The sequence below is a fragment of the Hibiscus syriacus genome, unplaced genomic scaffold, assembly GCF_006381635.1.
Source record: "Hibiscus syriacus cultivar Baekdansim isolate YM2019G1 unplaced genomic scaffold, ASM638163v2 tig00111213_pilon, whole genome shotgun sequence".
In the NCBI taxonomy this organism is placed as follows: Eukaryota; Viridiplantae; Streptophyta; class Magnoliopsida; order Malvales; family Malvaceae; genus Hibiscus; species Hibiscus syriacus.
Window position 1 is genome coordinate 4827265 of NW_024063022.1, and position 72089 is coordinate 4899353.

General features: G+C 35.1%; 1 protein-coding gene and 1 pseudogene across 1 annotated transcript; one reads left to right on the forward strand and one right to left on the reverse strand.

Moving 5' to 3' along the window:
- Positions 1–20973: 20973 nt before the first annotated feature.
- On the reverse strand, positions 20974–53468 carry LOC120156254 (annotated as a pseudogene).
- Positions 53469–53987: 519 nt separating this feature from the next.
- Positions 53988–54764, forward strand: LOC120156235 (ubiquitin-conjugating enzyme E2 E1-like). Its single transcript, XM_039167617.1, has 2 exons — positions 53988–54399; positions 54484–54764. The coding sequence occupies exons 1-2, from the start codon at positions 53988–53990 to the stop codon at positions 54762–54764; spliced, it is 693 nt and encodes a 230-aa protein (XP_039023548.1).
- The last annotated feature ends 17325 nt before the right edge of the window (positions 54765–72089 follow it).

Sequence of the window (72089 nt, forward strand, 5' to 3'; positions counted from 1 at the left end):
TTTACCCATGTTTTTTCATTCTGGTCACTAGGTGTTTTGGGTTTAATTCCATCTATGGTCCCTTTAACTTTCGCGTGTTGTTACATTTTGGTCACTTTTTTTTATCTTTTCATGTAATAGTCCCCATATGTTAAGCTTGTTTTTACATCACAGTCACCATCTTCCTTTTTATCTATTTTAAATTTGAATCATCATTTTGTGTTAATAGCATTCTGGTCATCTGTTGATTGTCTTATTTACTCGCATTTATATTTGATTATAATGTCCACTGGTATTTAATCATGTCTGATTCTATGCGTTGTTTTTTTTAATTTTATGTTTATTTGGTTATGTTTTATTTTATTTTATTTATTAACCATTAACTTTATTTTATCGCTCCTAACCAATGCTTAACCTTGTGGTGACCCGATCCGGGTACGATCCACATTATTATGGTCCAGACTCTATTAACATCTAACCACTAACCGCTAACTTGTTATTTATTTATTTATTATATGTTTGAACTATATTACAACCTTGTGACGACCAGTCTAGGGCACGACTCACATTATTTACGGTCCGGATTAAATATTAAAAATTAACACTAACATTTTTTATTGCTCTTTTATTTTTGTCATTTAATTTTATGCACATTTAAATGTTTACCCTTTACTTTTTTATTTATGTAATTTCAATCTTCTTATTTCATTACTTTAATTTTCTATTTTTATTTCAATCCTTTATTTTTTATAATTTTAATTTCAGTCCTTTGATTATTGCATTTTATTTTCTATTTACATTTTTTAGTCACTGATTAAATTCCGATTTGTCTAGTGTTTTTATTTTATGATATTATGGACCCTCTTGCTAAAATACAGATATTAAACGTTAATCCGACCTCGCGATGACCCGCCCTGGGGTACGATTCGCATTATTCATCTTTCGAGTAACAATAAAAAAATAACTCCCTAATTTTTATTTTTATATTTGATTGCTTAATTACTATTATTTTAATTTTCCCTTTAAAATTATGTTATTTTAATCTTTGCTTAAAATTATTAATTGATTACATTTTAGTCATTTCAATTCTAGCTTTTTATTTTCTGCACTGTCTTAATTTAAGTTTTATATTCTGATTTCTTTCATTTTAATACTTTACTTAATGTTTTAATATCAGCTTTGCATTTTTTTTATTTTAATTTAGTCTTTTTTATTCTTTAATTGCTTTTAATTTTTATCTTTAATTTCAATTTCTTTAATCTAGTCTTAGAATTTTAGGTTTTAATTTAAAACTTTTGATTTAGATTTAGAATATTTTAGTACTAATATAGATTACTTAGATTTTAGGTCTAGTCCTTAAATGTAGACCCCTTTAAATTTAGTCCCTAAATTTTTAATTTAGGAGAATTTTTGATTTAGTCCTCGCTTATACTTGAGATTCCAAATTAATTATTCGATAGTCCATAATTGAATAAAACATATTAGGATTTATATTAGAGCCTCCTATGCCTAATTTCACCTTTAGTCATTAAATTAGGAGAATTCTTAATTTAGTCCTTGCTTTTGCTCGAGGTTCCACTTTAATTATTCGAATTACAATGTTGATAAAAAATTTAATTTAAGTTAATATTAGAACCTCAACTTTAGATTAGATTTCAATTTAGTCTCTTTAATTTATGGAGTAATCTGAGTTGGCCCTCACCTAAATGCTCAAGGGACCATATCGATTATTCGATTCAATAACTGGTTAAAATCAAGTAGGATTAATATTAAAGCCAACATTTTTTAGGTTTATGCCTCTAGGTTCTTTAATTTTCATAATTTGACACTTTAAGATAGAGAAAATCTTAATCTACCTAATTAGGATTCAAAATAAATTGTTTGATTGCATCTTATTTTAAAACCTAAGAAAATGTTCATTTATTAGGGAGTCAATAGTATATCTCTCGCAAGTATGCTCAAGAGGTGACTACTGGTGATTCTCGAAATAGGTCAACATCCTTTTCAAGACCACATCATAATTTCTAAAATATCGAGGAAATGTTCGGTTATTGGACACAATGATTGATATTCCGCATTCATGCTAGGGGCGAATGTTATTGGCTTTAATAAACGAATACCCTTTTCAACTTTGCATCTGTAATGATTTTTAAAATTAGATAAAGTTCAAACTCAAAGTTTTTGATTCTAAATATAGAGTAATCAACTAGGTACCAATTTTTGGGTGTTGTGGGGGTGCTAATCCTTCCCCACGCGTAATTGACTCTCGAACCTATTTTCTGGTTTTCATAGACCATAAACTTTTTATTTTGATAAAAATAAAATGTTTTATTAAAATCACCCAGTTTTTTTGGTGTCCCAATTGCACCTTAAAATGATAGGCGGTGACTCCTCACATTTATAAACATTTTCAAAGAAAATACATAAGTCATACGAACTTTTTCCCCGCCCAGGCAAAAAACGGTGTCAACAGCTTGGTGACTCCGCTGGGGAAATTTTGTTTTTAAAACAACTTGAGAGCCAAGCCACGAGTTGGTTACCCTATATTTAGGATTCTAAAAATTTTGAGTTCGATCTTATTTAATTTACAGTTCATTATTTTATTTCAAAAAAAGATTTTCTCTCTGGTCAATACATACACTTCTGTGAATATTTAGGACTAGGAGAAACGTCACACCTCATGGGGAACATTGGGCTTCCTCGTGTGGGTTTGAAAAATTACCCCTGGAAAGCATCCTAAGTTGTCTGTCCAAATATCAGTTCTGAGGCACGCTTTTAGAGGTGTGATCCTATGAGCCGAATCTGATTCACATGTCTGTAATAGGCCAAAATTAGAGTCAACCTTAGCAAATTGTAAAGATGGCTTGGGAACATTTTGATAGAACCCAACCTCATGTAGAGAATTTAGTAAACCTACCCCGCTAGAGCCATGTGGATAACCTAGGAGAACTGGAAAGCATTCCGTTAGGACTCTTTTTGCCTTTGAATGCTTTATTTTCAGTCTCAGCTTTGAGTCGTATTTAATTATTTTTATAAGTTTACATTTCTTTGAATAATCATTTTAACTGACTTGAATCTTTTTGTCTAATTTCTTCTAACTTGATTTCCTTATGTATTGTTATGTGCTTTGTGGAGTTTTATATTTTTGCATGAGCATGACATATCATCAAAGATATTGATCCTTGAAATAGTTACTGGCATTAGAAAATAAGCAAAACGACAATGTCTTTCCGATGGGTTATATAGAATTTTAGAGATTGATTGGTGGTCAGAATAGAAGCAACTTCAAGCAAGAGACAGTATATATGCTAAAGAAATGGTCCGAACTCAATATGATTCAATGCTGAGAGAGAGAAGAAGCTGAAGACCGCAAGGTTGCTTAATTAATCCTTGATATGGATTTTAATGATGCCAAAGCTAAGGAAAAATGTACATTATCTGACTACTCACAAGAGTTGAAGAGCTAGAAGATAGAGCTAGATTTATTTCCATAAATCTTCGATTTTCGCTTTCCCACTGTATAGAGACATTGTCAGTTCTTTGAGAATTGTTTTATGAACAATTATATTTTGGATCAATGTCTTTTGCATACATTCGTTTTGCACTAATTTTGTATTGCTTAATACATTTCCAAATCATGCATTAAAGCATTCATTCATTAAAATAATAATAATAATAATAATAATAAGATAAGGTTTTTGGTCACAATGATCCTGGTTCTTACTAGTAACAAGAATGCTCAGCATCCACACGACACAAGGAAAATGCCTAAAGAAACAGAGGATATGTTAGCCAAGATTGGGAAAAAACAGAAAATGATGTCAGAAGAAGTGAGAAGCAAGCTATCTAAAATCGAGGATGATATCGCAAACTCTCAGCTCGATCTACTGAACAAGATGGAAGAAATGTTTAGGAGGCATTTGACTGCTGGAAAGAGTCTTGTTGAAGACCCCACACATCCTTCGGGTTTTACAACTGTTTACACTCCTGAGCACACCTCTGCACATCTGGAAATTTGACCACGAGTATGCTTCACTGTTGAGAACCCACAATATCAGGCTGGAGGTCATTCCCCATTGACTATCCTGCTGGTTTTGGGTTGAAGCCAGGTGATTTCTATATTGATAATATGGTCCATGACCAGAATGAATTAACTGAGAAGGAAAAATTTACCCAATGACTTAAAAATATAGAAGAGGTGATAAAATCTAGGGAGATGGTCGAGTCATTCTTTGGGTTTGACACCAAAGAGCTAAGTTTGGTCCCCGACCTGGTTCTCCCACCAAAGTTCAAGGTTCCAGATTTTGAGCAGTATAATTGGACCACATGCCCTTCATCCCATATCACCATGTACTGTCACCAGATGGCTGGCTATATGGAGAATGAGAAGTTGTTGATCCACTTTTTTCAAGACAGTTTATCTAGACCTGCTTCATAATGGTATAACCAACTAAAACGTACTCAAATCCGTTCTTGGAAAGACTTAGCTCAAGCCTTTTTGGGTTAATACAAGCACATGACTGATATGGCCCCTGATCGAACAACATTGCAAAACATGGAGATGAAGTGCAACGAGAGCTTCCGACAATATTCACAATAATACAGGGATGTTGCTTCTCAAGTGCATCCTCTAGTGGCTGAAAGGGAGTTCACTACTTTGTTTATAAATACATTAAAATATCCCTATATTAATCGCACGATAAGGGTTGCCACTAAGAATTTCTCTGACATCGTCATGTGTGGAGAAATGATCAAAACATATATCAAGAATGGCATGGTAAGAGGCTCTGACAATGCTGACATCGAGAAAAGAGCTGAGGTCAATATAGTGAGGTCTTATTCAGCTAATCATGGGACCAAACCTTATAAAGTAACCCGAGAGAAGACCCATATTGGTGAAATTCCAATGACATATGAAGAACTGCTCCCACTACTAGTTGAGAAGAATCTCGTGACTCATGTTCAATTTAAACCAAAAGAACCCCCATTTCCTAAGGGTATTATGTTATTACAGTATGTAGCTACCATAGGGGAAGCTCAAGGCATACTACAGAGAATTATGGGAAATTGAAGTGCAAGGCTCAGAATTTGATTGATTCAGGGGCATGAACCTTCAATGAGTGATGGGGAATTCTAATACGAACCAAGAAGGAATCACTACACCCATTAGGAATTTTTGATGCATTTGCATATTGTCTTGTCTGAATTTGTTTTTCTTTCTGTTTTTTTGTTTAAAGGTTCGTAAGTCAATTGATAATCGAACATATTAAATAAAATGATGCCTTATGTAAGGTTATGAGCAATGAGTAAATTTTAATCTTTAAATTCATTAAGTATCAATTGGATTAAAAGCTCTTTAAAAAAATCTGAGTTATAGATCTTTAACAAAGTGACAAGATTGAAAACTGATAAAACAAGGACCCTTGACCATACCCTAGAAGATACACTCGAAAACCATACCTTCTCTTGCAAAGACCAATATAGCCTTCTCCTCTCATGAGGAAATGATCAAGAGGCTTGGTATTCAGGTATGAATATGAGCAGACAACATAGAGCATCTCTTGTGTATGACATTGTAAAATTGGCTAGACTACAATTCTGTTGAAGACATTCAGTGATGATCCTAATATTCACAAATGGAATGGTGGAGTGGATGAATTTAGTATAGGTTAGTTTGTTTGGGAACTGAACTCAAAATATGGGCTTTTCTAACCATCAAAGACACCTAGACTATAACAGGTTCTTCTTAATGAGCTTAAGAAATTCTAAATTTGAATACTCAAAAGGTTAATAAATTATTATTATTATAGATTATACAATAAAGTTAAACTATTCCACTAAAGCAAATGATTATAGAGGAAACTCAAAAGCCCTGGCTTTATAAATAGATTGCATTCAAACCATGACATTGCTCGTGTACTTGGTAATTTGGTGTTTGCTCCACTGTTATTGTCAAGTCGAAGACTTTGTGACGAGATGAACCCTTCGCTATGCCTGAAAAAGGCAAACTAAATAAATTCCGTTAAATAAAGGCTCTAATACCTATGGTTAGTCTAATAATGAGTTTCAGTAAAATGGACTAAGAGAGTTGAGGAACACCTGTTATAGTTGACCTCACACAAGCACTCAGGAATTTTATATTTAGACTGATGTCTCTAAACTACCTCTGCTAAGGGAGTCTATGAAGCTTGAACAAATGAAAGATTTCAGAGAACCGAAATAGAATTGTTCTAGAAAGTCTAGTAATTGATTATGCTAGTTGCGTCATTTTGTTCACATCTGATTAAAATACCAAGCAAAGAAAAAGGGGCATGTTATAATGTTCACAATGACCGAGAAAGAAATTACATCTTTAATGATTGAAACCTTAGAAAATTTAAGGAGCTAACCTGAAACCAACCCATCAATTTTGACACTTGTCAAAGAGCTATAACTTTGAAAATATTAAAAGAGTTGTTGATTCTTTTGATATTTAGTGAACTCATATTCTGTGATTTGCTTCAATTATGAGACTAAAAGAATGGTATTTTTTCTCTCTCTCCAACAAACTTTCCACATTTTGAAAATAAAAAGAAAGGAAAATATTTTCAAACAGGACAATCTATCTAGAAAGTCTATCTTGTAAATTGACAAAATTGTCTCAGACCTAGAAGCTCAGAATCGGAAACAAGGGCAAAAGATTGGAATGTTAAGAAGTAAGAAGAGCATATTTTCGCAAAGAAATACAATGGTACACTCTGGTGTGGGAAAATAATGAAGATGAATAGATCAAGAAGAGAATCGAGATTGCTTGAGCACCTCTTCACTGTCATTAATCAATAAAACATGCATTCATACATATTACATGAATTTGCATTTTTGCATCATACATTCATCATTTTACAAACATGATAAATTTTGATTTCCCTCTCATAAGGATGCCTGTAAAGTATATTTTGAGAAACTATTTTGTCCTTCTTATTTCATTTTTTAGAAAATTGTTTGAGTCATTCTTAGGACCGTTTTTCTAGGATGTCGCTTGAGTCTTTCTTAAGATTTTTCCCTAAAAGCCTTTTCAATAATGCCTTTCTTCAACTTGAATTTTCCAAATCGCTTCAATGAGAATGAGTAGTGTCGTTTCTCGGATGGACCCAACAAAGACAAAAACACAACAAAGATAAAGGAGTAAAGATTCACTAGATAATAGAGTTTGCAATAATAAAATGACATCATGGATGCATATTTATGCATTTGCAAAATATGAGCATACACATTCATTTTTCATTTAGTTTTGAATATCTGACAGGAATTCAAAAGAATGAAAAAAGATTTCATTTCACGACTTCATAAGGAAGAAGATGACTTCAACAAAGAATCAATCCATATTTTTCACCATTGAAAGAAATGGATCTCAGCAAAATTGAGGACCATCGGGTCATTACCTTCGGGTACTTCAAATAAAAATCACTGACATAAGATAATCTTTTGCATGTTTAAAACACTTCAAAAAGAGGATAAACCAATCAAAATTTCGAGTAGAGAGTTCATAATGTGATGAATTCGTCCGATGAGGGAGAAGAAGTTCATAATGAGAAGAAATTGTTAAACCTTAGCTCGTTTCCATCACATAAGGAGTTGGAACAACACCAATACTTGGCTCAACCATCGCATATGGAGTTGGATCAACATCATCATTTTGTTCGATTCCATCACAAAAAGGGGTGGATAAACATTTTTAGTGGAGAGTTCATAATGAGAATAAATCATCCGATGAGGGAGAAGAAGTTCATAATGAGAAGAACTTGTTCAACCATAGCTTGACTCCATCACATAAGGAGTTGGAATAGCACCGACCTTGGCTCGTCCATCACATAAGGAGTTAGATTAGCATCACCTTAGGTTAACCATCGTAAAAGGGTTGGATCAACGTTTACAAGAAAATAAGTTCATATTGAGAAGAACTTGTTCAATCTGGTCTTACCCATCGCAAAAAGGAAGTGGATTTACATCCCTAGCGAAGAGTTCATAATGAGAAGTCGCCCGATGAGAAACTTGTAGCTCAATAATTTCAAGCAAGGTCGGATAAAAATTGGTGCTTTTTGTCTTTGCTCTATTCTTGTTTCACAGCAATGAGCAAAGAGGGGTAGTTTTCATCACCAATTTTTACCCCAAATATATAAATAATTTAAAATACAAAAAAAGAAAGAAAAAAAGGTGGAAATCCCTTAATATATGGGGCATTGAATGCCCCAGTTGTTGTTGCACCAAATCCCTCTCTGCCACTAACACTTCACGCTCTGCACAGCCTCATCAGTAACAATTATTTTTTGTATTTATTTTATTTTCACAAATGTAAAAGTGTTATTATAAAACTCGAGAGAAATGAATGGGGGTAGCCCCTGGTTTCAGGCTTGGCTCAAGAAAAAGATAGTAACAATCCCTTCCCCTGACTTTTTTGGTCTTTCTCTAGAAATCATAGACCATTTTGTAAAATTTCTTCCCGTTAAAAAACAATAAACAATATGCAGTAATACAAAGGTATTTCTTTCAAGGTTGCTTTCTTTTTCTTTCCTTAACAACCATTTTTTATTCGAACTAAATAAGAGTAAAAAAGAGAGAAATGTAGGCTTACCAGTCGGTTTTTATGTTTATTTGGTTCTATTTTATTTTATTTTATTTATTAACCATTAACTTTATTTTATCGCTCCTGACCAATGCTCGACCTTGTGGTGACCTGATCCGGGGTACAATCCACATTATTAAGGTCTGAACTCTATTAACATCTAACCACTAACCGCTAACTTGTTATTTATTTATTTTATTGTTTGAACTATAGTATGACCTTTTGATGACCCATCTCGGGGTACGACTTGCATTATTTAGGGTTCATATTAAATATTAAAAATTAACACTAACATTTTTATTGCTCTTTTATTTTTTTTCATTTAATTTTATGCACATTCAAATTTTTGCCATTTACTTTTTATTTATTTAATTTCAGTCTTCTAATTTCATTACTTTAATTTTCTGTTTTTATTTCAATCCTTTATTTTTTAGAATTTTAATTTTCATAATTTGATTATTGCACTTTATTTTCTGTTTATTTTATTTTAGTCACTGATTAAATTTTGATTTGGTTACTATTTTTAATTTATTATATTATGGACCCTGTAGCTAAAATACGAATATTAAACGTTAATACGACCTCGGTATTATCCGCCTGGGTATGATTCACAATATTGATGTTCCGGGTAATAATAAAAAGATTAGCACCCTGATTTCAATTTTTATATTCGATTGCTTTATTATAGTTATTTTAATTTTACCCTTTAAAATTCTGTTATTTTAATCTCTGCTTAAAATTATTAATTATTTACATTTTAGTCATTTCAATTATAGCTTTAAATTTTCTGCACTGTCTTAATTTGAGTTTTATATTATGATTTCTTTCATTTTAGTCCTTTACTTAATGTTTTAATATCAGCTTTTCATTTTTTTTAATTTAGTTCTTTTTTGTATTCATTAATTGTTTTTAATTTTTATCTTTAATTTCAATTTCTTTAATCTTGTCATAGAATTTTAGGTTTTAATTTAAACCTTTTGATTTAGATTTAGAATATAATAGTACTAATCTAGATTACTTAGATTTTAAGTCTAGTCATTAAATGTTAACCACTTAAAATTTAGTCCCTAAACTTTTAATTTAAGAGAATTTTTGATTTGGTCCTCGCTTATGCTCAAGGTTTCGAATTAATTATTTGATAGTCCATAATTGAATAAAATTAATTAGGATTAATATTAGAGCCTCCTACGCCTAATTTCAACTTTAGTCCTTAAATTGGGAGAATTCTTAATTTATTCCTCGCTTTTTCTCGAGGTTCCACTTTAATTATTCGAATTGCAATATTGATAAAAATTAATTTAAGTTAATATTAGAACCTCCACTTTAGATTAGATTTCAACTTAGTCTCTTTAATTTAGGGAGTAATCTTAGTTGGTCCTCGCCTAAATGCTCAAAGGACCATATCAATTATTCGATTCAATAACTGGTTAAAATCAAGTATGATTAATATTAGAGCCTACATTTTTTAGGTTTATGCCTCTAGGTTATTTAATTTTCATAATTTAGGTTCCACTTTAATTATTCGAATTGCAATATTGATAAAAATTAATTTAAGTTAATATTAGAACCTCCACTTTAGATTAGATTTCAACTTAGTCTCTTTAATTTAGGGAGTAATCTTAGTTGGTCCTCGCCTAAATGCTCAAAGGACCATATCAATTATTCGATTCAATAACTGGTTAAAATCAAGTATGATTAATATTAGAGCCTACATTTTTTAGGTTTATGCCTCTAGGTTATTTAATTTTCATAATTTGACACTTTAAGATAGACAAAGCCTTAATCTACCTTTAGTTTAATTAGGATTGATAATAAATTGTTTGATTGCATCTTATTTTAAAAACCTAAGGCAATGTTCATTAATTAGGGAGTCAAAAGTATATCTCCCGCAAGTATGCTCAGGGGGTGACTACTGGTGATTCCCAAAATAAGTCGACATCCTTGTCAAAGCTGCATCATAATATCTAAAATATCGAGGCAATGTTCATTTATTGGACACAATGGTTGATCTCCCGCATTCATGCTAGGGGGTGAATGTTATTAGCTTTAATAAACGAATACCCTTTTCAACTTTGCATCTGTAATGATTTTTAAATTAGATAAAGTTTGAACTCAAAATTTCAATTCTAAATATAGGGTAATCAACTAGGTACCAAATTTTGGGTGAAAAGGGGTGCTATTTCTTCCCCACGCGTAACTGACTCTCGAACCTATTTTTTGGTTTTCGTAGACCTAAACTTGGTATTTTGATTAAAAAATGTTTTATTAGAATCACCAGTTTTTAGGTCTGTCGATTGCACCTTAAAATGATTGGTGGCGACTCCTCACATTTCAAAACCTTTTCAAAGAAAAATACCTAAGTCGTACGAGCTTTTTCCCCGCCTAGGCGAAAAACGGTGCCGATACCTTTTTATAGAGTTATCAAAGCCCCAAACTTAAGTTGTTGCTTGTCCTGATGCAATGAATAGCAGTCAGCAAAAAGAAAAATGTTATGGCAAATTTTATATTCAATACAATCATATGAGATAGAATTTTAGCCCTCGTACAAGTTGGCCTCAACATGCTAGACATATTAAGAATTCAAGTATTGTTCCCTAGGGCAAGATCCTTTGCATATGTATGTGTGTGATTGTATCTAACCTATGCTTAACGAAGCTAGGAAGTTTCTATTCAAGCTCTCTTGTTTTTCAATAGCATTTATTCTTCCATTAAGCACAAGATTCACTCCCATTTCTTTAGGGTTTTTTTAAAAATACTATAAGGGGAGTCATCCTATCACACCTACTTTCATAAACTTGAAAATTAAGTGGATCAAACACCCCATTCCCTAGCCTATTGAGCAGAGTCATCCTATGACTACTTTCATTAGCTCGTATGCCCATGGCTACCATTTATTAAAGAGAGTATCCAAGCAATGCCATGGCAAAGAGGAGTGTCCCTCTACAGTTATGTTGAAGAATTTATTTGCAGCTAAATATAACTCAATATATAAGGGAGTTTAATTTAACCTTTAAGCAACCATTTATCATTTAAGTTCATCATCAAAATTTTATGCTACAACATATGCAAAAGTTATTTCATAAAAATTTATAAGTTCCTTAAACATAAAGAACATACAGTCGTGTGTCAAAAGTCACAAAGTATAAAGACCTAGAGTTGGTTATCTCATTCTCAATAGTCATGTACATTCAATTTTAGCCATAAAGAATTCATCATCATCGGGAATCATTAACTTATTCCAAAAATTATCCTAACTCTTAGTGATGCCATGGCCTAATCTACTGACACTATAATGTAGATATCCTACTAAGAACCCTACCTCCCCCAAACTTGAGGGAAGTATTATCCTCAATGCTTCCTGGTGCTTTTTCTTAGGGGGTGGGGCTTTATTCAGTGTCAGAATCCGGTGCAACAGGTGGGGTACTTGGGCCCTTAGTGATCTTCGCGCGTATAGTTGACTTCATTAGGCATCTTCTAGTTCTACGCGGTGAAGATTGTCATAGTATTTCAGTTTTGTTGGGTGGCTGTTCATGCTCAGTTTAGACTTGGGTTGAGGTTCAAGTACTATTTCCTATGCATCATGCATCGTTGTTTGGATCAGTTTTCTGTGGCTCGGGTGAAGTATCTTGTTGGATGGTAGTTTGAATTTCCATGGCATCGTTAGATGTTAGCAAGATTCTGTTTGGGAAGGTTGGAAGGTTATGAGCCAAGTGTAGGAGCATCTCTTTCTAAACAGATGCCACGATTGCATCCCTTAGCTTGGCATAAGTAAAAAATGTCTTGAGGTCGTCAGTCAAGACCTCCAGTTGATCATTTTCCTATATTGTTGATTCATCGAGAGCATTCAATTTTATCGCGACATCTTGGTTTGTACAAGTTTTTGAAACTTCCTCATCCTTGTCCTCGTTGAATCCCAATAGTATAGGGATTCTTACTTTGGTGCTACCTTTCCACCCGAGCAAGATTTCATCAAATTTATCCTCCTAAACCTTTTTCTTGCGGCAAAGTTTCGTGATAAGTTTGGGAAAGACTAAGGCATTAGTCGGTCGTTTCAAGCACGCATGTGCTTGCTCAACTATAATCTTGCCCACGTCTATCGAACGCCCGACCAGTATCGAGTGCAAAATTATCATCCGAGGTAGTGAGATGGTGGTGTTGTGTGCGGTTGGCATTAGTTTGTGCTTAATGAAGTGGTTCCATAGTTTTGCCCTTGGTTGAAGCTTTTCTCAATCCATCAACCACCTACTTGCTTGTTTTCTATTCCACTCTGAATTCGCAAGGCATAAGCCTTCCTTAACACCGTGATAGGTCTCAATATTTGCCTCCTTCTCAAACTCAGCATGATTAATCCTGGAAAGAGTAAAACAAATAAATGTACCTCACAAAAAAATCGAATGTTGGTTTATGTAAAAATTTTAACAATGGAAACATTGACGTTGTTTGGGTTCCTTGCAAACTTCTCTCATTTATACATCTTGACAATGTCCATCACGTCGGATCTAAGATCACCATTGTCATCACCGGTGAAGATAAAGCCTTGTTAAAAGAAAACTCTTTAGTTCTTTATGCTTTGGAACATCTCTTTGGCGGCAGTATCTTAAAATTGTTGGGGGAATTGAGAAGTGGTGTTTGTAGGGCGAGAACACACCATGGCTACTAGAGGAGATGTAGAAGAAAATGGAAAGCTTGGAACTTTAGTGGCTATGGAGTTTCGGATTGAAGGGAAGAGAATAAGATATGAATGGTAAAGACAAAATGAATAGAATGAGAGTAAAAATATAAGAAAAATGGAAATGTTTAATGAGGGAAACATGGGGAAGGGGTTTGGTAAGGATAAAAAGTGAAAGTAATTATGGAGAGGTGAAAAGATGGAAAGAGAAAATAAATAAATATTGGAACAAGTTGAAATTTGAAAAATAAACTTTTGTTTCCCCTTTTTTTTGTCTTTTTCACAAAGTGCCTTCTCAACATAGTTGTCTCCTATAGAACATGGAATAATAAATATGCCTGGATCTTTTTGCTTTGGTGGACACTTGCTCAATACTGAGCAAAATTCTTTTATCGTGGCAATTGTCTCATACTTCTCAACATTTCTCTTCTTGGTGACAATTTCCTTGAGAAATTTGGTATAAGTGGGCATTTGTTCTATGGCTTCAAGGAAAGGGATGTTAAAATGGAGTTGGTCAAGAATGTCAACAAACTTCTTTAATTAGATATAATCATTGTTCTTTTTCAATTGTTGCGAGAAGGGTGGTGGGGGTCTAACTTCTTCTACTGAGGGGTGGAAACTACTTTTGTCGTGGCATTTTTGTTTGATCCCTCAGTAGATGCACTGGATGAACCCTCACTTTTTTCCTTCTCCATAATAGTTTTATCGTGCTGTATCTCGGAGTTAGCTTGCATAGTCGTGGGGGTAAAATCATCTGACTTCTTTTCCTAAACTTATCTTGTAAATTGATTTTTGTGCCACTCCTTAGAGTGAGTGCACTACGTTGCTCCTTGTCATGAGCTTTAGTGACCTCAGTGTCACTAGGAAGCTGTACTGGTTGGCGTTCTTCTAATACTGCAATGATTTGACCAACCTGACCCTCTAAAGCTCTTAGAGACAAATTATGGCTTTGTAGTAAAGCTCCTTGACTTTGAAGTAGAACACCTTGATTTTTAATAGTCATGGCATGGTCTTGGTAGTTGCTATAAAATCTTGCATAGTGGCCTTCAATGAACTTGCATTTGATGAAGACGATACCCCCTGGCTAGAATTATTCCATGGCTTCGTTTGATATGCTAGAGTTCATTGATATTCTGTTGCCGAGCTAAATGACTAGCATTGGGGGCTCATTGATTTCCCCATACTAAATTTAGGTGACGACGCTATCTTAGATTATAAGTGTTAAAATAGGAGTTGTTATTGTTGCCTCGGTTGAAATTTCCCACATAGTTGATGGACTCTTGATTGGTTGGACACTCACTCTCATGATGATTTCCATGGCATAATAAACATGCTAAACTAGTTGCCTTCACTTCTTTCACCTCATTGGAACTTTGCAAGTTCTTCAATATATTTATGATAGCTAAAAGTTAGGCAGACACTAAGTCCTTAGCATCTAACTCATATGTCCCACATGTCTTCCTAACAGTTCCAAGCCTTAAAGAGGGGGATCGGTAATCATTGCTTGTAATCCTATCTAGAATGTCAAAAGCCTCTTTAGGTGATTTAACTAGCAAAGTCCCATTTTTCGAGGCATCTAGTATCATCCTCGTGGGTGCATTGACTCCATTATAAAACATCACCACTTGAGTTCAATCATGGAAACCATGATTTCTACACTTACGAAGCAATCCATTATATCGATCCCAACACTCATACATAGACTCGTCATCGGCTTGACGGAAAGATGCTATGTCATTCCTAAGTTAAGTGTTCATGTTCGACGGATTATACCACAATAAAAAAACTTTTGCATAGATTAGATCAATACTCCATCGAGCCAGATGGAACTCCAATCAACCAAACCCTTGCTCGATCACACAAAGAATATGGAAATAACTTAAGCTTCAACATATCTTCATGCACTCCTTGTTGCTTGAAAGAATCACACACCTCCAAAAAGTTATGAATGTGTTGCATGGCATCTTCATGAGGCATACCCCCAAACTGCCCTATAGAATTCAACATATTAAACATGATTGGTTTGAGCTTGAAGTGAGATGTCTGAATTTGGGTGCCACAATACCAGGATTTAGATCGTCCAAAATAGGATTTAAGTGATCGTGAATAACACGAGGTCTAGTTGCATTCCCAACATTTAGAATTGCCTTTATATTTTGATATGTCTGATCCTCCACTTAGCCAACACCTTGGTTCTACAGTTTATACATATTTCGATGAGAACGTTGAGCATGCCTCTTTTGTCTAAAAATTCATTCAATCTCAGGTTAACTTGGTATTAATGATTCCTCAGGATGTCCTCGAGTCATACGCCAATTAGGCTTGAAAAAAGTAAAGAAAAATAGCAAGTAAACTATAAAAAATAAATAAAGTAAAATAAAAATGATATAAAAAACTATTAAACTTCCAGTTGTTGATCCCCAGCAATTCGCCAAAAACTTGTTCGCGATTTGTGTGTACTATAAATTACACGAAAACCATATATAAGTATACACAATCGAAAAAGTAATACAGTGATGAGAGAGTATCACCTCCACAGGGATTGGAGGAAATTTTGAGTTAAATCAAGCAACAAAACTAATTTATCTAAGTATAGCTAATGGTATGCAAAAATGGTTATACCGAGGCAAAATGAAATGTATGTAGGTGGAGCTGAAATGGTAGTGTGAGTTGGTCGTGCCAAAAGTAGTTGTTTAAAGTGCAATCAATGAAAATGCTATGGCAAAATAGATTGATGACATGGGAATTTAGTAAGATGACTTGATAATCCTCACACAACAAGCTATTGTGGGAATGAATGATGGGGTCACTGAGGAATCTTAAGTAATATCCTTTCAGGTGGTCTAAACTTCTATGTCTTACTTGCTCGATAGAGTTTACTATGAGTGTCCCTACGCTATCTCTAGTTATAGGATCAGACATATAAGAATGCCACGGCAAATCCTCTCGACCTAAGCAACAACATCTAACCTATCGATTCATAACTACTCCTTTTAGTCGTTGAAATCCTAACCTCATCTCTGACAATGGATTAGGCTCTATTTTTTAGCTAAAACCCATTGCTTATGTCGATCTTCCTTTAGTTTATCTCGAACACTAAATATCAATAACTTAGTTTCTCTCAAACACTAAGTAGTATACTTAAGAAAAGGCTACTTTCACAGCTCCTACAATCTTAAGTAATTAAAAACAATAAGCAAAACAAGTAATAAACATTAAAGTATTAACCATCCATTAAAGAAAAACACTTAATCCATCCATGATAAACCCCACCAAATAAAGTTTAGTTCATGGTGGGGTTCGAATAATCCATGAAAATCATTTGTTCCTTACAACCCATAAGATGTGAATAAAAAAACATAAGGGTGGAGAAAATACTCCAAACGCGCACTGTCGAAGCTCTCTTGGTCACCACGAACCACCTTAGCGATGCTAGCTCTTCTCAGACGCCTAGCTCGCCACTCCTTCAAGCTTAAAAATGGAAGAACACCACGAAAGAGATGAGAAAAAGAAAGAAAGTTGAAATCTTGTTGTTGCCTACTTCTCTTGCTCAACACTTTTCTTCCCCAAAAGGATGATAAGATTTTTGTGGTGTCATAATCTATATATACCAAGGGAATATACCTAGGATTTTGTACCAAAATTACAAGGGTACCCTAAGGTACATTCCCCACATGTGAGGGGTAGTACAACATGTAGTGGTGGGTCTCTCCTAGGTGGTTGGCGACAAAGAACACATGATGAATTTACAAATGTCATTGTGTAAAAATATCTTTAATTCCTTTTTCCTTTTCTGCGCCTAGAAATACCACAACATTTTCATTCTACTTCAACATCCCAATTTGGCACAGTAATTCTCCTCGCACACCCTTACTCCTATAACCTATACATCAACATCCAACAAAAAAGTTCCACATAAAATAGCATCATTCACAAAAGAAAATGCCAAGGCAAAATAAATCTACCAAATGCAACTACATGCTCCTAAATGCATGTAAATAAACCTATATGAGCCTTAAAACAATCAACAACTTAAGTAAAAATGCCCAAATATAGTCTTTTTATAGAGTTATCATGTACTGTCCCTAAAGGTTATGGAGCACGATCCAAGCATGTCATTCATTCTTGATACTATTACAATACAGAAATAAATAATATCACTGAAATACTTGTTTAGTTCCTCAAGATTCGTTCAACGATGATTCTGAAGGTGATCAGTTCAACTAATGCAGTCAATATTAATAAGTGAATAATCGTGAACTATCTCATTCCGAATGATTGAAAAGTATCGTAACGTTGGGATCTGTTAGTTCAATTTAACTCGAAATCTTGATAATTCAATAGAAATCCTGAATATTGCAAATTATTTTTTCTCTTATTGGATTAAACTACTAAGAATTCTTTAGGAATTGAAATGTGAAAATGCCCCTGATTACCTAAATAATGAAATCACTTATATTATATATAAATCTTTAGTAATTCTAATATAAAGGTTCATGAATACTTTCCTGATGCGCTTGAATCCTAAATGGTCCCGAAGCATCGATTTCTAACTATTAATTATATCTATTAATGAACGAACCCTTTTAATAGAAACCTCAATTCTAAAATTCGACCAATCTACCAAAGTTCCATGTTTTCCCTTCCTAATAACTACCAAGTACCACTGAAAATGATTGGATCCTCTAGTGTGTTCCTTGTGTTATATAATTGTTTTATCTATACTGAAAATATGATTCGATATCTTATTCAATTTATGAATATTTTATCTGATCAATATTTTGATGTCCTGATCTACCGTTTATGAACTATGTTTGTCTCATACATGCTCTTTGATTATTGTTTTATTGAGAAATATAAATATGTCTGATTTATGAAATCCTGATATTGTTGATTACTATATGAAAATATTTTATTGGGATACTATTTAGATAGGATTCTAGGGTTATGGAGGTTCAGCTCTAATCAAACTGGTAATTCCTTACAGGCCTAATGTGACCCTTGGGTAGGAGGCTCTTAGGCCCCAAGGTACTCCCTTAGGTTGGCTTCTATACTTATTGAGCATAGGTAAGTCTTTATGGATGCAGTTCTAGGAGACTGCATTTTGGTGTATGGGTGGAGGCCAGTTATGTGATTTAAATAAACCTCATTATCAGTTTTACGATATTCTACTGGATCACAATTATGATATTATAGTTTACTGCTCAATCTATTTTTTATTGGGGTACTATTTGGGTAGGATTTTAAAGTTATGGAGGTTCAACTCCGGTTAATTTAGTAATTCTTTATAGACCTGAGGTATCCCCTCAGGTTGTTTCCTACTCCCAATGGGCCTAGGTTAAGTCCTTATGGATTCAGTTATGGGGAAATGCATATCGATGTTTAGGTGGAGGTTATTACTATGATTTTCAAAATATGTTTTACTGAAATGGACTACTACTATTTTTAGACAATTTGTACACTTATTTTTTGGTTTTATTTGGACACACTAGACTCTCCAACTCAATCTCCTGAATTTGTCTATATGAATATTTTCATTGATTTGTAAGCTTTCTGAATGTTACCTAAAGAATCACTTAGTGAAATTTCAACACACCACTATAGCATGTATAAGTATGGATCATCAAGAAAGTTTTGTGCTTACCACATATTTTTTGTACTTTAGCATCCCTCGATAGTTCTGTATTACTAAGCTTTCTCAAAGCTCACTCTGCTACTCACCATTTCAGGTTAAAGGAATTGATCATGAGCAGTATTGACATCAGTAATGGGAGTTCCTTCTGCACTGCTTGCAGAGTACGGTACAGGTGTAATAAGGGGGCATGTAGGTCACATTTGTTTTCATATTGTGTTTGTAACTTGTTTTGATGTATGAAATGATTGAATTTTGTTTAATATATTAATGATTTTTCTGAAATTGTGTTTTTACTTCTAAATTGTTTTACGGTTTGAAATGATTGAACAAAAATTCTAATTTTTCTTGGACTTTGATTGTGAGTCGTTTCGGTGACTCTAATGTAACACCTCGAATCGAATCGGGTCACCTGTATCGGTATGAGGGTGTTACAACATCGATCAACTCGTCTCATTGTCCTCTATCAATTTTTCAATTTAGGTTTCTCAAAACCACTTAAACAGTTACAAAATTAAATTAAAAAAATCTATCAATTTGAGGATTTTCTCAATTTTGAAGGATTTGAGGTATTTGTTCGAAAACTAGAATGGTAAGAAACATTCTTTCAAGAACAAATCTTGAAACTAACATCATCGAACAATCATTATAGGAGATTGAAATATTAGATCATCAAACATTTATACAAATTTTTGTTGATTTTGAGTGAATTTCGTGAAATATAAATCCAATAAGAAGAGAAATAAGTGAAATTCGAATATTTTAGTACTGATATTGCCACGAATAACGACTAATGGTGGATGACAATGATTGATAATGACAATCAAAGTAAATAACGATTATTTATAAGACCAAAACGATACATAAAGTTTAATACCTAAAAAGGAAATATTTTAAAATTTTATGATAAAATTAGTTCACAAATTAAAATTCATAGAGAAAAAATGATCAATTAAACGACTCAATACCTACATTAAAACAAAAACAAAAGTCTAATATTGTTATTGAAATATTTTAAAGTTTGGTTATAAAATCGTTACAAACTCTAAAACTTAAGTTTACCTAATTAATTATATAAAATAGTTACAATAAATAAACTCCATTAAATTATATAATCACACTTTATCAAACTCCTTGACCTTAAATTATTACCCAATCCTGCAATTATTTAATAGATATCTAAACACGCTTAAATATTTTTAAGTTATCGAAATTATTAAATTAGATAATTCTAGTGACTTCTTTTTGGCTATCCAATATATTAAACTCTCCAAGTTATTTTATTCAACTCAACCTAATTTCATTCAACAGTCTTGCATACAAAACATGTAATTCTACAACGTTTGACAAGCCGCGCTGAATACCACTGACAATTAATACTGTTGAGCACCACTACTTTGTTTTATAAAAATTCCAAAATTAGATTGAACATATAATTATAAATTAATTAAAAATCTAAAGGTAAATTATTTAAACTAAAAAATTATCTAAGGATTTTTAGAGGTTGATATTTAATTTAATTATTGTTAAAAAAGATTATAGAAAATAATGTAATTAATATTTTATTTTAACTAATTTATCTTTAAATTTTTAACTAATTTATATTTATATATCGAGTCCTTTAGAATTTTAAATTTTTATAAAATAAATTAATAGTGTCCAACTATGCTCATCATTAGTTGTGCTCAACGAGTGTGCCATTACAATACTCAGAAAACATATCATCATCAACATGAATCTGTATTTAAGTAGGTTGGCATATGCCAACTTGGTACAATGAACATATTCATGTGGTATTGCAATGGAACGCAACAAATGCATGCAATAGGGCGATATGCAAACGTTGAAGGCCGGGCCAAGAATGAGAATAATGTGCACACAAAGGAATCGGAAATAAAATTTCGAATTAAGCTGATAAGAAACTAATGTATGATTCAAAATGGCCTGGGGAGAAAAATAAACCTACCGATCGCGAGGACTTTCCATTTTCTTCTTTATGCTATCAAGTACAAAGAATATGTGGATGTTAATGTACAAAAGCATCAACTTCATAGCTAGAGTTATTTTACTTATCTATTTTTTTGGGGGGGGGTGTCACAAAATCATGAACCATCTCCAAAACATAAAAGCCCCAAAATGATTTTACATTATGTTGCGAAAGAATGATGTGCTAGATGCAAAATCGCCATTGCCCTACCATATCAATGTAGGGTATCCTACATGCGTATGCACTTTGGCAAAACCCTTTGAAACATTCTGTAATGTTTCCGGTATAGCAAACTACACAATACCTCCATAACTGTTTTCAAACTTCCCCCATCAACTTCAGAAAAATGTGTTCTTTTGCCTCAGGCAAGAAAAACCAACACAACGCAGCAAAAAGATGCTTCACTTCCCACATTCACACTATCTGTGTAACATCTTTCGCAGGAAAAAGGGTTACTTAAGAGAAGTTTTATCTATTTGAGACGGAATTCATGCCTGAATACAGTTAGGTTCTGGGTGAATTTGTCTCTGTTCTTTGAATCTAGGCTTCGAGTAACATCTTGCATAAGCTTGTCAAAACAAGCGGAGCGCCTCTGATGTTGATCCATGGGCTGCAAAATGATTAACGTATCACGTGATGGGCACTAAAGGAGACAAAAAAGTAATGGGAAAGATAATGATAGAGCGATACTGAATTTTTTTAGTCCAATATTAATAGCATCATCAGAAAAACTCTAGTTTCTCTCTATTAGTTTCATCGGTTTGTCGAAGTTTTGATATGACCATAATTATTCCTTTCTGCAGTACTACTGATTTTTTTACGGATAAGCCCATGCATATGATTTAGTCTCTAGTCTGATGGTTTGGAGACTACTAGTTTTGATCCTGAATCAGTCCTATTTGAATCACAATGCCAGAGGACTTGGGACACTACCTAACATAAAACCTTTTCATCGTTTTATATGAAGCTTTATGAGAGATGGTCCAAGTATTAATGAAATCATATTTGCTTTAACAATAGTACCGATCTCCATTACAAACAGAAATTTCTTCCAAGTAACTAAACAAATAGGACCGGGAGAAATTTCATTGCCAAGTTGCAAGGAAGTAAAAGCAAATGAACATCAGCCTAGAATGTCTAACATGTTCTTTCAATATAGTGGGTTTAATAAAAGGAGTAGGACCTTGATGGATACCATTTATTGAATCAGTGTTATGAAAATGTTAGGGATCCAATGTCAGCAAATAAACCAAAATTCTGTTCGAATAAACAACTATAGATAACCAAAAGTTATACTGAATCGATAATAAGAACATATATTGCTCATCCAATGCTAAGCACATACATCTATATTGGCAATTCTGATTGCTCAAGTTTTTCATAAGTATAAAGACAACTAAAAAACAATCATATATCAAGAACTTACCTGTGAAGCCAAAATTTGAGCTTTGAGATCAGCAAATATCTGCAGCAGGAATGCAGTTCTGTGAGCTAAATAGCGGAAGGCTTACATGATTTTTAAGATTCTAAAGGTGCAACAAAAAGTGCTCAACAACAAATTCAGTTGAGACATTCATTGGTTTCCTAGTGTCAACAAGCATATAGCAAAAACTTGATATTGGAGTTGCATTAAAAGCTTCAAACACTATTTAACAAGCACAGAAGTGAGGGGGAGGGGAAATAAATCGTAACTCGGTATAAAAAATATTAAAAAGAACTTAGAAAAGAATCATGAACAAAAGACAATGGTAGCGACTGAAGGGGAGGGAATACAGAAGGGATTTCAAATTGTTCTGCTTTTATGTTGGATTTAACATTTCCCCTTCAGTGTGGTAGTCAAATGCGATAGGTGCCATACAAGGACAGGATACAACCTGGTCAAAAGTGCTCCCACTTGAGAGAAGAGATCAACTAAAACTAAGTAAATATTTTAGAAACCAATTTAAAATAAGGATCTAATAATATCGAATATCAATATTTTTAATATTCGTTGTCATCCCCCAATATATGTTATGTTGAACAAGTTTCAGGCAGATATTGATATTCTTTTAAAATGAAGAGTCCAGATGACGAGCTGCACAATAAACCAGTCAAACAGGTTTTTTGTCAGCTAATGAAACACTGTCCATTGCAATTATTTTACCTTTTTATTCACATTGGTAATGCTAAAAGTTTATACAAGATCAAGGATTTATGACGTACGGAATGAGAATGCTAACAAGAATTTTGTTTGAATTTTCATGTTTGGTTACGAATCTCATGGTAAAGTTCAGTGATATTGCTCAAAGTATACCTGTCAGAAAAAATAACTATCCGGTGGACTAAAATTGAAAGTGGATTGCAGAGAAAATTAAGTAAAGAATTTGCAAATTATCACCTGCTCACTGATAAGAATTAAGATCAACATAGGCCTGCTAAGACTCCATTGGTTGCCACAATCCTCAAACAAAACAATCTCGAATAGGGTCTTCAATATCTGTAATAAAGGATCAGACAATAACTGGACTGTCCACGAGGAAACACTTTTTTTAAGTGTCCAAGAGGAAACACTGGAATAGAAATCATCACACTTGGTTCTTAACCTTGAGGTCGTGGGATCGAGTCCCACGGAGGGCATTTCATAATATGGAGGTCTCCCACGGAAGCTACTCTCAACCTGGCGTTGGGGGCAGCCTACTATCTTACCTCCCCTTACCCCATTACATATGGGAATAAGGGTCAGCTAATTTTTTTTAAAAACACTTGGTTCAAGACAACAAGATGTAATGTACAAATGGTACCTTAATTAACATATGAAAAATATTAATTGTTCTAATCATAAAGCAAAATTGAAAACTTATAACATCCAAGGAAGCTAGTCTTTCGAGTTCAACCTTCAAATATTAGTTCAGGATAATATGTGCTATGTCAGAAGAAGTTTAATGCATATGAAATATATTTTGTTCATGGTTTTTGTTTTCTAATCAAAATCTTTATTATTTTTCAGATACAGCAGACCTAGTAATCCAGCAGATAAGTAGACTCATCATATTTAATGTGGAGTGCAGCATTTCTATTTCACTTACTTAATAAATTGATAACGAATAATTTGAATTGAATAAATGCATTATAATTTCAAGAGTTTGTAACATTTTATTTACAAATATAAAGTCTTTTTGATAATAGATGAGTTCTCCACATTATTATAGGACTACATGGCATTTATTATTTTAAGTCAAGTCTAGTTACCTTTTCAATTGCTTTTGGAATTATTAGATTCTTTAATTCATGCCAGTTTACTTTTAACTTAATGAAATGTTGTCTATCGTCTCAACTGAGTTTGTTGATGCTTGTAATACTCTAATTTTGTCCTAAATATAAATAGGGAACAAAACCAGGGACTAAACTTGTAATATTACCATTTGTAATTTGAGGGGCTTTAAAAGCCAATCAAAAGCAGAATGTAATGGGGCCCCCACGTTTTGTAAGCTAAAATTTCATAAAATTGTTTTAAAAGGCATTTTTAAGTATTCGACCTACCTAGCCCAAATGTCGATGGCGACTCCCTTTCAATTTATTTCAGATTAATTCAAAACCTCAAATTTTCTTAATAAAAGTCATAATTATTTTTTTAATAATATTTAATTGGTTTTCAAAAAAAATGGTTACGACAATGCTAATAAGGATATGATTGACTAAATTGGTATTTGGGTGTCGATTGATTCACTAGTGGGTAAGTTTAGAATCGATATATGGTTGTCCTTTGAGATTCAATCCTCGAAATAATTCCTTTCAGATATGTTTCTGTTGTCTTATTAATTGGACAACAAACTCGTACGCATGCAAGTGACAATGGCTATTTTAAGAGCATTTTCTATCAAGATATCTGTTTTGGAATCTAAATCTTCTATGATGTACGTATGTTATGTTAGATGTAAAAATATTTCATGTGATGCAAAGCAATACACCATATTTCATGGCACAGACTTCAGGAACCAAACTTAATATGATACATCAAGCTAATGTAGAGAATATCCAAGGGACATGACTAATCTGTTAAAGATAAAACTAATAAAAAGAATATTACACTAAAGCTGTGTTTTAAAAGGATCGAGGCGCTCCAAGGCGATTAGCTACCCGAGAGCCTCAATTTTTGAGGCGCTTTGAGGCGAGGGATTCACATATGTGAGGCGCTTAATTTTACAAAACATTTGTAAATATTTTATAACCATACCTCAAACACAATTTAACCTTTGAATATGACACGTTGCGAATAGGGAATAATTTAGAAAAAGGTTAAATGAATGAATATGACACGTTGCGAATAGGGAATAATTTAGAAAAAGGTAAGGGAGAGGAGATAATTTATCCACGGTTGAGGTCTTGCCATGTTGGTTTAAACCCAATGTGAATCGTTGGATCTGTCGAGGAATGAAGGGTTCAGATTCAGTCATTATTTGGTAATCAGTGATCGTGGCTGTTCACTAAGGCTTGGAGTGGGGTTCATTGAGGGTGAAATAGCGAAAAGAAGATGACATTTAGAGCACAAAAAGAGGAAAGAGAGAGATAAGGAGAAGAGGGAGAGAAGGGCAGAGAAAGAGAAGAAGAGATCGAGAAAGGGAAGGGGAACGGGATAGAGAGCGAGATATGGAACGGGAAAGAGAAAGAGAGAGAGATCGCTTGAGTAGAGCGAGTAAGAGAAGAAGAGGGGATAGATTGAAAAGTAACAGAGAAGATGGAGCTGATGAAAGTTATGAAGAAAGTGTAAACGATGATGAAGATGATGACGAGTCAGAAGGCGGGGGAACCACCACTGGTGGAGGTTCTGTTCGGATGATTCCGCCAAACAACGTCACTGTCCATTCACCATCAACAGAAACATCAGCAACGGCAGATTTTTTCCGGTACCGGTGAAAGTTATTAGAACGACACCGCCATCAGGCCCTTCTATGACTACCACAACTACCACGTCTACACCAGAAGAGTCTTGCAATCATTGTACGTGAATCGCTAAAAGCATCGCCTCGTCGCCTCTCGCCGCCTCCGACGACTGAATTGCCGCCTCATGTACTCGCCACCGTCTTGGTGGTCGGAGGCTTTCTTCTAAACACCTCGCCTCGCCTAGCGCCTCAGGCACGCTTTTTAAAACACAGCACTAAAGAACCTAGGCAATCACATTTGAGAGACTGTGTAGAAGGTTGTTATGTTTTAAATTTATCTGTTGTTATGCACTTAAGTAATAAGATGTATTAGTGTACGAGGGCATAAAGTGTAGAATTGATGCCTTCTTAACACATGCAAATAAAAGCGGTGGAAGTATAATATGTCAGGAAATCCATTACTCACTTGAGGAAACAAACTAGGACAGTCTGCAATATGCTGGGCAAGTTTAACAGCAGCAGGTGAAGTGGGTACCTCCCCCATAGTGATGTTGTTGAAGTAGAAAGCAGCCAAATTATCAATAGCTGCTGCACACTGAATTGAAATCTTCATCATGTGAGATTAAGTTTTAAAAGAATATAGTATTTTCTGTCTGGGAAAAGGAAGTGGGACGGGATATCAAACGAGAATTTCCAAAGAGAAACTCGCATAGTTTCGACTTATTCGATCATGGAACTGCTTGAAAAATTAAAATAAACAGTTCTCGCAACAAAAGAACAGGTTAAGACCATCATTTTTACAGTACGATACAAACCTGTGATGAGATATTTATATCCAGCCCTTTAAGACCAGATTCAAGGGAACCAACAATATGCATAAAGGTTGCTGCGTCTAAATTCAATATAAAATTGATGTGGCTGTTGAATAGAACCTCTAAGAAAGAGAAATAGGCCCTCGTTAACTGCATTTAGAAAAGGTAAACATGACATTGTTATTCATTCTGGTAATAATACAAGATATTCACATAACATGATAACGAAGGACATTTACGTAACATGATAACGAACGACATTTATGTAACATGATAACAAAGTTGACATCATACTTACATTTTCGCACATTTCCTAGAAGAGTTAATAATGCCTCGGAAATCCTTTTTTTTTTTGGTATGGTAAGGGTAACTGACCTACATTCAGGTATTCAATGTTTCACTTGAGATTCTTATTTTGTGTGATTGTGCTTACAACGGCCACGTTATTTCTTTACATTTTCTCCTTATTATAACTCCTGGTTATCAACGTTTTTTCACATTGTACAATGCTTGTATTATACCTTGAACCAACTACCATTCTTGCAACTTGCAACGAATCAGAGGCTAAAGCTTGCAGTTAAAACAAACAATTCATTTCAATGCTCAAATTAAATTCAATTGGAAATTTAAAATAGAACAAAAGATATTCCACAAATTGAAAGGAATGCAAAAAGAAATAACCAACTTGATCCATCATTTTTCAAGTGAGCAAACAAATGCAAAAACCAACTAAATCTAAGTCTGCCATCAAAATTTAAAACAGAGAGACACTTAGAAGAGAATATGGAATAAAAGGAACAAATAACAATGTTGATACCGATTTGTGGCTTTTAAGAAATTTTATTGAGAATACTATGCCTAATATATCGAGAACATCAGATCTAAATTGTTTTTAAGATGGATAGTAGAGAGGATTCGGATAGACAAAGCAGAAGATATAAAAAATTAAATAAATGTTGCGCAAAATTAGACGGGCTTTGCCTGTGCACAATTTTTATTCATTGAGATCCTTTTTTTTTATAGGAATATTCATTGAGATCCTTAATGAATGTGACTTTTCAAGTAACAAAAATGCAAAACTCAAGTTATTTAGATTAAGGTTTCGCAAATTCGGAACAGATTAGACGGGCACTTCCAACGGTAGATTATCTAAAATATTCAATAAGGTAAAGAATTGCAATCAAAATCATGCATACCTTTCGAAATGCCAGTATATCAGCCAAAGGAATTGACAATATCCTCTTTAGAGAAATGTCAAGAGCATCAGAGAGTGCCCTATCCCCATAGAGTTCAAAAACACCAAAGTTTACATAGTTTCCAGCAAGACCTGTCAATTGTTGGTCAGAAGTTAACTTTTGGTTTCGGGAAATCTTCAATGGAAAACAATATTCAACAAATACAATTTCGATGAAGACTCTGATTCTAATGCCCAACCATGGTGCCAAAATGCTTCAGTCCCTGATTTTCTTACGTGTACCCTGGTGTTCAAACATTGAGCTAGGATACTAGCAATGGTGGGTTGCACGATCGATGGACAGCTGCTTAGGAATATTTGATTACTACGATACTTCCTATAAAGGACATCACAACATGGCTGACACTTAAAAACCTCTAAAAGAGCTTAGCTCATCATAACATTAAATGCATACAGTATGCAATAATGAAGATCTCTATCAAAGAACAAATATCAACCTGATGAAGCATGCGCATAGAAAATATCTACTCCTAACTAAAACAAAAATAACCCATGCTTAAGACTTTATTGATCTTATAGACCTAAGAATTTAGCTTTGTACATGATTTACCACCACTGGTTCAATTTGGTGCTTAACAAACATAAAAATATAAAATTGCAGGCTCACATTCTGACCTCTTGACAGAATAGTTAGTGAAATCCATATTCCCTTGTACTTGAAGGCGTATATATCAGCAGGATTAGGCAGAGATAAAATCCTTGTCCCGTATGCTACAATTAGCTTACTGACTTCTCGGAAAAGAAGAATCCCATTAGGAGAAGATGAGAGTCAAATGTCAAACGTTGTGCTTTGTTCAAGACAAACTCAGCCATGAACTTTAACAAAGGAGTGGTAACCTGCAGTGTTAAATCAAACAATTACGTATCCAGGATTAGAGTTTATTAGCTGAAAATTAATGCAGTAAGTGCACCGCATATAATATCTTAACGGATACAATAAAAATGACTACAAAATACAAGCCAAAGTTACAAGTAGCCTATCAGAAAACCTACCAGTAAACCATAAAGTGAGATAATGGCAGCAATTGTAACAACTAAATTGACAAGAAAGATGCAAAATAAAGATTTCAGAGATTAGTTACTTAAGTTAAGGAGATTGAATTGGATTTGTAAATGTTCTCTTTAGTTAGTATCCCTAAGTCTAAGGGATTGTTTTTATTACTAGAATTAATCTCTTACCTAGTTTAGAAGTTACCTAAGATAAGGCCTAGGCTTGTATAAATAATTGTAAGTTTCCTACACGTTCAATACGAGTGAATTACAGTAAAATTCATGGCTTTTGTCATGGTATCAGAGCTACTCATTTTTTGGTCTTAATCTTCTTGTTGAGCATTTTTTTTTTCTAAGTTCTTATTATTTCTTAAGAGAGTATGACACCTGATCAACAAAATATAGGTTATACGAGTGACTACAGTAGTATAGTCATAGGGATGGCAAACGGGTACAATTTCGTGGATTCCGCAACGTACTAGCTCCAAGGCGGGTGTGGATTTAGAAAGTGGTACTCGTTGCGGGTAGTGGGCGGGTGATGGGTTTGAAACCTTACCTGCCCCGCATCCGCCCGCCCACTAAATACCCATTAAATTTTGGACCATAATGAATTTAGGTATAATTTTAGAGACTAATTTATAAATCTTAATATTGTATAAGATCTAACTTATAATTTAACCAAATATTAGGTATAATTTTAGAGACTAATATTATGCTTCTTAATTGACCTTTTTGTTTTATGTTTGTTGTTTATATATAACTTAAGGTTGTTGTCAAGCAGGTCTAGCCGGGTATGTCTCCAGTTGGGTAGTGGGTGTAGAGATGGATTTGAGTATGTACCCGCGTGGGCGGGTGTGAATTTGAAAAATTTTACCCATCATGGGTGGTGGGCGGGTGGTGGATTTGAAAATATTAAGTGGGTATGGGGATAGGGGAGGGGGTATTTGCACTCAACCCTCCCGTTTGCCATCCCCAAGTACAGAAACTGCTCAAGGAGGCACAATGGGTGAGGGAAGTCATTCTAATTCGATAAGTGACTTACAAAACATACAAATCGCCTATAGATTGAATGGAAAAAACTACCTTAAGTGGTCATAATTGGTTCAGACTTTCCTAAAAGGAAAAGGTAAACTTAGTCATCTCCTCGGAACGGGCCCTAAGGAAGGAGATCCCAGATTTGAGGCTTGGGATAAACAAGACTTATTGGTTATGTCTTGGTTGTGGAATTCAATGGTGCCTGAAAATAGTGACACTTGCATGTTTCTTGGAACAGCCCAGGAGATATGGGAAGTTGTAAAACAAACCTATTCGAAGGTTCGAGATGCTGCCCAGATTTATGAAATCAAGAGCAAGATTTCATCCACTAAACAAGGAAGCAAATTGATTACAGAGTAATCTAATATGCTGGCATAATCTGTGGTAGGAAATGGACCACTTATCAATGCATTCAGATGAAATGCAATGAGGATGCTGCAATTCTAAAGAGGTTTGTAGAAAAAGAAAGGATTTATGATTTTCTTGTTGGACTAAATATAGAATTTAATGCAGTAAGGGTCCAGATTCTATGAGAAGACATGCCCTCACTGAATGAAACTATTGCTATCATTCGTGCAAAAGAAGGAAGAAGAGGAGTGATGGTGGTTGAAAACAATCAAGTAGAAAGTTCAACCTTGGTTACTAGGGTTGTGTTCCTGAGGGACAAAATCGTCTGGAGCATCAGAATATTGAAGGCATATCAGAAGGAACAAGGACGGCTAACAAGGACTCCTTATGTTGTACTTACTGCAAAAAACCTCGCCACACCAAAGTGAAGTGTGGAGATTACATGGAAAGCCTCAGACTGCAAATAAGAACTTCACAGAGAAAGGAGGCTCAGCAAGAGGACAAAGCAGAGCTTATGCAGCTAAACGTGTGGCTAAGGAGTCTGATGAACAAACTGTTGAATTCAACCGGGAAGACATAAAAAAATTGAAGAACCTACTGGAATCCTTAGAAAAACTGTCCTCTACAGGTACATGCAATCTAGTTTTCTCAGGTATATATTCTTCCTCTTCTCAAAATTCTAATGCCTTGGAATCATCCACCCACATACCTACCCAAAACTCCTAGGTTATTGACTCAGGAGCCACTGATCACATGACTAATTCATCACTAAAATTCCTCACCTACATACCCTGCCCTAGCAACAAGAAAATCACAGTTGCAGATGGTACTATGGTAACAGTTGCTGGCCAAGGAGATATTGCCATCATTAAAACCCTATTTCATAAAAATGTCCTACATGTGCCAAAACTATTTACTAGCCATACTTTTGATCTTAAGTAATGCACATAAGGGGCCACAAAATTATTTTTGATGGCCACAGTTTTTCTCTACTTTGGTTGGGGAAATTGGGGCATTAATTTCTACTAGGGATATTATTGTTAGATGGATTCCTAGGAGCTATAATTGGGAGGCAGATGAGTTTGCTAAGGAGGGGATTTGTTGAATGTTTAGAAATTTATTGTAGTTTTGTTCGGTATTTTATTTCGGGATGTTTAGTGTGTTAACTGTAATCTTATGTAATTAAGGTTTATCAATAAGATGAGGTACTCTTTTCCTCCTTCCGCTAGTTGCCTCTTTCACAAGAGCCAACTAAGAGGGAGGTTTTTAATGAGGCCTCCTATTTCTATCAAAAAAAAATTGATGGCCATAGGTAAAATCAGCTTTAATATTTTGCATTCTCTGAGAAAAAGAGAAAAGCAAATAATAGTACTATATAGATGAATAAGATGTAACAACAACAAATAAGAAATCCATGATAGCAGCAACTGAAAAAACTGAGTTACGAATGTACCTCAGGAGAGTCAGTCCAGTGAGTAATTCCTTTCAAGATAAGTGGCATGTGGGCAGGGTACAGCCAATCGAATAAAAGACCATATGTTCTACGACTGAAGGAGTTCAAGAAGTGAAAAATGCATTATTGAGGAATTGTCTACATTTAAAAGAATACAAAAGAATAAACATATGTGAACCTGTTTGTGGCCATTGCAATTCCTCTAAGATCCCTCATTAATCCGATTAAAGCATACTTGACAGCATCAGTGTGAAATACTGCATCGGGTGTTGACTCCAGACTGAGAAAGACCTAAATCACCACAAAACATTAATGAAGTCAAATTGAAATGAAAAATAATGAACTAACAGAAGAATAATGTCGGTGGAAAACCATTGAACATACAATTCATGTACGTATGAAAATGGTTGTGATATCACTTTACATGCATGCATGAGTGAATATGAGTGTGTGTGTGTGTGTGTGTGTGTGTGGTGTGTGTGTGTGTGTGTGTGTGTGTGTGAGAGAGAGAGAGAGAGAGAGAGAGAGAGAGAGAGAGTACTTGCAAAAGTGGCTCCATTGAAGACTTGAATTTGACAGGGCTATCCTCCATAAATATCAACCACCCAATGGTGTAATAGAAAGTTGTCCTGCTTCGAGAGCATCTATATTCTTCTAAGAATGGAAAATGCTCCCTCTGAAATAAAGTTCAAGAAATAGTCATTATCCAGAAGTGCGAATTCAGATAAACAAACGGAAGTTATTAGACAAAAGAAATATGTTGTGAGCGGAATTACAGTATGATTTGCAATTATAAATTTAACAGTGTCCAGCTTCAGAAGCAACTTTCCAGTCATGTATCTGCCGAAATTATACATTGGTCAAACAAACAAATTACTTTATGGTTAGCGTACAACTCTTATCACACAGAAAACAAATAGCTTTAATTCAATTAAACAAAACAACAGAAAAGCTTACCCAGATGCCAATTCCAAGAACAAACTTAGAGTGTGATCAATGACTTCCTCACTCTGAAATAAACACCAATTAAGCAAAACTATATACCAGCAGATTACATAACCAATATAAGTCAGATCGAAACAGTCACCTCTGTGTAGCACTTCAGGTTTGTAGCAATCTTCCCAACAATCACATTTAATAGTAACAGGTGATCATGGAGTCCAAGAAGCTCAGATAAACGGGCATACAACTGCTGTAACAAGGAGGGAAAGGCTTGAATTATATACAGACCATTATATTTTGCAAAGAATATAAAAGAAATTGGTTTTACCTTAGATGAATGCATTGCTTGATCACCAACATAAGACTTGCGAAAATGCTGGAAGAAAGTGAGAATTGCTCGATCAAGTCTTTGTTTACTTACCTCACCATACCTCTGCCAAATGCAAAATTGAAATAATCAATTACAAATAAGTTTGGCAATTTCATGACAAATTGTCTGTATAATAACGAGGATGTTTCGATGCATAAAAGTGAAGGTCAAAACCACTTCAATATGTATCTAGAATCTTGAAGAGCTGGCCAGATGGGTGATGTGAACATGATTAATGAACTATCAAGAGAACAAAAAAAGCATATGTATTATAGTATAGTATGGAAGAAATGAGAGAGCATTTCATGCAAGAAAAAGAGATGATAGATAAAATAAGGCAGGTGGTATCATCCTATCCTTTGTTGGTTTGTGAAATATGTATCTAGAATCTTGAAGAGCTGGCCAGATGGGTGATGTGAACATGATTAATGAACTATCAAGAGAACAAAAAAAGCATATGTATTATAGTATAGTATGGAAGAAATGAGAGAGCATTTCATGCAAGAAAAATAGAGATGATAGATAAAATAAGGCAGGTGGTATCATCCTATCCTTTGTTGGTTTGTGAAAAATCAAGAGTAGGCTATAATTTTTTTTTTATAGGAATAGGAGGTCTCATTAAAAACCTCCCTCTTAGTGGACCTTATCCGTAAGGTAAGGCCCAACTAGCGGAAGGAGGAAAAGAGTACCTCAATTTATTAATGAAAGCCAAGTTACATAAGACTTAAAAACACTTTTACATACAACATAAGACCTCACACACTCCTCTAGCTTCTAGGCTCAGAAACAGATACCAACTGAAACAGACAAAAAAATCACCCAATCCCCTCTTTTGCTAGCTTGTCAGCCTCACAATTACAAGACCTTGGAATCCACCTGACAATAAAATTTCTAAAAGAAACAATAGATACAATTTCCTTAACAAAATTTGAAAGGGAAAGAGGAACCAAAGCTTGATCTTTGATCCAATCCACGACCAGCTTGCAATCACATTTGATAATGAGTCTGCCCTTGAACAACCATTCTGAAGAAACAAAGATATCAATGCCTCTTTTAACAGCTTTCAATTCTGCTAAATAGGGATGAGAAGGACCAACATTTTCTGAAAAAGAGATAAGTATAACCTGATTCCAATCCCTGAGAAGACCCCCTATTCCAGCAACTCTCCCAACTCTACTAAAAGCCCCATCCACAGTCAATTTTAAAAAATCTACTGGAGGAGGAATCCACCAACACCCAGGTCTGAGTAGTTCCTTAGAAGCAGAGATACTATCTGCCAAGGAAGGATCACCAATTAAAGAATCCACCTTAATATAGGAAAGAGGATATTTTGCTAGAAACCATCTTGCTAGCCTTAAGCGAACAGTGAAAAACAGTGAAAACTTGTCTAGTTTACCATTATCAAAGATAATTTCATTTCTGATTCTCCAAATTGACCATAGCACTACACCCGGAATAAACTTCCAAATAACCGAAGAAGGCCTCAAATCAGACCAAGAACTAAGTAAGGAAGGAGGGTCAACTGGAAAAGCTAGACTTATACCCCAATAACAAATTAATTTATTCCACAGCTCCCACGAAACTTGACAGAACAAAAAAAGATGTTGGACTGATTCATCACACAGGTTGCACAAAGGGCAGTTAGTATTCTCCCCAATAGTAACCCCCTTTTCATCAATTCCATCCTAACAGCAACTTTTTGATGAGATAGCTGCCAAAGGAAAGTCTCCACTCTAGGAGGGACTAATCTCAGCCATACACAGTTTCTCCACTGAAATGTATCCTCATACACAGTCTCTAGAGATTTCCTGCACTCTTTGACAGAAAACAGCCCGTCCCCCAAGCCATCCCACAGCAGGTAATCCTCCAAAGATTCAATCAATTTAATGTCTTTAAGGCTGTTCAATAACTCAACCAACTGCAACACTTCCCAATCACATAGATTCCTCCTCGTTTTAATATTCCATTCCCATCCATTCAAGTCAAAACTACCAAAATCAGCCACATTCCCACCTTTGTTAGTAGAAAGTGCAAAAATCCTAGGAAAAAGAATTTTTAATGGACAATCCCCAAGCCAAGTATCCTTCCAAAAAGAGAGAGATTTTCCATTCCCTATTTGTATTTTTGCATGAGATCTAAGGCACCCTCCAATGAAGTCATTCTTTAAGAAGTTATTGACAATTCCCCTCCAAATCCACGAGTCTTTATGAGATAGGGCCTTAGTGATATTCAAGGAATGACAACTCACATTATGTTTACTACAAAAGAATTTCTTCCATATCGAGTCTTTCTCATTTGCAAACTTCCATACCCACTTCCCCAACAACGCTCGATTGGTAAGATTCAAATCAACAACTCCTAAGCCTCCACCATTCAACGGCTTACAAATCTTTTTCCAACTAACCCAATGCATTCTCTTCTTCTCGCCCCCTCCACCCCAAAGAAAATTCGACATCAAAGAATTTAACTGTTGAGAAACAGTAGATGGCATCTTGAAAATAGATAGGTAAAAAATGGGTAAAGATGAAAGTACCGACTTTATAAGCATCAATCTGCCAGCCATGGATAAAGATGAAGCTTTCCACCCCGCCAATTTTCTACTAAAATTCTCTATGACCGGCTCCCACAACTTCTCTGAATTCTTTTTTGCACCCAAAGGGAGGCCTAAATAAACTGACGGGAAAGAGCCAATAGAGCAGCCAATATCCCTCGCCCATTCTTCAAGTAAGTCATTCTCCATATTAATACCATAAAGTTTACTTTTGGCTAAATTGAGATGGAGCCCCGTCATTAGGCTAAAGATCCTCAAAACTCTTTAACATTCTTGATCTGAGTAATAGAGGCTCGACAGAATATAATTAAATCGTCCGCAAACTGTAGATGTGATAAATTAAAGGAATTTTGATCATTGCCGAACGAAAACCCTTGAAACTGACCCAAACCCACTGCTTTTGTAAGCATCTTGTGAAGCAATTCCCCAACAACATTGAACAGAATAGGAGAGAGGCTACATCCTTGCCTTAATCCTTTATCAATAAGAAATTCTTCTGTAGGGGACCCATTGACTAGGACCGATATGGAAGCTGTGGAAATACATTGTGTGATCCAAGAACACCACCTGTCACCAAAACCCATCTCTTTCAATAATCTTATAACAATCTGCCATTCCACTGTGTCATACGCTCTGCTGAAGTCTACTTTAAAGACAACCCCTTTAAGCCCTTGTTTCCTCTAACTGTCAATTCCTTCATTGGCCACACAAGCACATTCCAACAATCGTCTCCCCGGAATAAATGCAAACTGATTAGGACTGATAATATCTTTGACACAAGAAATAAGTCTCTTTGAAAGCACTTTTGATAGAATTTTATATAGGCTACCCACAAGACTAATGGGTCTATAGTCTTCTATACTCTCCGGATTACCTTTCTTTGGGATCAAGGTAATAAAAGCATGGTTAACCCCGTGTACCACTCCTTTCCTTCAAAGAAATCTAAAAAAAAACTCCATAATCTGCTCCTTCAAATGATTCCAGTATTTCTTATAAAAACCCATGGTAAAACCATCCGGACCGGGAGCTTTAGCACTATCTGAAGAAGAAATTGCATTCCACACTTCTTGCTCTGTAAATTCCTCCTTCAGATTAGCCCTTTGAACTACTGAAATTTTCATAAAATCAAAATCTAGACCCTCAACCTCAAAAGCTTCTTTTGTGTTGTATGCAGTCCTGAAAAACTCATAAACACTGTTTTTTATCTTAACTGGATCCGAAATTACCACCCATTCAATTTTCAAAGAATGAATGGTATTGACACTTTTTTTTCATGGCAGTAAGGTGAAAAAACCTCGTATTTTTGTCTCCGTTTTTTATCCATCTATTTCTTGAATTTTGCCACCAAATGCTTTCCTCGATCCTTAACAATCTCCGCAGCTCATTTTTGAATTCAATCAATTGATCCCATTCCCCCTTAGACAACATTCGACCTTATGACTTTAAATCCAATTCGTTTATTTTCACTTCAAGTAGCGAAATAGAGTCTGCCAGCCCTAAATGACTGCTGCCAGGCCAATTTCTGATCTTCTTCTTCGCATTTTGTAACAACCTGAAAATCCCCCTCTATTCCTCTTCTTCTTCTCATCAACCACACAGCCTTCAACCAAATCATCAAACCCTTTCTCCTCTAACAGAAAATTAAAAAGCCTAAAGGGTTTGGGGCCCCAATTGTGACTAACATCCTCCAACAAAACCGGATTATGATCTGAAATTGATTTTGGTAAAAGGCATTGTGAAATCCTAGGAAAGCTGTTAAAAAATCTGCCACAAATTAGAAATCGATCTAGTCTACCCCATGTTGACAACTCTCTGTTACTGCACCAGGTGAAAGTTCCTCCTGACATAGGCAGATCCATAAAGTTAGCTTGTTGTATAAATGATCTAAGAGTTTCAATCGCATGCCAATTTTGTGATCTCCCTTGCTTTTCTTCCGGAACAAGATACACATTGAAATCACCCCCAATACAAACTGGCAAATTCGTCAAATTAACATAACTCAGCAGCTCCCCAAAGAATTCCTCCTTTTCAGCTTCAATAACAGGTCCATAGATATTAATGAAGACAAACTCCTTTTGGCCATTCAAAAAAATTCCCCACTAATGCGATAAACCTACTATGAACATGCTGGTTAGTGACATTGAAAACGTTTTCATTCCACATACTAATCAATCCACCCTTAGACCCCTGTGCAGGAGAAACCACCACTCCCTTCAGCAAATTTCCTCCAATCCTCCTTATGATCGACGCATGACACTGATCAAGTTTAGATTCTTGAATAAAAATCATAATAGGTTTTAACTTCTTAACTTGCCTTGCCACTGCTAAAGATTTTTCCCTCCTCCCTAAACCTCTAATGTTCCAAGTAAGGATACTAAATTTCTGCATATACTGACTTCAAAACCAAACACCAAAAATATTCCCTGCGAACCCACATATCACCCTTCCCTTCCTACCTCCAAACCATTTTCAAGACTCACAACAATTTTATCAATAAAAGCCTTCTTCCCTTCCTTGAAAGAGATACCTAACATCTGACACACTTCCCATGTGGCCATTGCTTCCTCTACCAGCTTCGAAAAATGAGATGAAGCAGTAGAAATATTAACCATTTCCAAAGCTTCACTGATTAGAGCTCTTCTCTTCCTTCTTTTATTAAATCGTGACCCTGAAGCAGTGTAAGAAGCTGCTGCCAGACTCTCTGAACGATTACTGCCAATTAATGGGACGTTCTGTGTCTTCTGAACATCTGTTGAACAATTGATATCCTCTTCCTGTCCATTTCCCCTATATTCTGAAAAACTCTGCTGAAAATATCTGCTTTCAATTGCCTTCTGTCCTTGATTCAGATTAACCTCTGAACAAAATAGAATTATTTTGTTATTTGCATCTAACCAAATTCGTCTATTTCTTGACCTTCTATAGACTCTAGCATATCGACCTCTTTCTCTCCTACCACTGGGTGCACTTCTAATTGACAGGCTAGCATAATTTGAATGTCCCATTCTCCAACTTTTAGAGCCCTTCATAAATCCTACATTATTATCCTCCTGCATGAAACTTCCTTCTGTTATCTTACCACGAGCAGAAATTTCCTCACCCTGGCCTTCCTCATTATCCTCTTCTAGAATATTGCAACTATCATCCTCCATTAATTCATAAAGAGACTGGAACTTGTTATGTTTATCCAGTCCATCCCACTTAATTTTAACAGCAGACCCAGCAAGAATTAATTTAGAGACTGGTGAAGATGATTCCCCATCAGATTGGGCTGGATATAACTGATCCACTTCCTTACGCAGCCCAAGCCCTGCATAATCTCTATAGGACTTAGACTCAAATTCAAATTCAAAATTGTCAGACAGCCCATTAATGATAGGTTTCGTGTGGGACTTATGTTTCAGAGATTGTTCCCCGCCACCTTCTAACCTCCCTCTTTCTTGACCCTGCTGTAACCAAGTGTCCACCTTTGACCCAACTTCCTCTACTGACTTCTCCCACTTGTCTTCTTCCTTCTCTGAGTTAACTCCATCCTCCTTCGAAAAATCATCACTACTCCCATCATCAAAATACTTCTGCAACTCATCTCCGATTCCAGCTTGGAAACTGTTACACTTCAGTCCCGTATTGATTATGACTTTAAAAGATCTTCCATATGACCCTACATAAGTATAATCGGGTATATCAAAAGGACTTGCTACCCTTAACAATAACCTCGCTGATGAAAGATCATCTCTATTCTTTGTCTCCTCCATGATACTCACAAGCTCTCCCCACATTCCTGCAAGTTTCTCGAGAAAAGGTGCAGACCAACTAAGAAATGGTAGCCCCACCAACTCTACCAAACAGTACGCCAATGGAACTCCTTCATTTAACAATGGAGATAACCACTTAAACCAGAGGAACAACTTCTCTCTAATGTTCAACCAAGCCTTTAAGAAATCTTCATTAGAACTGAATATAACGATACAAGCATTCTTAACATAACCCCATCTTACTATTTTGACCTCATAACCTTCCTTCGCCAGGGCCTTTTTCACCATATCAGACTGAAGGGGATATTTCAAAACCCCTGTTAAAGAATTCTTCACCCAGCTTGAATCTTCAGAAGGAATGTGCATTTCCCATACATTCCTTATCCCATTAGCTTTCAAATTTTTGTCCCTAATTCCCGCTCTATCATGCTCCGCTCTTTCCCCACATTCACCACCTCCTTATACGTTCTGTCGTCCCTCGGGCTGCTCGGCTTTCCATTACCACCTGCTGCCTACCTTCCTCCCCTCGCACATGCTATTTCCTTCCACCTGGAACTTTTTGTCATCAGTTGCTCTCCTTTCCTTCTTATACTTTGCAACCCCCACTGAGACTCTCTTCCCATCTATCAGCGTTCCATTGACGTTGAATCGCTCTTCTACAACCTTCCTCCATCGCATATTGCACAAAGGCAAACGTTGATGACTTATAGTTTGGTTTCACCATAAAACTTGGAATGTAGACCCTTAAAACACGACCATAAATATCGAAGATCTCTCTTAACTCTCTTCTAGTAACTCTCTTACTAAGATTGTCTACGAAAACAGTCCATTCCTTATCGGAAGATGAACGACCTATCACAAACTCTCTATTTCTCTCTCTGTCTTTCTCACTCATGTTTTTTTTTCTAATAAAACCACATTTAAGAGTAGGCTATAATGATTTCTGTTAGTGGTCAAAACCATCCCTATACCTATCATCCTATCCCATAGAATTAAAATAACCTCCCCTTTTCCATAGGATAACAAGCTAAGGCTATTACATCAGAAAATAACAATCCCTCCACCTTCCAGTATACACTTTTGAATTAAAAAAAATCATGATAATAACCAACAATGGCGACACAAACAAAACTTTGACATGATAAATGGAGAAAGACAATACCTCTGACTACCATGATAAAACCACCGAATCTAAAACCAAGAAGAGGTTTAGAGTCGCAAGTTGAATCCAAGGCCACAATGAACACTAGTGATAACACTGGTTAACACATTTACTCTTGACAAATTCTAAATATGCATCTTACACCAATCAAACGCAACTTTCATCTCAAAATTATAGGTAGACATACTTTGTGGATGAGAGATCAAATGTTAACCCTAACATTCATAAAGACCATCATCTTCCACTACTTAGCATGGTTGGTAATCACTTATTAGATCAGATTCAGTTCAGATAACAGCAAATAGTTGGAAACTAACTGAATTGTTTCTTAAATACGGAAACCAATATCTAACGTAACCACAAATCCTCTCCATGAACTATCCCTCATAGGAGCAAGATTAGACAAGCACAACAGATTTTGCTTCAATCGAGTTTTTAATCAAATCTTGTGCAGTTGGCTACGAGCTAGCAGGCCCCTCATGCAACTCTAGAACCAAATCAATTGCATTAAAAGTAAATTATTTGGCATTAACATTAGTGAGGAAGAGGTAATGCAGTGGGCGAGTACTATTGGATGTTCAGTAGGACATTTCCCTTCGGAATATCTTGGCTTGCCGCTTGGTGCTAAGAGAAATTCTTTAGCTTTGTGGGATCCAGTTGTAAAGAAATTTTATAAAAAGTTAGCTGGCTGGAAGGCTAAGACACTTTCAATGGTAGGGAGATTAGTCTTATTGAAGGCAGTTTTGTACTCGTTACCTACCTATTTCATGTCGTTGTTCAAGATTCCTTCTTCGGTGATTGCTAAACTCAATTCCATCATGGCCAGATTTTTATGGGGAGAAGGGGTAGATGTTAAAAAGATTCCCTGTGTTAATTGGTCGACTGTGTGTACTGCTAAAAGTGTTGGTGGTCTTGGTGTTTTGGACCTCAGTTACATGAATAGAGCTCTCCTAGGGAAATGGTCTTGGAGGTTTGCTAATGATAGGGAGACTGTGTGGAAGGTGATTTGTAACAAATATAATCTGGACCCTAGATTACTGCTGTTCAAGAGCAAATTTCCTGCACATGCTTCTTGAATATGGAAATCAGTAGTCAAAAATCATTTTAAAGAAGATCAGTTTGGTGCTAAGTTTCGAAGCTTGTTTAAAGTCCGAGTAGGTAATGGAGTATCAGTTTTTGGTTTGATAGCTGGGCTCTAGATTCTCCTCTTAAAGTTGTTTTCCCGAGATTGTTTGTTCTTTCATTAAACAAGAATAGGATGTTAAAGGATTTTGGTGAGTTTCGGTCATCAGGTTGGTCTTGGCATGTTAAAATGAGAAGGAATTTGAGTGATAGGGAACTGGATCAATTTTCTGATTTAATGGCTATAATTCATAATATTAGTCTCTCCCATGAGTTGACAGATGGTTTGATCTGGAGAGGGGATGGGGAAGGTATTTATTCTGTTAAATCGAATGTGAAGTCATGTTGCCCTGTTTCGACAGCTGAGTCCTTTTGGATGAAAAACATTTGGAGGGGATTGGTGCCTCCTAGAGTGGAAATCTTTATGTGGCAGGTGGTGTATCAGAGATTGTCAGTAAAACATGAATTACAGAGGAGAGGGGTTTCGGCTATTGTAGACGTTTTATGTCCTTTTTGTAAAAAGGAGATTGAATCTTCATCACATCAATTTTTCACTTGCTTCGTGGCGCTAAGTTTTTGGAAACTAAGTTTGGTTTTAGAGGGCAATGCTCAAAGCTTTATTTTAGCTTGGGAGAATATGGTGCCTTACTCTTCTTTCGGTCCTTCATTCCGGGAGTGGTTCTTTGGACCATTGGAAATTTAGGAATGCCATTGTGTTTGAAGGGGGAAGGTTAGATCAGATTGATCTATTCTTTATGGCAAGATTTAGACTCGCTACTTGGTTCTTAGCCAAGTTTAAGGATGTGTCTATTTCGTAGGATTCTCTCATTAGTGATCCCTCTCTTGCGGATTGTTGCTCTTCTACCAAGAATTCAATCATCAAAATTATCTCTTAGTCTCCCCCTCCAAAGGGGTTTTGGTGGCTTACTAAGAGTAGAGGATGGCTCAGCGATGGCTTCTTGCCAAGAGGTTGCTGGCCCGGGCCCTCCTCTTTTGATAGAGCTTAAGGCTATTGAGAAGGGCTTAATCTTCTTTGATTCGATCCAACAGCAGTTCAAGGAACGTTTGATTGTTGAAAGTGACAGTAAACTAGCAGTGGATTGGGTTAAGAATTATGATTGTTATCCCTATGTCTATATGGATTTAGTGAAAGACATTGTTGCAAAGTTAAGGGATTTGGAGGGTGTTATTAGATGGGTTGCTAGGTCAGCCAATATTGAGGCTGATAGATTAGCTAAGGCTGGTATTGGCTAGTTTCACTGTTTTGTTTAGGCTATTTTTTTATGCTTTGGGTTGGTTATTGTAAAGGGAGTGTGTATGTTTGTTTTTAAACATTATGTAACTTTCGGTTATTAATGAATTCTAAGGTACTCTTTTCCTCCTTCCGCTGATTAAGGAGCACCTTGTGCTCCATTAATCAAGAAGGGGGGTTTTAACGAGGCCAAAAAAAATTACCAATCTAAAGATAACAATTCGGTCATTCTACACAACTTGCTAACTATAAGATAACAAACTCTGTATCCACTAATTACAGCTTCAAATTCCTCCTCAGATAAGAAAATATTTATATAACTGTCAAAAAGGAAACAACAATAACATTGTTTGTTTCTGGGTTGCCATCTGTAGGAAAGGCATACAGAGTATGCTTAGCCTGAAGTTCATTTTCATGAGCACATTATCAAGGTTTGCTCGAGAAAATATGAACATATATGAGAAAAAAACACAGCTTAGCATCATCACTATATCTACGCGGGAAAATTCTAACTGTTCATGCATCACCAAGTTAGCTTATACTCTAGTGATGAAATTGCTAAAGCAAGTACTGCTATGTCAAATGTAGTCCAATTTATTTGCATTAGGCCCACTTTAAAAACAAAATACGAAGTGAATGATAGAAACCCTCAATCATAAAGTAAAAAAAAAAAGTTTAAAAAAAAGAGAACCAATTGGTCCCAGAGGAATTATTTCATGATTAAATCCCTTGAGGTATCGCTTTAAACCTTATTTCTTCTCCCCTCCCACATTAGAAACTTAGAACACTTGGGCACTTCAACTCCTACTCATTGGTCTTCATCCTTGTTACAGCAGGGGGATACAACATGACAGCATCCCACTTCACCCATCTTCCCTGTGTTTAGCTCTTCTTTTTATTTTCTTCTCTCATTGAAAATCATTTCTATTTGTATACACTGTTGCACCAACAGGCAACAATCTAGAGATCCTGTCTATTGTCAACAAAGTTGTTGGCATGCCATGGTGACAAGTATTGGGTTTTCACTATCTCAAACATAGATCCCAAATCCTCTTGTTGAAAAAGGTAATAAATTTTTGACAAGTCCAAGCAACAGTTTTACAATTATAAAGCTAGGAAAAAACGATTTCAACGCTAAAATCGTACAACTATTTTATATATACTAAAAATAAATATCTGCGAAACCAAGCTAACGCATACCTGACTGTGTAACCCACTATCAGTAACATTTATTAACTGCAGAACACGAGCTGAGAGTTCTGCGTCAAATACTTCTTGTGACTCCATGCTGCATGAAAGAAAAGTAAAACATATATTGATATCCGTTAAGAAAGCAAACCAAAGTAAAACCATAATACAACTTTGGGGCACATTCAAGACTCCTGCTGCTGACAATGGAATTTTTGGTAAACAAGTTGGAAGAAATTGAATTCAGCTCTTTTTTCCTTTATTTCTCCATGACTTGAATCCAGGAATCTCTCAAATTTCACTTATAGTTATTTAGGTGGAATCAATTTTAAAATTAGGAGCGGCTTTCCGTGAACTAAAAACACTTGCTATTTGGTTTCATTAAAATGAAAAGTAAACAACATTTCAATTATTATTACCGAACATTTCATTTTTGATCAAATTTTATTAATTGTCATCTAGCAGAAAAATATTCTTTTCACATTAGAATGCCACATAAGATAGGATATGGCATTCATGTTAGCATGTGCCACAATATAATGCCCACCTAAAAGAAGTGATCATTGTTTCTTGGAAGTAGTCACTTGACTGCTAAAAATAATTTAGAACGCTTTAATTATTGGTTTAATTTCAAGGACTAATGTAGTACTAAAGTTAACAAAACAAGAATAAAAGAGAAATAGTTTTTTACCTGCAGCCAGTACATTGTTTTATCTTAAGAATGGCAGAAATAATATGAACAATCCAAGCAAGTTCAGCTTCAATAATAGGGAGCTCATTTTTATCACAGGTCTGTGAGTGTGCTTTTTCCTGCAGAAAATCAATTAGAAGTAGTAATTAGAATCATCATAGGAGAATATCTATCAATATCAAAATTCCAGAAACAAAGTCTCCCTCATAAATGACCATACCGTGTATGACTGCAGAATAGGCTCCATCATGTTTATTATATACAAGCCATTGCTTTCATACTGTATTCAAGGAAAAAAGGAATCAGGAAGCAACTAAAAATTCATATTTGTGGCATATAAAAGCTCATTTCAAAAGCTCAGGCACTGGAAGTGTCTGTCCCTCTGATCTTTACATATCAAATTTGACCAGCATGAGTTTTCTATGATGTAATAATGCTCTTTGACTTATTTTATTTTTCTTGTTTCAAAACTCTGGAAAAAAATTCCGAAAAAAGGAAATTATTGGTTCTTAAATTGTTAAAAAGAAAGCAGAAAGGAGAAACGAGAAGGCATAAATTATAAAATATGATACTAATTTGGAAACATCTGAAAAAGGAAAGACATGCTAAACTGAGAAAAGGGGGTCAAAGAAGGGCTTAGAAAAATCTGGAAAGAAATAGAAATTAGACCTGGAATCTGCAGAGGTGAGGGAAGCAATCCAACTGGTCCTGAAGCAGTTCAACGTTATCAAGAGGATTTTCAGAAAGATCATCAGGAAATCCAGCCTACCGAACAAAAAGAAAATGAGATATCATACACTCATGTTAAATTAATCAATCCCAAAGGTAAACCAAGTTACACGATACCTGCAAAGAGTTGAATCTTGATGTGAGAAAACTCTCGGTGATCTTAGGAACGAATTCATCCAACAAACTTGGCGCATCACCCTTCAAATAGGGAACAGATGAAACCAATCTGGACCATAGCCCCAATAGGTAGTATACACTACTACTTGCCCACTGGTACGAAAGCATAAACTCAATTAAGATCATGTTGCAAAAGGTATGGAGAATAAAAAAATAAATGGTTCCAGGTTCTTTGACAAATAGTTCACAAGTAATGGGTCATGGTCATAGAAAAATAATTTACAACCAATTGGGGCCCACATTAAGCCATATAGGATCATAAGTTATTTTCCCAAATCTATAAAATTTTAAATATCAATCAACCTGCCAGGACTGCAAAGACTTCAAAGTGAATTCAGCCACCAAACGTATCCAATCACTGTAGCCTTGCACATTCACTAACTCTGACAACTGTGAATTTAAAATTTTGTAAACATTAGCGATAAAAGCCAGGAATCAAATTCATTTACAAGCACCAACAAAAACATATGATCTGTGAGTATCTCAGAAAGTGATAAAATCAGCAAACAGCTCAATTGTTCAAAATCAGAAAAAAGAACAGCACAAAAAATAATAAAACAAGGCAAAACGGTAAACTATTGCACATATCAAAATCGCAACCTATAACAAGGAAAATTGCTTGCATCAAGAAGGTTCACAAAATTTTCTGCAACTCTATGGCATATAAATGTGTGCCTCAGTGCCCAACAACATGCATGAAGGATACCACACTGGGACAACACATTGAGTTGCACAAAATCAGGCAAGAAAGTGCATATAAGTTATATGAATTTGTGATATTTCTCAGGATGATAATACTCAGTGACACAGCTGGACGAAGGTGCATATAAGTTATATGAACTAAAAAGTTCGAACTTTTGAGACCACAGGCAAAGATACAGCTCGAAAAACACAGGCAGTTGCATGATGACCACATGAAAAGATAAAATTTCACCAAACATAAAAAGAAACGTGATTACTTCCAGTTGTCACACTTAGAACCTATAAATTTACCTGATAATTCACCCTAAAACGTCCAAGAAGTCGACAGTATTCATGGTAATTATCATGATCAGCAAGACCTGATATCCAGCACAAACATTATTTGCAAATACTGGAGGAAAAAAATTAGAAAGAAAAAAATCCTGAACTTTACAGAATACAAATCATGCAAGAACTCTGTTCTGTTTCAGAGAACATTATTGCTCGGGAGTTAAACTACAGGAGCACCCTTCGCAAAAATGAACACAACAAGTAACTATTATTACTTGATTTTCCATGAATAATATTACAAGAAAGCAACATAACAAGATTACTAACAAATTCCACCACAAATAAACAACTAACAACAGAAGTATTGCACAAGTTATTTTAGTATAGAGGTGTTACCCAGATCCATTAGCAGATAAATCAAATCTCATTCAAGTACCTTTTATAAACCAAAGAGAAAAAATTATAAACTTGCATTTAAGAGAAATTAAGCAAAAAAGGCAGTTCAAACAGATTTATGAGCTTCTTTTTGAAAGCTATGCCTTAGTACTTTCTCTTAAATTGACCTAATAGCCACAATAGAACCCTGAAAAACAGATGAAAGTATATAATTTCTTACGTTATAGAAACATCATAACTTGAGGAAAGTACATATATATTCCACAAGTCCAGGAATAAATAAACAGAAAAGAAAACTATGGAATAATCCAGGAAGGTAAACGACCACATAAAATGTAATACAAAGGATTCAAATAAAATACAAAAATACATGCTTTATATGACAGTCAATACAACCATGTAATTAAAACTTTAACAGTAATTTCCTACAAAAGTAAGTACCATTACGACCACATAGTAATTAAAAACCTAGTAGTAATAGAATACAATCCCATGCTACCTTGTCCTGATTGGAGAATTTCTTTCGTTCCTGTCATTAAATGAGCCAAAAACTTGGACCGGGAAGCATCATTTAAAAATAAAGAACGTCTAACAGATGCTAGTCTTACCAAGCATTCCAGAGCCTGAAAAAATTTATCAATTTGACCATGCGAGATACCTTAATAATCTGAATAATCAGCTAGGAAAAATCAATGAGGAAGATATAATTAGTTGAATTTATAACTTCCAATAGGAAAATATCTTTTATTGTATCAAAGCAGAACTAACACCTAGTATGGATAGTGAACTTCCACATGGAAAATGAAGCACCATACCCATGTGTGAATTCTCATGCATAACTTCTAAACAAAATTATAATTTCAAATTTTAATATATCTACCAGTTTCTGGTTTACAAAGGATTCAGACACTAAATTCAACCTGATAAGTTACAAGAATTTCAAAACAGTACAGAAGGTAACTAACCTCCTTTGAAAGAGGAGGTTTAGTAATTGAATAGTAATCAAAAAATATCTGAAGTGTTGAAGAATCCTCCAGTAATGGCCTCCAAGATGATGGTATCTGTAAAATTATCACCATCCACTTGGTTAATTACAAAAAGTACCCGAGACTTTCAAACAACAAAAAGTAAAGAAATGCACAGTAGAGAAAACGCTCCATCAATACCTGAACAGTACCAAACTCTTCACAACTTTCATCAATTGATGTCCCAACAAAATCAAAGGACAAACATTTATGAGCAAGAGAAAGTGCCAGCTCTTGCAATCGACTTGCAACTACATATTTCATATCAAACAAGAATAAGAAACAAAAAATCACATGAAAAATATGAAAAGGACAAGAATAGTGAGTCAAGGAAACGGAAGGAATCCAAACAAACATGAGCAAATACAGAACGTTACCATCACTTTGCAGGTGGCGCAGTGATGTTAAAGACATTTGGAATATTTGAAAAAGTGACTGATCCCTGAACGAACAAGCAACCCTTCGATGATGTGTAGATGGCAAGCCAGGATTAGGCTGACAATTAGGGTGTCAGAATATGAGCAAACTCGTCAAAAATCCAATGCAAGCACACAAAAGAAAATATTGTGAATTGAAAAGAAAGTGGAAAACAACAGTGTAAAAGGAAACTGTATCCAGGTCCTGATCATAGGTAAAGTTGAATAACCTAGGTATCACTTAATCAAGATCCAACCCGGAAAAAGGCTTCTTCTTTTTTTTGTGGGGTGGGGGGGTAATACTGGATAAGCTTATCTAAAGATTTCTTTCTAATGCTATTTCCTATTAAAGGAACTGGAGACTGTGGTGTACTATAATGTACAGATCAATGATCTTTTCTTATGTACTCTGAAATATTATAAAATACTAGATTCTTGAAATGTGCCAAAACAAAAAAGACAACTACAAGTGCTTTCTGCCACGTAAAAAATCCTTGTTAATTGTTCACTATTTGATGTTTGATTCAAGTTTAGTAGTTGTTTGTGAACTTCTAATGCAAACTAAGGATGAACCAAGAAAAAAATAGCTTTGAAAAAAGAATGTCAGTAAATTGGAATTCAAGGACAACTTCATGTGGACGTACATGAGAAATCATAGGACAAATAGCCAACAAATGCAACCTTGCTCGAGGTTTCTAGCTATCAACAGCACAACTAGAAAAAAAATTTTGCCTGAACAATAAAACATTGGACAAGGACAAGCAGCACATTCTATCCATAAATTAAGATAGTCAACATTATATATCTCCATATGAATCCTTTGAAGTAACATATTGACATAACAGTTTTCATTCCATCTACTATCAGAAACAAAAAATAAATAAACTAAAAACAACGAAAATGACTTACCTGGTTCATCTCAGAGACGAGCTGATTCAGTATCTTCAAACCAATGCCATAATGTTCTGAAGTTCCCTGATGAAACAAAGTGCCAATAAGAAAAAAATGTTGGCAAACTTTACAAACTAACAATGAGGAATGCAAGTCATGCTAAACAGGACAACATTTATATGAGATATTGATAAAGTTGAATGATTCAGGATACTGTTCTGAACAGGCAGCAATGTTTGCAAATAACAGACAGGTTAAAAACATGAATATTGACTACAAGGTGCAAATATCAGTAAGCAAATCAAACCAAGACAATTATGCCATGCACAAAGAAAATGCATAGCAGGTTCAACATTGGAATTCAAATTTCTGACGCAAGACGGAAGTAAGAAGGCTAAAACCAATGAAGCCTGAGACTTCTCAATCACACATATCACATAATGCATGTAGCAAATGTGCCAGTACAATCCACAGCATTAAACAAAAAACCAACATTAAATCTTAAACAAATATGCAGTGATGTATTCATGTGCATGCCATAATGTACTTGATTGTTACTTTTAATACATTACTCTTTGCTTCCGGAATAACTTAAATGTTTATAACAAAATGCACGATTTTCCTCTGGCAACATAAAACAATTTCATCGAGAATGTACTTGATTGTTACTTTTAATACATTACTCTTTGATTACAGAATAACTTATATGTCTATAACAAAATGTATGATTTCCACTAGCAATATAAAACAAGTTCATCAACAATAGTGTCAAATTGCAAAGAGGCTGTTTGACCCATAACCTAAAGGTCACGTGTTAGTGAGAGAAGCTCCAGCTTCTCTCTAACCTTGGTGTTTTCAAATTTCGAATTACAATAGCCCAGGCGTCTTTTGAAAAATTTTCTCTCTCCTCCGACATCCACCCATTGTCCGCTGCCACCGACAGCCGTCCGCTGCCGCCGCCGCCATACTCCGACCACCGTTTGAAGCTTTTTTCTCCTGGGAAGTTCACCGACTCAAGGTGATTCCAAATCTGGCTTTAGATTTGCGATTGAGACATTCAATTGACGCAGATCTGCTCGAAGTTCACCGTCGATTTACGCCTCTTCCCGCCGCTAGTGGTCGTCACCGCCTCACCACCGGACTCAGCTTCTTCTCGCGACCATAACTCCCTTTCCTAGTGTCGAAAATCAGTTCTATTTCCAGTGTACTGGTTCGGTGAAATCTTACCCTATCCAAGCTGTCTGTTTTTCCAGTTAATCCTCTTCCCAACTTCTCAGTTCTATCCATCTGGTTCGGTGAAATCTTACACTATCCTCCAAGCTGTCTGTTTTTCCAGTAAATCATCTTTCCCAGATCTCTCCATGGAACCTCTACGCTCGTCTAAGCACAGGCGTACTAGTGGTTTAGCTGCAACAACTGCGGCAGGTGCAGCGTCTGTGAACTCCATTAGTACTTTCTCTGGACCTGACAATGCAATCAATTTTTCATTTTCCGGCAAGGAAAAACGTGAGAGGGAGAGTGAAAAGGAAAGGACAAAGCTCCGAAGACGGAACAGGCGAGCCTTCACTAGACGTATGTTGGCCGATTGCGGCAGTTTGGTAATTTCCATCTTTCAGAGCGTTCTAATATGAACGATGTACTGGTCGCCTTGGCCCGTGAGGCAGGTTGGACAGTTGAGGCCGACGGCACTACCTTCAGGCAATCGCCTTCGCCCCAAAAGCATCAAAATTCAAGAGTATTTTCAGCGAGGTTGGGTGATAGTCCTTTATCAACCGGGCGTTTGAAAATTGCTCTGCTAAAGCTACTTCAGACTATCACCCTTCTGTTGGTAGGATTGATGACAATGGACTGTCTTCTTCTCAAGGAGGGAAACAAAGCTCGGAACTAATTCTGTAGTGCAGACAACACCAACTTTACCTATCGCTGATATTGTTCAGGATGGAACCAAGGAGAGCTTCATGAAAGGGTACTCTTATGAAAAGTTTTCCGAAGTAACGAAAGGAGAAAAAATGAGTTTCAAAATTGGTCGAAGGATGGTCATCCAAGATCGGAAATGGGATCAGAAATGGTTGTTTCACGATTTTTATCGAAAACCTTCCAGAGATGATCCATTGGAAGAGACTTGGGTTTATTTTTGGCACACATGGTCATGTTATTGATGCCTTCATTCCTAAAAAAGAAACTCGAAAGGGTCCGTTTTGGGTTTATTCGGTATGCAACTATTGAAGAAGCAAGGAGAGCGATCTCAAAAATGAATGGCTCTCGTATCGATGGCAGCAAAGTTGGCGTTTCTTATGCTAAATTCAAACCTCGACATTCCTATTGGAGGAAGTCCTCGTTAGGTGTTCTTCGCAAGTCCGGGATAGAAGATGATTCGAGGAGGAATCATTATAAAGTTGAAGGTGTTATAGATGAAGAAAAACTTCAGGTGTTGAGCAATTGTCTAGTGGGGAGGTGCAAGGACTTTGTCAAAATTGGTCATCTCGCTAGACAAATGCAAGCGAAGGGCCTCACTGGCTTTACCTTAATGAGAGCTGCTGGTAATGCGATTTTAATGATTTTCGAAGACAATGCTTCATTGAGAAGTGTGAAGAACAATAAATCAAATATTCTCGCAGAGTGGTTCTCCATAGTCGAAGCTTGGTCAGAGAGTTTGGTAATGGAGTGTCGTCGAGTATGGTTAGTTTGCGAGGGTGTTCCTTTTCACGCATGGAATTGGGATACTTTCAAGAACATTGTTGATAAGTGGGGTTTATTACTAGCTATCGACGAAAGTTGTCAGTCTCCATCATCTTTTGATCGGGCAAAAATTCAAGTCCTCATAAAGGCTGATGCGAGAATTGATGCGATGGTGGAATTGAAGGTTGGTGACAACTTCTTCAAGGTCATGGTGCATGAGATAGAGCCTTCATTCAAACCAAACTCTTGGGCTCCTGAAGAATACGAGTCTCATTAGATCTTGTCTCTTCAATTGTGGTTTTGTTTTTATCTATATGGTTGTAGGTATTGCTTTTAATTTGTATTATGTTCTGTTGCGTTGTTTTAATCCTACTGCTAGTGGCGTAATTAGAAGGTGATTAGATTGTGGCTTTGGATGAGGTTATATAGGGTTAAGGTGTTTGTTGTAATAGTGTACATCACCATGAGAGGATATTTCGTGGTGTCTTTTATATCGGGTATTATTATCAATAAAATTTGAGGTACTCTTTTCTTCCTTCCAATGTTCGTTAACATACTTTTAGTATGTGAACGAATACGAAGGGAGTTTTTAATGAGACCTCCAACTTCTATCAAAAAAAACAATAGTGTCAAATTACAATCATTTATCACAATATTGATTTCTCCCTTTTGCTTTCAACTTATAGAAATCTTTGTTAAAAGTAAAACTAAAAGGATAATCTAAAACACAGAAAAATCACCTGGCTCAAGAAATTAGTTGACTCTTTAACCACATCACGGAATCTTTCATCATCGAACCATCCAAATTTCGTGACTCGGCATAACAATTGAATTAAAGATGCAGTGACAAACGGCTGCAATTTTGGTCCCCTAGTCGCCAAATAGTTGAAAATATAACTCCCTAAAAAATCAAAACAAACAAAAACAAATCAAATCTCGTTTTAGGGAAAAAAAATATGCAAACTGCAAAAAAGGAAAATGAAAGAAACACTCAACATACAGATATCGAGGCGAAGATTCAAAGCCAGGCTATGATCAGTGACTTGTTTCAAAAGACTAGAGCTAGCAAGCATCAAAGCATAAGGAGTCAAAGCATTCTCAAGGATGAATTGGCATTGCGAAATGTAATCCGTGTTAACCGAGAAGCATTTCAAAGTGTTCTCCGCGTGAGCTCTCTCCGCCGAGTCCTGCGAGTTGTACAGCCTCTCGCATAATGCTTCTAACTGCGCCAAGTTCTCCATTACCTTGATTACCTGAACACAACCAAAAACAAACGTTAAAAACAGAGAAATCAAATCGATTCGTTCATTTCAAACAAAAAACGATAATAGGCAGATGATATTGATCACAGTTTACCTTGTTTGGATCGCGATAGGAAGATCTAGAAAGCGGCGATTCAGTGGAATTAAGAAGAAAACGGAAATATTATACCCGGAAGATATCGAAGAAGGAAAAGGAGGGTTTGGTTTTTCTACGATCGGAGGGAGGAATCAGCAATGCGTTTTTTTCCATTTTATTTTTTTCTGGGTTTTTTGGATTTTTGGGTTTGTGGAATCTTCCTGATACAAGTGTCGGTTTACCTTCGTTTTCTGACCGTTCGATTTGATTACTCGTCACTACATCGAAAGGCGGATGTTTTATAATCAAATATATACTTCTTGAAATATTTAAAATTTATGTGTGAATTATTATTCAATACATTGATAATTTAAATACGAGTAAAATATTTCATATATCGATTAGGTTTTGTAGACACCCATTTTTGTTCGAGTTTTAAAAAATATTATTTACTTATTTATTATTATTATTATTATTTATAGGCCCCATATTCAACCCCTACCATTCTACTAAATCCATAAAAATCCAGCTAGTACAATTAAATTCAATCGAACGTGGACCTCCCTGGAACGTGCGCACCCACCACCTCACACGTTCAGTTCAACTAACCTCACATGTTTACTCTGGATTAGTGCCTTGCTTATCATTTAAGTCAACTTTAAGTTGGAGATAGAGGGGGAGGACGGATAAGGAAAAAACCAGAAAAGAAAATGGTTGCTGGCAAGTTCCTGGTTCGCCACGACTACTCAACATTTACCTCGATTATGACACCGACAATGGTTTTGGAAGTGTTTCAGTTCCAGTTATTCTCCCTCACTTCAATTCCTCTCGATGAGCAAAAGATCGTCATGGAATATAACGACCATATCGTATCAGACAACTCCAATCTGGCCGCCGTTTCGGAGAAGCTGCCATTGCTGTCAATCTCTGCTGAGGAACAAGAAAGCACTGCTGAGGAAACCAAGAAGAGTAAGCATGTGATGAGGAAGCTTGAGAAGCGCGAAGAGGATAACAAACTTGAATCTCAAGTTGAAGACAAATATGGTGGTTATGGTTACGGCTATGGTATGCCGTTAAATCAGAATTCGAGCACGTATGATGTTGTTGCAGATACTATTCCTGGTGCATCTTGACAAGGGTTGGCATAACAGACGGATTAAAGCATATATCGACGATTACCAATGGCTATCTAATATGGACTATCAGATCTTTGTAAGAATCCGGTTGATTGGTTCTCGGCCGGATTGGTCTCAACCGGATTGGTTGATGAGAACAATATCTTTGAATGGAGTGTTACGATTATTGGACCTTCTGATACTCTTTATGAAGGGGAATTTTTCAATGCCATCACGAGTTTTCCGCCTAATTACCCAAATAGCCCTCCAACAGTGAAATTTACAACAGAGATTTGGAACCCGAACGTTTATCCTGAAGGGCTTGTTTGTATTTCAATTCTTCATCCTCCGAATAGATCCAAATGGCTATGAGCTTGCACGTGAATGTTGGATGCCAATCCATACATTTGAAAGTATTTTATTGAATATTATATCAATGCTTTCCAACCCCAATGATGAATCTCCTGCAAATGTTGAAGCTGTTGTAAGTGATTGTTGAATTTATTTATTAATTTAATCCTTTTTCGTTTTATTATGGGTTTTTTGAGTTCGTTGATTCATTTATTTATTTCCCTTTTTATTCGATGTTTTCTATTCTATCCTTTAACGTATCTTTGAATTTTTTTTAGTAGTAATTCCAATTGATCAAAGGCAATTTGAATCGGCTTTTTAAATTTTGATCTAAATTTTAATTTTCGCGATTAAGACAACCGATAAATTAATTGGTACCGAAAGGGTGGTTCAAGGGTGCTAATCATTCCTTGACCGTAACCGACTACCGAACCCAATACATTTTTGGTAAAACGCAGATCAGGTAAAATGGTGTCCGTTCTACCTAAATATTTTTAAAACGATTGGTGGCGACTCCAAACCATTTTCCTAAGTCGAAGCCCAATTTCGGGTCTACCCAAAAGGCAGCCGCGACAGCTTGGCGACTCTGCTGGGGACAGATAAGTGAGTCAGACCGAAATTAATTTTCGGTTGTCTTTTTAGTGAAAATAGTAAATTTTAATTTTAATTTATTTATTCGATTCAAATTATTTACCTTTGATTCTTTTTCAAGTAAATAGTTGTACTGGCGTTTTTTTCAATGATTTCATATTTTCAAAGTTTTCATCTCAGGTTCTATACCTGAGCTCTGAACCCTATTTAAGTGGGGGTGAAAGCGACGTATTCATGTGAATTTATTCACCGTACGGGCCTAGCAAGTAGCCTTCGGGATTCATATACTTTATGTCTTCGTGTGAATTTATTCACAGTGCGGGCATAAGGAAATGTTTCTTCTCGAGTTTAACTTAGTCCACATAAGCTTGTAATGGGCTTAGGACTAAGGGTCTGGCAAGCCCAAGGGGCACCAGCGAGGAGAACTCGAGTACCTTTTAGAACCAAAACCGGGAGATTACATGGAATTAGAGCCCACCCAAAACCTCATTTCAAACCCTAGGTTGCTTTGATATTATTTCCTGCCTTATTTTCTATTCAAAGCATATGAACTAGAAATTTATGCGGTTAGGACTTGTTCAAAATCAACTTGTGGGGTAGAGAACATGTCCGGGTAAAAATAATAAGCATGTGGGGTAGATATCATGTGGGATAGGACTTTTATTTCCATGATTGTTTTTTATTATTTTCACCTCACTGACTCTTTTTATTTTTGTTATCTTTTATTTTATTTTTTGCATCTTTCATTCAAAAGAGGTGTTGATCCACCAAAAACGTGTTTGTTAAACGTAAATAATTCATATTAATGGACAAAGGGGTTATAATACAAGAGATGAAAATCTTAGAAGTCCAGCTATGGCCAAAGAATACTCAGGATGGATCGAGATTTACACTATGCACACCCAAAGTCGACTTTTTGAGTTGGCAAAAATTTACTGGGGCAAGACGAGAAAAGGTTATTGACCTGGAGAGTCCCTTCAGTGACAATATGCCACTATTGACAAATTCAAGAAGCAAGCTTTGGATAGTTCGTATCGATTGAGGACTCCAATGGCACATTCATTAGGAACAGGCTCAGCAGAGAGTGAAAGCCGGAGATGTAGTCCTTCGAGACTTTTTTAGGACAAGCAGCTCGTAACTTGTACAGTTTAGCCAAAGGAGTCGGAATGGTTCGACAAGATATTCAATCGGTGACAAAAAAATACAGAAGACGAATCAACTTGTCAGAGGTTGTTCGAGATCTAGGCTATCAAAATGTTTTTCGCTTCTTCAGACGTAACACGTTTTCCCCCAATAAAGATTATTTATAATAACAGACATATTTTTTGGATCAATGCCTCGAACATTGCATGCATTATGCATTTAAACATATTTTGCATTTTGTTATTTTCATTTTTTTTACATTGTCACTATTTTTCTCTTTTTATTACATTCACATGTCTCATCAAAAATAGGAACATTTCGATCATATTCCCATAACTTACAAGGAACCTTACCAACAACTTTTTGACACTCACGTAGTGTCGCAATACCTGGTAGAACCCATGAAGCCCCATACCCCAGGCGGTATGATGAGAACTCTTATTGCGAATATCATGGTGGTGTCCCAGGGCACATTATCAAGAATTAGTCCACATTCATTGTGCAGAAGATGCGTAACAAGGATTGGGTCGACTTCAGCAACTCGGGGGTATCTAAATAAGGAAGAAGATCATTTCATCATTTAAGGCATTTTGTTTGAGTTTGTTTTTTTCATTTTTTTCTCAAGTTTTTTTAAGGACATTTGATGTTACTTTAAAGATGCTAAGCATTGAATCAAATTTACAACTTGAAATTCTTTGAATATCAGTTGAATTAAAAAACTCTGTAAATGATTCAGAGTTAATATTTGACAAAATAACAAAACAAGGACTTTGCCCCGAAAGGCCCGAACACCATACCTTTCCCTTACAAGAACCGATATAGCCTTCTCCTCTCATAAAAGGAATGAAAAAGAGGCTTGGCATTTAGATGTGCATAGGTGCAGACAACATGGGGTATCTTTTTCATATAACATTACTATACTTTTTATTTAAGACGTTCAGTGATGATAATGATCTTCACAGATGGAATAGTCGAGTAAGCAAATCTAGTTTAGGTCAGTTGTTTGGAAGTTGAACTCAAAATATGAGATTCCTTGACTTTCAACAACATATAGACTATAACAGGTTCTTCTTGACAAACTTAAGAAGTTGGATCCGTATACCCAAATTATAATATTATATATATACAATAAAGCTTGAACTGTCCCTCTAGAGCAATTGATTAAACGCCCTGGCTTTATGGATAAGATTTGGCTAGCCTGATAAAGGTTATTATAATATTTATACAATAAAGCTTGAGTTGTCCATCTAAGGCAATTGGTTAAACACCCCGGCTTTATGGATAAGATTCAGCTAACCTTATAAAGGTATTTATATATTGAGTTGTCCCTCTAGAGCAATTGGTTAAACGCCCTGGCTTTATGGATTCAGCTAGCCAGACAATGGCAATCTTAAATAAAGGGTTTCGATAAAAATGGACTAAGGGAGTTGAGGAACACCTGTTATAGTCAAATTCACACGAGCACTTAGGAATTTCATTTTTAGACCGATATTTCTGCATTATCTTTGTTAGAGAAGCTTACAAAACTTGAACAAATAGAATATTTCAGAGAACCGAAATAGAAGGTCTAGTAATTGATAATGTTAGTTACATGATTTTGTCCGCATCCAATTAAAATGCCAAGCCAAAGAAAAAACATGTTGCAATAATCGAAAAATGACATTTTTATGGCTAAAACCGTAGGTCAACCTAAAGCCAACTCATCCACTTGAATATTTGTCAAAGAGCTATAACTCTGGAAGTATTAAAAGAGCTATTGATTCATTTGATATTCTTTGAACTCATGTTTATGATTTGATTCGATTGCAAGCCTGGATTATGGGGAAATGTTTTACATGAATTCTTACATTTTTATATCTTTTTTTTCTTCCCCCTAAAATAAGAAAAATAAGAAAAACATTTTCAAACAGGACAATCTCAAATGTGAAAGGTTCTGGAAGCTGTTAAGGCTCATTTTGCCTCTCTTGAAGAAAGAACGAACAATGCCAAATTTTGAGCATTTCAAAAGACAATCAGTCTGAGATATCAGATAAAACTTGTGACATTACCAATAACATGAGAAGAAAATGGGGCATGGTCGATTCCAAGGACAAGACCAGCAGACAAAAATGAGGCTCCATCCAAGGGATAAAACAGAATTAATTCATGTTGCATGCTTCTTATACATACTTAAGAGCATCGCATTTATCATTTTTAGCATACATAATTTTTTGCAGCTTTTTTAGTCAAGTTTCAACTTCAAGACGAAAGATACTTGATTCAAAATCATATTCAAAAGTTGATGGCGGGTTCTCGACCTCACATTGAAGGGGTGTCTGTCTGATGATAAAACAACTTTTCGAGTCTCGTTCAGAGTCAATTTCAACTTCACAGCGAAGGATATAGAACTCGAAGCGACACAATTTGTTTGAAATTGGATTTCAACTCCACGAAAGAGGATATCCAACTCAAAACCAACTTTCTCAAGATTGGATTTCAACTTCATGACGAAGGATATCCAATTCAAAGATCAACTTCACGGCGAAGGGGCTTTCCATTTTCATTCAGAGCCAATTTCAACTTCACAGCGAAGGATATTGGACTCGAAACAATACATGCAAGCTTGGATTCAACTTCACGACGAAGGACATTCAAGTAAGGCTCAACTTCATAACGAATGGGCCATCCATGGTTTCAACTTCACGACGAAGGGAATCATGCTCACCAGCAACATTCATCTTTAGATTGAATTTCAACTTAACGATGAAGGATATCCAATTTAAGGCTCAACTTCACAACGAAAGGGACCATCCACGGTTTCAACTTCATGACGAAGGGAATCGTGCTCACTAGCAATATTCATCTTTAGATTGGATTTCAACTTCACGACAAATGATATCCAATTCAAGGCTCAACTTCACAACGAATGGGTCATGCACGGTTTCAACTTCACGACGAAGGGAATCGTGCTCACCAGCAACATTCATCTTAGGATTGGATTTCAACTTCACGACGAAGTATATCTAATTCAAGGCTCAACTTCACAACGAATGGGTCATTCACGATTTGAACTTCACGAAGGAGGATATTGTGCCCAAATGATCGACTAAATGTCACAGTAACCGTATCACCCTTAGACGACCAAACCTTTTCATAACTTATGAGCAATTTTGTCCCCAAATCAAATCAGAAAAAGGAGAACCGAACAAAAATGGGTTGTCTTTTTTCATCTTTGCCATATCCTTGTTAACACAAGAATGTGGAAAGAGGGACAACTGTAGACACCCACTTTTGTCTGAGTTTTAAAAAATAATATTTATTTATTATTATTATTATTATTATTATTTATTTTTTATAGGCCCCATATACAACCCCTACCATTCTACTAAATCCATAAAAATCCGGCTAGTACAACTAAATTCAACTGAACGTGGACCTCCCTGGAACGTGCGCACCCACCACCTTGCACGTTCAGCTCAACTAACCTCACATGTTTACTCTGGATTAGTGTCTTGCTTATCATATATGTTGAAAACATTTTGATATTTCGATATAACAAATTAAGTTAAATGAATTTTAAGATTTTCCAAATAATTTTTCTAAGTATATTCGATAGAATTATTTGAATATCAAAACATTACTCCAAATCTTTCAAAGATCATTTTTAATCCTTACTCAAAGTGTAAAATTAAGTTTTAAACTTAAAACAATTTCAAAATAATTTTACAAAGTATTTCGAACCATTTCAAAGCCAAAAATTCCAGATTGCTCAGAGGGAACCGATTCCCCCACAAGGGGGTACCGATTCCTCCCTGAATGGTTTGACTTCGAGAATTCCAGTATGCTCGGAGGGAACCGATTCCCTCCAGGGGCTACCGATTCCCCCCTTGTATAACGATCGAAATATTTAAATTTTACACTTAGGGAACTGATTCCCCATAGGGGGTACTGATTCCCCCCACGCTCCAAACTGTTTTATTTTTTATTTTCACACTAAAACGGCTATATTATTTTCTCTAATCATCCCCAACGTTCAGAAGTGATTCAAGGTGTATTTAAGCAAGCTTAGAAGCCATTGATCAATAACAAGAAATATCAAGCAATTAGAATCAAGAGAGAATCAAAGAGAAAGCATCAAACCTCAAGTTTGAGCATTTCAAGCCTATTTTTCATTCAATATTCATTTTGCTTTCAAGAACACTTATTGTGCTCAATTGTATTTATTCTTGAGTGTTCTTTCTTTGTTCTAGAACTGTGCAAACATATTTTCCTTGTGAGGTTTTTCTTATAAGTTTGTAAATTTGTATTTCTCTTTGAGAAAAGAGTGTTCTCAAGAATTGGGGTATATTCTTGAGGGAGTTGTAAGGTTATCTCTTTGGCCTCAAAAGAAAGAACAAATTAGTGAATTTGTTGGAAAATCCTTAGTGTGGATAGCTAAGGTAGTGGACGTAGACTTTGGTTGATAAAGTCGAACCACTCTAAATCGCTGTGCAATTTTTTTCAATTTTCTGCAAAAGCTTCCACCAAAATTTTTATTGCCAATTCACCCCCCTCTTGGCCGATTCATTCAATCGATTAACTCAACAATTGGCATCAGAGCCTAACTCATTTGAAGGTTTAATCACCTCTTGAGTCGATTCGGGAAGAGTTATATCGATAATCAAAGTCATCAATGGCCTACGCTTCAAACTTCGACTCCGGTCTCGATTCGATGCCCGTCAACAAGCCTCCTTTATTCAATGGAGCTAACTATGCCTATTGGAAGAATAGAATGATGTACTTCATTCAAGCAAGTGACATGGGAGCATGGAATGCTGTAGAAGAAGGATACATCAAACCTCTCACTCATCCAAGGTTGTGGAGTGTAGGAGAGACAAGAATATTCCAGCTCAACTCCAAAGCCATCCATATCATTTTTTGTGCTCTTGGACCAGATGAATACGGAAGAGTTTCATCGTGTACAACCGCCAAAGAAATATGGGACAAACTTCAAGTCACTCATGAAGGTACCGATGAGGTAAAGAAATCTAAAATTAGTATTCTAACGCATAGCTATGAAAATTTCAGGATGAAACCAAATGAAGATATCAAAGCTATGACAGATAGATTTTCAACGATTGTCAATGGTCTCAAATCATGTGGAGAGATCATTTCAAATGAAAAGCTTGTGAGGAAGTTAGTCTACTCCCTCCCAAAATCGTGGCAATCAAAGAAGACGACAATCATCGAGTCTAAGGACTTAACGTCCTTAACTCTTGAAGAGCTAATTGGGTCACTCCTCACTCATGAAATGATGCTCGAAGATGAGGTGGACCTCGACAAGATTGACGAGACACCAAAGGAGAAGGAGAAGAAGAAAAACATTGGAGTTGCTCTCAAATCCACAAAAGATGAGTGTGATTCGAATGACGATGACGAGGAAATGGCATTGTTTGCCAAACGGTCCAGAAAAATGATGAGACCTTATCGAGGAAGAAAATTCAAACGAAATGAAGGCCTCAAAAATGAACCGAAAGAGAAGGACCCAATCATTTGCTACGAATGCAAAAAGCCAGGGCATGTCAAATATGATTGCCCATAATTGAAGAAAAAGGGTCAATCAAAGAATAAGCACATGGCTCATGTGGCTACATGGAGCGATGAAGAAAGTTCCGATGAAGAGGAACAAGAAGTAGCTAACTTGTGCTTGATGACATTTGGGGAAGATTCTAAGGTAACCTCTAACTCATCTGATTTTGATGATTTATCCTATGATGAGTTATTAGAGGAATATAATGGGTTGGCTTCAGATTATGAGAAATTATTTTTAAAATATAAAAATGATGTTTCAAAATTGAAAAATAAAAACAAACTCATATCCAAAACCAACAACGATCTTGAAAGTAAAATCAAATATTTCCAAATCAAACTAGAAGAGTTTGAAAAGAAAAATTTAGATTTACAAAATTTACTTTCAAAGATCAATGATGATCGTCAAAAGAAAATTGATGATTTTAAAACTTCTTTTGATAAAGTTGGAACAAAACATTTTGAAAAATGTGGAAATTCAAAATCCAACTTTGTTAGAAAAAGTTTTAGAAACTACAATCATAGAGGTCCCCAAAGAACCTCTAATGGAAAAATCATTAGAAGTATGTGGGTTCCTAAAGAACTCATTACTACTAAAGATAAAAATATCCTACACAAATGGATACCTAAGGGGACTAGGATTTTGGAAACTAATGAATATGGACCCAAAAGAATTTGGGTACCAAAAATCAAAAATTAATCTATGTTTGTAGGGAAAGGAGCATTGCTACAAGGCACGGGAAACAAATTCAAATTCATGGTACCTTGATAGTGGATGCTCAAGACACATGATCGGAGACAAAAGCCGGTTCATTGAGCTTAACGCCAAAAATGGAGGAGAAATGACTTTTGGAGATAATTCAAAAGGTCACATTGAAGGTATTGGTACAATAGGTAATACCTCTTCCATACAAATTAAAAATGTTTTATATGTGAATAGATTAAAGCATAATCTATTGAGTATTAGTCAATTATGCGATAAAGGATTTAATGTCTTATTTGAAATTAAGGGTTGTAAAGTCACTGACATTGCATCTAATCGGATTATTCTTGTTGGTCATAGAATAGGAAACATATACATGGTGCATTTAGATTCTTTTGATATGACTAATTTATGCCTAGTTGCTAAGGATGAACATGATAGTTGGTTATGGCATAGGAGACTAGGACATGCTAGTATGAGTGTTTTGCAACGGTTAATTCAAGGAGACCTAGTAAGAGGGTTGCCTAAGCTTAAATTTGATAATGATAAAATATGTGATGCTTGTGCTAAAGGGAAACAAAAGCGAGTTTCTTTTAAATCCATTAATGATGTATCAACTAGTAGAGTTTTACAATTGATCCATTTAGATCTTTTTGGGCCAACTAGAACTACTAGCTTGGGTGGAAAACAATATGCATTTGTCTTGGTAGATGACTATTCTAGATATACTTGGGTTCTATTTTTAAGTACTAAAGATGAAGCATTAGAACAATTCATCACGTTTTCAAAAGTAATCCAAAATGAAAAAGGTTACTCTATAACTAGTGTTAGGAATGATCATGGAACTGAATTTGAAAATCTTGGATTTACTGAATTTTGTAACTCTAACGGTATTAGCCAAAAAAATTTAGCACCTAGAACCCCTCAACAAAATGGAGTTGTTGAGAGGGAAAATCGAACTTTAGAAGAAATGGCTAGAACCATGCTTTATGAAAATAATTTGCCAAAATATTTTTGGGCGGAAGCCACAAATACCGCTTGTTATGTTGTAAATCGAGTAATGATTAGGCCAATTTTAAAGAAAACTCCATATGAAATTTTCAAAAATAAAAAGCCTAACATTATTTATTTTCATCCTTTTGGATGTAAATGTTTTGTTTTAAACAACGGTAAAGAAAACCTTGGCAAATTTGATGCTAAAAGTGATGAAGAAATTTTTCTGGGTTATTCCTTAAATTCTAAAGCCTATCGTGTATTTAATAAAAGAACTTTAGTTGTAGAAGAGTCTATACATGTTGTTTTCGATGATAATCCCCTTCCGAGGAAGGATTCTTGTGTGAATGATGATGTAGGTGTTATAAATACAAATAATGTTATACATGACGTTAGAGAACCATCATCAAAGGAAAAAACAAAAAATGATGAAACTCATGATCCTCTTGAGAATCCAACCATTGAAGAAATGGAAGTATCTTTGTAACATCCCCAAAAGCCGGATCAGTGACTAAAATGTAAATTTTGGAAACTGTGTGCTCAATTTTGAAATAAGTTAAAAGTGTTGGGATTTAAGTAAAGAATTTTGATGATGGATTGAATAGCATAGATGGATAATTAAAGGGGCAATTTAGTCTTTTCAGCTTAAAGGATATTTTGTATTTCCTTTAAATACAGGTGATATACGTGGGTTTTTGGAGAGTTCTGGAAGCCTTCTTCTTGCTCTCTTCTTCTTCTTCTCGTAGCTCCAGCTTAAAGGTAAGTTTGATTTTTAACTGTTAATTTCTGGAATTTATAAGTTGGTTTTGAATCTTTGGGGGTTATATAAGCTTAAGGAAAGCTTGTATAAACTTAAAACATCAAGAAGGGAGAATTAGAAAGGAATTTCTATTAAAAGATTAGAAATGAAATTTTGATATAGAAAGGTTTTTGAAATTCTAAGGATGAATTTGACTTGTCATCAATCTAATTAAGAAGTATAAAGTGTTAGAATTGGATTTAGAACACATTGAAAATTTGGTATGATTTTTGAATCTCGTATGGAATATAGGATTTTGAGGTTTAAGATGAAATAAATGAATATAGATTGGTTTAAGTATGTGTACTAGAGTTAAGAATGAAAAGGGGATGATATATGAAGTGTTTGAGAGGAAATGAAGTAATTTTCGGGTTGAAAATATGATTTCTGGGCAAGGGGAATCGGTACCCATTCAAGGGGAACCGATACCCCTTCAAACGACAAATTTCCAGAATGTCATGAGGGAATCGATACCCCCTCAGTAGGGAACCGATTCCCCCTAAAGGAAAATTGGGAATATGGGTTTAATAAGTTCGTTTAAGTTGCTAGTATCCAATTACAAGGTGTAGGTATCTAATGATTGTCTCGAAATGTACATTTATGTAGATTCTACACATAAAGCAATTCCGGAACGTTTGGGAAGTAAGATCGATCAAGGGAAAGATAAGAGATTGGAATTGACTAGTGAGGCCAGGTGAGTGCATATTCAATAGTATACGATGTGCGATGGGAATAAGACTTGCGATGAGTCTATTTCCTAAAGTGTTACACATGAATTCATGATTAAAGGCATGTGTGGAATATGCATGTATGTATGCTTGATTATATGGATTGATCTGTTCTTTTATGTGTTGGATGATAAAGTATAAGTAATTCCATAAGAAAGGTTATGAATTATATGAGATATAAACTATGTGATCATAGTAAAATATAATTATTATTATTATATGATAAGTGAAATAAGCTGGATAATATTGATCTATAGGATGAAGTGAGAATAGTACACTAACTAGGAGATTTGAACATAAATGATAAGATGAACATATAAGATAAGCTAGATGGGAAAGATTCATATGTTTAAATAAAACTATAACACATGGGTTGTATGATAGAAATTTATGAAGCTATATGAGAAGATTATAGGAGTTATATGAAATTGAATTAAGTAGACAGATTAGATTATATATATATATAGAAATAATAGAAGTGAGATGTGTTTATAAGTCTGCCCTAGATGAATATGAATATGAATTATAAGAGTGCTATATGATTTATATTAGGATAAATCTTGAGGATATATATATATAGATATATATGAAATGAAATGAAATGAGTTATATGAATACATAATTATGTGATGAAATGGTGGATTACCTGAACATGTGAATATATATAGGTCTAAGAGAAGGCATAAGATTAAGATATAAGCAATGTGACTATAAGTATATATGTGCTCTAAGTGATATGACTTATAGGTATTTCTATTATAATGTTACATAATATGTTATGTATGTTAAAGGAATTATGTGATGGTATAAGAATTGATATGAAATATATATGTGAAAACAAGTATATGTTATGAGACAAAACCTATGATTATAAGCTACGTGAAAGTGTTCCTATCTGTTATATGAAGTATATGATCATATGTGAACAAGATATGATGAGTATATGTACATGAATAAAGGTGATTGGGTGAGAAATGATAGAAATTATATGAAACATGACATATGTGACATGTGAATTATATGGAAATGATCTACGTGTAAGTGAACTACGTGACTATGTGATCATATGAAAAGAAACTATGTGATAAGTGATATGTGAAAGTGAATTACAAGTTTATGTGAATATTTGAAATGAAATAAATGATAACGCCCATGTTATGTGTCATGAGAGCTAGGGGTATAGTTGGCATGCCAAGAGTCGAGGGTCTACGCGGTTCTTCGGGACATATGTATATTCTTTGGAACATGTGTGAAGTCTGGAAAGACACATACTTGATCCCTAGCATATGTATATGATTCTTAAAGAATTCTATGTGGTCCTTATGGACATTATTATATGGCACTACGGTGCACTTCTACGCGGTTCTTCGGGACATATGTATATTCTTTGGAACATGTGTGAAGTCTGGAAAGACACATACTTGATCCCTAGCATATGTATATGATTCTTAAAGAATTCTATGTGGTCCTTATGGACATCATTATATGGCACTACGGTGCAATTCTACGGGGCACTTCGGTGCATTTATACGAGCTGTGGTGACAGCATAGTGCACAACCTCTATAGACTCACATATCGATAGTTCTCACATATGTACATGGGCTAATCCAGAGATATGAACAAATATAAGTTAGTGGTATGATAAATGCTATAGAAATGATATGATGTTGTGTGTTTATAATGTTTGATTGAAAAAGTATGTGATTATATGATAAACTGTTAATGATGAATTATGCGTATGTATGTATTTATTGCAATTAATCTGATATGATTTTATACGATATGAAAAATGCATGGAATTGCTATAACATGATAGAACAGAACATGCATGTATCAATATATGTTTTAAAGTGCATTATAAGTTATTATGCCTCACTAAGTCTTCGACTTAGCGTGTGATTGTTTCACACGTAGGTTTCGAGAAGAGTAAGGAGGGATGCGGAGCAAGACATGTCAGTTTTCCTTACCAAAAGATCAGATCAGAAATATTTGACAAAGTATGTATTTGGTTATGTATAAAGTTTTGGCATGTAATAAGTCATTAAGTACGAGCACTCTGATAAAGTCTTTATTTTGATTTAAATAAAGTTTTAAATTTCCCGGGATTTTTCTTAAGAGTCAAGGTTTGAAAAGTCAATGTGACACTTCGGACTCGTATCCGGGTCGGATACGGGTTGGGGTGTTATATTTAATGGTATCAGAGCTATGGTTTAGCCGATTCTCGGCATAAACCGAAGTCCAAAATGTCATAAAAGGTGTACATGCCAACATAGATTGAAAAATTTCTGATCTGATAGTGTAAGGAATACGTTGTCTTGCTAATAAAATAAGAATAGTTTAATACAGTAGAAATCCGATCGTGATAATTTCGAAGTAAGTGAAAGGTGATATTCCTGATTGTGATAGCTATTCACTTGCCCTGGCCAGGCAGGATGAAGAGCGGACACCTCAGGAAATGCCTAGTAAGATCAAAAGTTGATTTCAGAAAGCTGTAATCATATCTGAATAATGATAGAAAACTTTCATCGTTTGGAATCGGAAAAACGATGTAGAGTAGTTTTGCTATTATGTGAATAAGATAGAAGATGGTGAACGGGTGTCACCATAAGAATGTTAAAAAGATCTAATGACGTGATGATTACGTATAGAAGAACTCAAGGATAAGTGCATCAGTGACAAGCGTATAAGATGTATAAGTCAGAGCTTATGAGTTTGAAACGAAGTGATAATATTGCGTATAAACAAGAGTATGTTTATGATAAGGGTTTGCAGTTAAGATGGAAAGAGTTAGCATTGGCTAACTAGAGTATGTGATAAAAATGTACTGGAATTATAAGATTATAAGATATTGTCAGGATATGATAACCAGATCTGCAATGGATCTGGATACATTTGCATATTTGGATCATAGTAATGAGGTATAGTAAAGGAAAAGGAAGTAAGAATTTGTATATTTAAGTAAAGCCGATGATTGATAAGAAGAGTTTGAGAATGTGTATATCGATGATCAGATTATAGGACATAGGAAGTCAGAATGTTGAGTTTGAGCAAAAGAAATTTCAGGATGTATGAGAATAGAGGTGAAATTGATAAGTTGAGTAAGCGAATTTTGAGATAATCTAGATTGGAAAGGATGTATATGATTGGTATAATAGGGCTCTTGCCCTAGATTGAACAAAAGTTATTATCTAACTGTCAGAGTAAAGGTGCTAGAGTTATAAGATTGGAGGAAATATATAGTGGAGTTAATTGATTATGATGTGAATTTGAATATAGTTGTATATTCTGAGCAGATAGCTATGATGTAGAAACAGAGATAAGTATTTGCATGGAACATTCAGGAAGGAAATACAAGTATAATAAATGATAAAGAATGAAGCTATGTATAAGAAATGGGTTATCAGAGTAATGAGGATGCAATGAAGATTGGTATATAAAGATGAGTATAAGTGATAAGACCAGAGTATGTGAATATGAAAGGAAATATATGATTGATGTATAAGGAATAAAGAAATGAAAGAGATTCATTTAAAAGAATCAGAAACGATAAATATGGAAGTATAGAGAACAATTTTGATATAGAAATAAGACAAGTGTGCAAGGTGATGTGAAAATATTGTTTGACTCCTTAAAGTATATGTTTAATCATATTGAAGAAGATCTAAAGTTGTGTTTTGGTCAAATGATGACGAAATACAAGTTTGGTATGATTATGAGGTAATTAGAGAGTTATGAAGAAATAGATGGATTTATGATATAGAGTAATGAGATGGATGTACTGTCAACGTGATGAGTGACATTATATGGAATTTTAGAAAGGTCAAAGGAAAAATGCATAATCGAATGAGAGAAAAGACAACAATGGATTGGTATTACTGGTTATTATTTATATGATAAGCAACAGAAGAGGAATGTATAAACGAAAAAGATAGTTGGAAACTTAAGGATTGAAAAGTAAGTTTCTTATGATGACAAGAAAGAATAAGTCAGGGAAGCAACATAAGAACATTAGAAGATATGTTCTTACTAAGATGTTCAGTGAAAATTCGAGGGCGAATTTTCTTATAAGGAGGGGAGATTTGTAACATCCCCAAAAGCCGGATCAGTGACTAAAATGTAAATTTTGGAAACTGTGTGCTCAATTTTGAAATAAGTTAAAAGTGTTGGGATTTAAGTAAAGAATTTTGATGATGGATTGAATAACATAGATGGATAATTAAAGGGGCAATTTAGTCTTTTCAGCTTAAAGGATATTTTGTATTTCCTTTAAATACAGGTGATATACGTGGGTTTTGGGAGAGTTCTGGAAGCCTTCTTTTTGCTCTCTTCTTCTTCTTCTCGTAGCTCCAGCTTAAAGGTAAGTTTGATTTTTAACTGTTAATTTCTGGAATTTATAAGTTGGTTTTGAATCTTTGGGGGTTATATAAGCTTAAGGAAAGCTTGTATAAACTTAAAACATCAAGAAGGGAAATTAGAAAGGAATTTCTATTAAAAGATTAGAAATGAAATTTTGATATAGAAAGGTTTTTGAAATTCTAAGGATGAATTGACTTGTCATCAATCTAATTAAGAAGTATAAAGTGTTAGAATTGGATTTAGAACACATTGAAAATTTGGTATGATTTTTGAATCTCGTATGGAATATAGGATTTTGAGGTTTAAGATGAAATAAATGAATATAGATTGGTTTAAGTATGTGTACTAGAATTAAGAATGAAAAGGGGATGATATATGAAGTGTTTGAGAGGAAATGAAGTAATTTTCGGGTTGAAAATATGATTTCTGGGCAAGGGGAATCGGTACCCATTCAAGGGGAACCGATACCCCTTCAAACGACAAATTTCCAGAATGTCATGAGGGAATCGATACCCCCTCAGTAGGGAACCGATTCCCCCTAAAGGAAAATTGGGAATATGGGTTTAATAAGTTCGTTTAAGTTGCTAGTATCCAATTACAAGGTGTAGGTATCTAATGATTATCTCGAAATGTACATTTATGTAGATTCTACACATAAAGCAATTCCGGAACGTTTGGGAAGTAAGATCGATCAAGGGAAAGATAAGAGATTGGAATTGACTAGTGAGGCCAGGTGAGTGCATATTCAATAGTATACGATGTGCGATGGGAATAAGACTTGCGATGAGTCTATTTCCTAAAGTGTTACACATGAATTCATGATTAAAGGCATGTGTGGAATATGCATGTATGTATGCTTGATTATATGGATTGATCTGTTCTTTTATGTGTTGGATGATAAAGTATAAGTAATTCCATAAGAAAGGTTATGAATTATATGAGATATAAACTATGTGATCATAGTAAAATATAATTATTATTATTATATGATAAGTGAAATAAGCTGGATAATATTGATCTATAGGATGAAGTGAGAATAGTACACTAACTAGGAGATTTGAACATAAATGATAAGATGAACATATAAGATAAGCTAGATGGGAAAGATTCATATGTTTAAATAAAACTATAACACATGGGTTGTATGATAGAAATTTATGAAGCTATATGAGAAGATTATAGGAGTTATATGAAATTGAATTAAGTAGACAGATTAGATTATATATATATATATAGAAATAATAGAAGTGAGATGTGTTTATAAGTCTGCCCTAGATGAATATGAATATGAATTATAAGAGTGCTATATGATTTATATTAGGATAAATCTTGAGGATATATATATATAGATATATATGAAATGAAATGAAATGAGTTATATGAATACATAATTATGTGATGAAATGGTGGATTACCTGAACATGTGAATATATATAGGTCTAAGAGAAGTCATAAGATTAAGATATAAGCAATGTGACTATAAGTATATATGTGCTCTAAGTGATATGACTTATAGGTATTTCTATTATAATGTTACATAATATGTTATGTATGTTAAAGGAATTATGTGATGGTATAAGAATTGATATGAAATATATATGTGAAAACAAGTATATGTTATGAGACAAAACCTATGATTATAAGCTACGTGAAAGTGTTCCTATCTGTTATATGAAGTATATGATCATATGTGAACAAGATATGATGAGTATGTGTACATGAATAAAGGTGATTGGGTGAGAAATGATAGAAATTATATGAAAACATGACATATGTGACATGTGAATTATATGGAAATGATCTACGTGTAAGTGAACTACGTGACTATGTGATCATATGAAAAGAAACTATGTGATAAGTGATATGTGAAAGTGAATTACAAGTTTATGTGAATATTTGAAATGAAATAAATGATAACGCCCATGTTATGTGTCATGAGAGCTAGGGGTATAGTTGGCATGCCAAGAGTCGAGGGTCTACGCGGTTCTTCGGGACATATGTATATTCTTTGGAACATGTGTGAAGTCTGGAAAGACACATACTTGATCCCTAGCATATGTATATGATTCTTAAAGAATTCTATGTGGTCCTTATGGACATTATTATATGGCACTACGGTGCACTTCTACGCGGTTCTTCGGGACATATGTATATTCTTTGGAACATGTGTGAAGTCTGGAAAGACGCATACTTGATCCCTAGCATATGTATATGATTCTTAAAGAATTCTATGTGGTCCTTATGGACATCATTATATGGCACTACGGTGCAATTCTACGGGGCACTTCGGTGCATTTATACGAGCTGTGGTGACAGCATAGTGCACAACCTCTATAGACTCACATATCGATAGTTCTCACATATGTACATGGGCTAATCCAGAGATATGAACAAATATAAGTTAGTGGTATGATAAATGCTATAGAAATGATATGATGTTGTGTGTTTATAATGTTTGATTGAAAAAGTATGTGATTATATGATA

Excerpts from the sequence above, each read along its gene's own strand:
- LOC120156235 (XM_039167617.1), top strand. The coding sequence starts at position 53,988 with ATGGTTGCTGGCAAGTTCCTGGTTCGCCACGACTACTCAACATTTACC. Across the intron at positions 54,400-54,483 it reads TGTTGCAGATACTATTCCTG|ATCTTTGTAAGAATCCGGTT; the intron begins GTGCATCTTGAC and ends ATGGACTATCAG.